This window comes from Capricornis sumatraensis, chromosome 3, assembly GCF_032405125.1.
Source record: "Capricornis sumatraensis isolate serow.1 chromosome 3, serow.2, whole genome shotgun sequence".
In the NCBI taxonomy this organism is placed as follows: Eukaryota; Metazoa; Chordata; class Mammalia; order Artiodactyla; family Bovidae; genus Capricornis; species Capricornis sumatraensis.
This window is the reverse complement of record NC_091071.1, coordinates 69495334-69567422: the sequence shown is the minus strand read 5'-3', so window position 1 is coordinate 69567422 and position 72089 is coordinate 69495334. Positions and strand designations below refer to the sequence as shown.

Below are 72089 nucleotides of genomic sequence, written 5' to 3'. Positions count from 1 at the left end.
GATTACAGTACCATAAGATTATTGCAATAATGATAATAATCACATAAAACACAGTACCATAGGAAGCTTTCAATAAATGTTAGCCAGTGTTACAGTTAGCACTTAGGGGCCTGGAGTCTGAGTCTTTTAATATCAAGCATGCTGCTGTACAGGTTTCCCAGGTGGCACTAGGGGTAAAGAATCTGCCTGCCAATGCAGGAGACATAAGAGACGTGATTTTGATCTCTGGGTAGGGAATATCCCCTGGACGAGGACGTGGCAACCCATTCCGGCATTATTGCTTGCAAAATCTCATGGACAGAGGAGCCTGGTGGGCTACAGTCCATAGAGTTGCAAAAAGTTGGACACAACTGAAGCAACTTAGCAGTCTGCATGCTCCAGTACTCCTGGGCTCCCACTGAATGAAAGAACTGGAGCCAGATTTCCTGGGTTGGAATCCCTGCTCTTCCACATAATAGCTCTGTGACTTTTACCAGATTACTTAAACTCTCTGTGTCTCAGTGTCCTCATTTCTAAAATCGGGATCAGAAAGACCCTCACAAGGTTATTGTGAGGATGAATTAATGTAAGCAAAGCTCTTATAATAGTGCCCTTCCCATACTAAGTAGCCAATCCCTGCAATGATAAGACTTAAATTTTTGTTAAGGAAACAGACAAAAGCAACAAAGAGGCAATTAAACAAAATTACAAATTGTGATAAGTGCTCTGAAGGCAATAAAAAAAGGCTGAACTAGAGAATGGGAAGGGACACCTAATTAAGGTATCAGATAGTCAGGGAAGACTTTGCTGAGGAATAAACGTCTGAACTGACAGTTAAAGGAGGAATATCCCAATCTTAACCTTGCCAAGACCTGAAGGGAAAGCCTCTTAGGCATAGGGAACAGAAGACACAATGGCCAGAAGAGCATTTCAAATTGAATTCCTAATGATATCCACAATCATAACATTCCTTAACATAAATATGTTATGTTTACAGAAACATGATATAAAATTATGTATGATGAGATGTGAGAACATGTGCCAAATATACACGACTGAACCTTGCTGGGCACTTCCTTGAGTTATGTGTGCTACAGTGTGTACTTGAGTTAAGTGTGCTACAGCAGCCTCTTAAAGTGCACCATTTTATATAAGAGAACATGTGTAGATCTGAATTTTTTTAAAAGATTGATGCAGACCTAAGCCTGCCTAATTAATAATCATTTAAGACATTCAAATAAAAGTACAGAAGAGGCAGAAGGATTCTTATTCCTGCTGCTGCTGCTAAGTCGTGTCCGACTCTGTGTGACCCCATAGACGGCAGCCCACCAGGCTCCCCCGTCCCTGGGATTCTCCAGGCAAGAACACTGGAGTGGGTTGCCATTTCCTTCTCCAATGCACGAAAGTGAAAAGTCAAAGTGAAGTCGCTCAGTCGTGTCCGACCCTCAGCGACCACATGGACTGCAGCCTACCAGGCTTCTCCATCCATGGGATTTTCCAGGCAAGAGTACTGGAGTGGGGTGCCATTGTCTTCTCCGATTCTTATTCCTAGGTTTGCACAAAAGCAGATTAACCTGGCAGCAGAAGCTGATGATGATTTGTTTCCAGTGTGTTCACAATTTTGATAGGCAACATGTGTGCCTGTGTGCATGTTGTATTTTAGCAAAGTCTTTTAATAGTTAGGAAATATATACATATTTAAATGAAGAAATGTCTGTGGAACCCCTAAATTCACTAAACCCTTAGTGTCACAGAGCAGTTTCAACAGTACAATTGCAAAAATATTCCAGGTGGGAAAAAATTAATTTATCACTGTTCTCCATTGTCTGCTTTTATTCATTCATTCATTTGCACATTTATTAAGCTCTGTGCTGGTTATTCTTTAACCTCTGCCCCCTTCCTGCTCTAATCTGTTTAGCCTCCACTTTTCTCTGTGTTACTCTGGAAGGTGCATCACTCAGCATCCCTTGCCCTTAGGCTTCAGGTTCCTTGCAGTTGGTGGGAGCAGAGCTGGAGATCAAAGGTGAGTCCTCTGCTTGGCTCCTGGTTCTGGTGGCAACTGGGTCCTTCTGTAACTAGCGGTGGTGTTAAGTCACTGAGTTGTGTCCAACTCAGTGTGACCCCATGAACTGTAGCCCGCCAGGCTCCTCTGTCCGTGGAATTCTCCAGCCAATACCGGAGTGGACAACCATTCCTTTCTCCAGGGGATCTTCCTGACCCGGGGATAGAACCTGGGTCTCCAGCATTGCAGGTGGATTCTTTGCCATCTAAGCCACCAGGGATGCTAAGTGAGCCTAAGAGCATTTCTAGTGATCACCAACTCTAATCACATCATTTCCTCCCCTTCTTTTGTAGGCTGAGTTTTAACTGCTCCCCTCTGTTGCCAGGCTCTTGGTGCTTCGGCCTCTTTTGTGGATTTCTTTAACCTGCCCACACTTTTGTAAATTGTCCCTTCGTTAACATCTCTTCAAAATCCAAACTGAGTATATCTTCTTTTTCTTGCTAAAACTCTGACTTGAACAAACTGCTGCTATGTTCCAGACCAATGTTCCTGTCCAACTGAAATATAATTTTAAACTTTTTAAAAGTAAAAATAAACATAAATTTTTAATAATATATTTAATTCATATCCAAAATATTATCATTTTAATGGGTAACCAATACAAAAACTTATGAGCTATTTTACATTCTTTTAATCGTACGTCAAAGCCTGAAGTGTATTTTACATGTCTCAATTTTAGCTAGCCACATTTCCCATGCTCAACAGCCACATGTGGCTAGTGGCCCCTGTACTGGATAATACAATCTTAGATATTGGGTTAGGACTGGAGATACAGATATGAAAAATTTTTAGCCTTCCAATCATGGAGTAGATGGCCCAGCAAGAAAGGTAGACAAGCAAACTGTTATAAAATAATGTAGTAAATCTATAATCTGTGTTATCCACAAGATGCTATGGAAACAGAGCTCTCTCCACCAGTGGGGTTTAGAGAGAGAAGATAATAGGAGACATGTGAGGGAATCCTGAACACTGATTAGGATTCCACCAAGGAAAGGAGGGTGGAGAGAGCAATGCAAACAGATAGTCCTCACCTTTTCATCTGCCCAGACTGTATCTGGTCTTTTAGGACTGACATAGACAGTCCAAAAAAAATGGACCTGAAATGGACATGCTGACCACTCAGGGCACACTTGAATCTCCATAGTTATTCTGGTACAGATTTGGGTAGATCCCTTAGTCTTAGGCTCTGGGATGAAAAGTTTTCAGAGGAAACTCAACTAGGCAATAATGGGGAGGGTGCTGGTGAGATAACATGTGTGGGGAGAATGTCTATACATAGACATTGAGAGAAACTGGATCCATTTTCAGAGGTAACAAAGCTGGCCACTGATTAGCTTAGTTGGTTCAGATTCCTGGGCACAGAACCCAGATTTATTTTCCTTATCTGTTTCCTTTGCTGTAAGAGTTGTCACCAGACAGATATTAAAACTCATTGTTTCTATCTTTTGGAGATGCTTTTTTTGCTGTTATTGTTGTTCATTATGAACCTCACTTCTTCTTCAGTAGTTCTCAGGACTTAAGGCCCCAAATCAAATGCCTTAAGTCTGTGTCTCATACGAAAATCCTACTGCCTTTTGCTAAACATATCTTTCTTTTTCTATTTCAAAATGCAGACTCCTTCTAAAGTGAAACTGAAAGTCGCTCAGTCCTGTCTGATTCTTTGCAACCCCATGGACTGCAGTTCGCCAGTCTCCTCTGTCCATGGGAGTTCCCAAGCAAGAATACTGGAATGGGTAGCCATTCCCTTCTCCAAGGGATCTTCCCCACCCAGGGATCAAACTTCTGAGTCACCAGGGAAGCCCAGACTCCCTCTAGGAAAGCTCAGGAAGTTCGTATTTCCTATCTGAGAGACACTGCCAGTTCTTTGCCCTTTGAATAAAGGATATAACTTAAGGGACAATAAGGAATGGCCACGTCTTTCCTGCCTCAGCATACTTCATTGGATATTTTTGTAAAAAGCGAAAGATTTACACGACCTGAAGAGAAATCAAAGTATGATCATCAGATATTTTTGGAAGACTCACCTGACTCTCCAGAATTCACCAACTTGTTTTCTAGCATAAAAATACCTCAGGGACTTCCTTGGTCTTCCAATGGCTAAGGCTCCATGCTCCCAATACAGGGGGCCTGGGTTCGAGTCCTGGTCAGGGAACTAGATCCCACATGCCACAAATAAGACGTAGTGCAACCAAATAAATAAAAAAATATTTTACATATGTAACAATAACAAAATAGAGCTGCTCACCTTTCAAGCATAGGGCCCCGTGCAATGTTGCTCTGATCCTGTTTGGTAATAAACACCCCACAGATCTCCGGGTGATTCCACAATGCTTAATAGCTGGTGAGGATTCTTAAGGATACCCAAACAATAATGAGAGAGGAAAGGAGGATAACTATTCTTAGATACTGAAAAAGAAGTATCCACTTAACTCAGACAAACATTCTGGCGCCTTTCTGTGTGAGCAGAGCTCTGTTGTCCAAGAGGTTGGAGAGCTATGGCTGTTTATACACCCTTTGTCTGCAGCAGTCAGAGGTATATATACTGTAGCCTTATTTTCCTTGTCTCCTCCTTAAGTCAACCATAAATCATTTTCAATACCGAGCTTTCCACAAAAATTCCCTGTGGTTTCTTTCGGTCTCACACTCCAACTATCACGTTGCGATTTCCATTGGCAATAATGTCAGCATCTGTTCTCCATACTGGCGCTATTTGCAAATACTTTGAGACCAAGTCCTTGATTACTACTCAAAAGTTCAACTTCTGTCTTCTCAGAGCCAAAACACATACTGTATTATCCAGCTGATATAGTTTCCGATCCTCATTTGTGCAGTGGGCTTCTTCAGTTCCTCCCACTACTCATTTTACTCTTTTTAAATTTCTCATTATCCTTTTCTCTCAATTCATTCACTGTGTAGATGATTAACTTGGGTCTTAAACATGGCTAACTTTGCTCTTCTGAGCTCCCTACATCCCTTCTGAATTCCTTCCCTAAGGATTTCTTCTATCCATGCTGTTGTGGACTGAGTTCTCATACTCCCAAAGGCGATTTATTGATGCTGCCTTTTTGTTCTTCCTCTGAGTGGTCTATTTCAGATCTCAGTGTGCCAGGAATCAGGCAATGATTGTGCACGGAGAATCAATTACTCTTAAAGAGAAATTTCCATGGCTTACATCTGGCTATTTTCTCTGGCTTAAAACCTTCACAGTTTTATTTGTAATGTGCATGTATTTACATGGCTTGTTTTTGATTTTGGTTTTATAAGTGAGTGTGTGTATGCAGTTTGATTTCACTTCTGGTTTTGTTTATCTGTTATTTTTCTAAATGACTTGGTTGAACAGTTCTTCAATTGAGCTGGGTGTGCATTTCTAAGCACTGTCTGCAATCAACATTTTTATGAGCTGTCCCTTTTGCACAGACACTGTGTCTGGATTTGTGAAAAAGATTATACTCATATGCCTGTGTGTGTACACATACACATGCAAAACTAATACAGAAATTAAAACAGGAAACAGGAAACTACCAAACCCAGCAGGCCAAAAAAAGTTACATCTATATTACATAAATATGTTTCTCATTAATTTATCAAAGATAAGTATGCATTTATACAAGGACTAGAAAAATATTTTAATTTTTGATATAAAGAAAGTCACTAATATCTATGAGATAACTAATATCAATGCTACTACTAGCTCTAATTCTAACATTTTTTTTTTGAAGGTCCTCCATGTATCAGATACTATTCTATATGCTTTACATTTAGAAACCCATTTAATCCAACATCAACTCTATCAGTTCAGTTCAGTCGCTCAGTCGTGTCCGACTCTTTGCGACCCCATGAATCGCAGCACACCAGGCCTCCCTGTCCAGCACCAACCAGTCTTGTTTTTGCTGACTGTATAGAACTTCTCCATCTTTGGCTGCAAAGAATATAATCAATCTGATTTTGGTGTTGACCATCTGGTTATGTCCATGTGTAGAGTCTTTTCTTGTGTTGTTGGAAGAGGGTGTTTGCTATGACTAGTGCGTTCCCTTGGCAGAACTCTATTAGCCTTTGTCCTGCTTCATTCTGTACTCCAAGGCCAAATTTGCCTGTTACTCCAGGTGTTTCTTGACTTCCTACTTTTGCATTCCAGCCCCCTATAATGAAAAGGACGTCTTTTTTGGGTGTTAGTTCTGGAAAGTCTTGTAGGTCTTCATAGACCCGTTCAACTTCATCTTCTTCAGGGTTACTGGTCTATAATTGTGAAGTGTCTAATTGTACCTTTTTCCATTTATCTGGCTGTGCAACTGTAGATGAGTCACTTAACTTCTCTGTGGCTCTGTTTTCTTATTGGTAAACAGACTAATAATTAATAGTACGTGGGCCTTAGAAAGCATCACTACGAACAAAGCTAGTGGAGGTGATGGAATTCCAGTAGAGCTATTTCAAATCCTGAATGATGATGCTGTTAAACTGCTGCACTCAATATGCCAGCAAATTTGGAAAACTCAGCAGTGGCCACAGGACTGGAAAAGGTCAGTTTTCATTCCAATCCCAAAGAAAGGCAATGCCAAAGAATGCTCAAACTATTACACAGTTGCACTCATCTCACACGCTAGTAAAGTAATGCTCAAAATTTTCCAAGCCAGGCTTCAGCAGTACATGAACTGTGAACTTCCAGATGTTCAAGCTGGTTTTAAAAAAGGCAGAGGAACCAGAGACCAAATTGCCAGTATACTCTGGATCATTGAAAAAGCAAGAGAGTTCCAGAAAAACATCTACTTCTGCTTTATTGATTAAGCCAAAGCTTTTGACTGTGTGGATCACAATCAACTGTGGAAAATTCTGAAAGAGATGGGAATACCAGACCACCTGACTTGCCTCTTGAGAAATCTGTATGCAGGTCAGGAAGCAATAGTTAGAACTGAACATGGAACAACAGACTGGTTCCAAATAGGAAAAGGAGTACGTCAAGGCTATATATTGTCACCCTGCTTATTTAACTTATATGCAGCATACATCATGAGAAATGCTGGGCTGGAGGAAGCACAAGCTGGAATCAAGATTGCAGGAAGAAATATCAATAACCTCAGATATGCAGATGACACCACCCTTATGGCAGAAAGTGAAGAGGAACTAAAAAGCCTCTTGATGAAAGTGAAAGAGGAGAGTGAAAAAGTTGGCTTAAAGCTCAACATTCAGAAAACGAAGATCATGGCATCCAGTCCCATCACTTCATGGGAAATAGGTGGGGAAACAGTGGAAACAGTGTCAGACTTTATCTTTGGGGGCTCCAAAACCACTGCAGATGGTTACTGCAGCCATGAAATTAAGAGACGCTTACTCCTTGGAAGGAAAGCTATGATCAACCTAGATAGCATATAAGATGCGGTTCATGGGGTCACAGAGAGTCGGTCATGAATGAGAGACTGAACTGAAGTAAACTGAGATGCTTCACAGAAGCTAAAACGCAATCACAAATGGAAAAAGGTTCAAGATTGCCTGTAATCAAAGAAATGTACATTGACATTAAGTGTCATTTCATACCACATTTTGGTGAGACTTTGGTTAAACTGTCACTCTCAGATAAGGAGGAAATAATATAAATCATTAAGGTTTTAGGAAAGCCACTTGTCATTGCTTATAAGCAATTGTAAAGAGACTCTCTTGAACTCAGTAATCACATCTCTAGAATTTATTCTTAGAAAATTATTCAAAAGAAGACTCATATGAATACAAAGTTTGCTGCAGCATTTATCAAACATTAAAAGCAATCTAAATTTACAAATATAGAAATACTTACACTATGGTACATTAATGAAATGGAATATTACACGGCCACTTAAACTATAATTGTGAGTGACAATGATAATATAATAATGTTAGATAATGTTGAGTAAGGTAAGTCAAATATAAAATTTTACCTATCTGCAATTATATAAAAGTATGTATCCATATATTCAAGGACCAGAATGGAACATAAAATGAAAATACGTTCAAAGGTTGGGATAGCAGAATTTTTTTTCTGATTTTTAATTGTTTTTATTTCTGTTATTTTCTACATGATGCCAAAACCAGGAGCTGGGAAAGACAGATGTTGTCTTTGCCTTTTGATAATATATACTTTAACTGAGAATTTATAGAATCATTGACATGTAGAGCTGAAAGGGACCTTATTGGACTCGGTTCAACTTCCTGATTTTACAAATAAATACTTTGAGGCAGAAAAAGATTGACTTGCTCAATTGTTCATATTTAATTAGGAGTTAGAAATTACAACCTCAAAATGACTTATTGTCATTTAGGGTACATTTGTTGCAGAGAAATTAAGTTGTTAGGACCATATCTTGAAATATATCATATCCATAGAAAATTACTATTTTACTAATTCTATTTTCTTATCTGCAATATCAACTGCCCTCTTTCCCCACCTGAAATAAGCTGTATGCCAAAGCAAGAGCTCTAATTCTTGACTGTATGATACACATCATGCATATTTTTGGCATTTCAAAGCATGTCAAAATATTTATCAAGATGATGAGTATTTTAATAACAATAGAGAAGCTGCTAGTCATTCTCCCCTGATGGTAACAGCAGGGATTCAATTAAGATTTGATAAATCAATTAAATTGAATTTTACTTGAAAGCATTTAAAATATGTTTTCTAACACTGATTTTTTAAAAATCTATTTAAATATCTTAAAACTAATTCCTGGGATAGGAATGAAGATTATAGGTGAATATATGTTTACACAGGCCTTGCAAAGAGGCCCCCATCTACTTACCCATGACCACAAAAGAAAAGCATATCTTCAGGAAAAGTAGACCCACCTGGCAGGTGAAGTTCTGTGCTCTTAAACCCATTTAGATGATGATCAATTTGGACTGGGCTCTCTGAAAGGACAAATAAAAATCAAAACACATGGGAAGAGGCTAAAGAAAATTTGGAAGCTGTAGGTTGGTGTGGTGATACTAAAGTTGTTTGTGTGTTTGTGTTGAATAGTTACGTTGAGCCCCCACAGCTGATTTGCAAGAAGTGTATATGAGGACATTTGAGGCCACAAGGTGTTCACTGCTGGGATTCTAGCATGCCTGAGCAGTGTGTATTAGTACAGTGAGTTTCTGGAGTATTCAAATAAATAGTACTAGCAGCCAAACTGATAGTGCTGACTGCTCCCACCAGTACTTTGTACCTGAGCCCCTGACAGCAGCACCAGCTTTGGTCCCTGGGACAGGAGCATGGGCTTGGTGGAAAGCCCTGGATGCCATTTAATGCAAGAAAGCCCTTGAGACACTCTAATGAGAAGACAATGACTTCAAATAAGGAATAAGAGTGTGTGTGTGCTTAATTGTTCAGTCATGTTCAACTCTCTGCAGCCCAGTGGCCTGTGACCCCCCAGTCTCCTCTGTCCATGGAATTCTCCAGGCAAGAATACTGGAGTGAGTTGCCATTTCCTACTCCAGGGGATCTTCCCGACCCAGGAATCGAGCCCATGTCTCTTGTGTCTCCTGCATTGGCAAGTGGATTCTTTACCACTAGTGCCACTTGGGAAGCTCAGGAATAAGAGAGGAAGACTTTAAAAGTCGCTTATACATACAATCTCTAGTTTCAAGTTAATATTCATATATTTAGATTCAAAACCTATTTACACCTTACAGTCTGACTCTACTCTTTTGCATCTCCAAATCAGTTCAAAAGCATGGAATTCTCCGTGGTATTTTAAGTCATACTCTCAATGGTTCTCCACCCTGGCTAGGCATCAAAATCTCTGAGAATCGAAAATAAACACCAACGCTCATGGTCCCCATGGATAGAAAAATCAGAATAAAGTTGTAGGACCGAACGATCAATATGTTTTAAGAGCGCCCCAGGTGTTTCTAAGGCACAGCCAATGTGGAGATCCATTGCTCCAGTAGGAGCAAAGCCTCTAGAGGCTTTCTAGAACAGTTTTGGTTCTAATATCCATATGAATTACCTGGAGATCTTATTAAAATATAGATCCTGATTCAAAGCATCTGGGGTGGGGACAGATTCTGTATTTCCAACAGACTCCTCTGGTGGGCAGATAGTAACAAAATAATATACATTTTTAATAAAAAAGGGCAAAACAGAAAGTGTATATGGCTTCATTTTATATGACCAAAACTTTTAACTTGGTCACCTAAATATTCTTTAAAGTCAAGAAGATACTGAATGTGATAGCATGTACATTCTATATTGCTTCCTACCTCCCAGGTGTGCCAGACACTCATTAGGACCAAGCCTTAGGGAGCACAGTTGAAAGAGAGCTTTGGACTGAAATAGCAGGGAAGCCAAGGTAACAGGTAAGAAGGTGAACATGAACTCTGGAGGGAGATGTAAGATCAGGAAAAGGGAAATGAACATTTTTGTCTGAAGGTAGGCGATGGAGAGCTGGAGTAGAGGCAGTGCCTAAAATTCTCATTAAGACCCTAAATGCCAGGGTGGCTTTTTCCTGTTGTGCTAGCACACAGGGAAAGTCAATGTAACACCAGCACACAGGGAAAGTCAATGCAACACCTTTGCTTTAAACACTCTCTATTTACCCATCACTTCCAGCCACAAGGGTTGGTGGAAGGTCTGAGATTTTTCCAGGTTTGCTTGGTGAAGGGTTTGATGATCCTAGAATATTCTTAGTGGTGGGCATTATGAGAAGGTTCTGTGGTGGTGGGAGCCCAGGATCTCTTGTACTTAACTCTTCTCTCCATGGAGTGGACGATGAGAGTGTGTGCAAGGTGCCAGGCTGAGTCCAAGTGGGCTGGGAATAGTGAACAACAGTGGTAGACAGGGTGACCTGTATGGAAAGTGGGTGGGAAGAACAGAGCTAGAGACAGAAGACCGCAAATTCATGATTTGGGAAGACCAGGCTCAACACAAAGGCTGGTTTGTGTTTTTAACTGTGGTAAAGATACACATAAAATTTACCATCAACCATTTTTAGTGTACAGCTCAGTAGCATTATGTACATTCACACTGTATTACCATCAGCACCATCCATCTACACAACACTTGCATCTTGCAAAACTGAAACCTTGGCAACTCTAGCCTACTTACTGTCTCTGTAAATTTGAATATGGTGTCATAGTCTAAGAAATCTTTGCTGTATCCAGTCATGAAGCTTTTCTGTCTCTATGAATTACATGTATCTTTAAGTGGAATCATACCTTGTCCTTTTGTGACTGGCTTATTTCAGCTAGCATAATGTCCTCAAGGTTTATGTGGTAGCATGTGTCAGAATTTTCTTCCTTTTCAGTACTGAATAACATCCCTTTGTATGTATATACCATGTTTTGTTTACCCAGTCATTGCTGATGAATGCTTGGGTTGCTTCCACCTTTCGGTTATTATGAATAATGCTTCTATGAATATATACCACTTTGGGTCCCCGCTTCTAATTCTTTTGGATATATATCCAGAAGTGGGGCTGCTGGCTTACACGGTAATTCTACCTTTAACTTTTTGAGGAACCACCATACTGTTTTCCATAGGTGGCTGCACTGTTTTTCTTTCCTACTAACAGGGCACAAGTGTTCCAATTTCTCCACATTCTTGCCAACACTTGTCATCTTCTGTTTTTTAATAGTGCCATCCTAATGGGAGTCAGTGAAAGAGGAGAGTGAAAAAGTTGGCTTAAAGCTAAACATTCAGAAAACGAAGATCATGGCATTTGGTCCCTTCAGTTCATGGGAAATAGATGGGGAAACAATGGAAACAGTGTCAGACTTTATTTTTTGGGGCTCCAAAATCACTGCAGATGGTGATTGCAGCCGTGAAATTAAAAGATGCTTACTCCTTGGAAGAAAAGTTATGACCAGCCTAGACAGCATATTGAAAAGCAGAGACATTACTTTGCCAACAAAGGTCCATCTAGTCAAGGCTATGGTTTTTCAAGTGGTCATGTATGGGTGTGAGAGTTGGACTGTGAAGAAAGCTGAGCGCCGAAGAATTGGTGCTTTTGAACTGTGGTGTTGGAGAAGACTCTTGAGAGTCCCTTGGACTGCAAGGAGATCCAACCAGTCCATTCTAAAGGAGATCAGTCCTGGCTGTTCTTTGGAAGGAATGATGCTAAAGCTGAAACTCCAATACTTTGGCCACCTCATGCGAAGAGTTTCTCATTGGAAAAGACTCTGATGCTGGGAGGGATTGGGGGCAGGAGGAGAAGGGGACGATAGAGGATGAGATGGCTGGATGGCATCACCGACTCAATGGACATGAGTCTGAGTGAACTTCAGGAGTTGGTGATGGACAGGGAGGCCTGGCGTGCTGTGATTCATGGGGTCCAAAGCGTCGGACACGACTGAGCGACTGAACCGAACTGAATGGGTGTCAGGTGCTGTGCCATTGTGGTTTTGATTAGTAATGTTGAACACCTTTTCATATGCTAACTGGCCATTTTTCATACCTTCTATGGAGAAACGTCTATTTAATTCCTTTGTTCATTTTTTAAATTGATTTAGTGCTGTTGAGTTGTAGGAGTTCTTTCTATATTCTGGATATTAACCCCTTGTCAAATATAAGGTTTGCAGATACTTTCTCCTGTTCTGTGGGTTGCCTTTTCACTCTGTTGTGTCTTTGATGTACAAAAGTCTTAAATTTTGATGTGTTCCACTTGAGCATTTTTCTATTATTGTTGCCTGTGATTTTTGGTGTCATATTACAAGAAATTATTACTAAATCCAATGTCTTGAAACTTTTCCCATATGTTTTCTTCTAAGAGTTTTATAGTTTTATGTTTTACATTTGGGGGTTTTTAAAAATTCATCTTGAATTAATTTTTCTATGTGATCTAAAGTTAGGGTCTAACAATTCTTTTGAGTGTGGAAATCCAGTCTTTCCAACATAATTTATTGGAAAGACTGTCCTTTCCCCACTGAATGATCACAACACCCTTTGGAAAAATCACTTAAGCATGTATGCAAGGGTTTATTTCTGGCCTCTGCAGAGGCTAGTTTTTTTTTTTTTTTAATTTATGTGATCAGGTGATGACTATAGAGAGATGAGCCAAATGAGGTTCTTTGGTTGGATGATCAGCTCAGATGAATCATTTTTTATAGGGTGGGGTTTTGTAGCACTAACAGAGGCATACAGTTCTCTTGAAGGCAGCCTAGACCTCACCCAATTGTGACAGGTTGGATGGATTGAAGTAATGCAGGAATGGTACTGAGAGGTATTTAAGGGGAAGCCCTAAATGCTGTGGCAGGAGGAGATCTGTGTAGAGGTATAGGTAGCATTATTAAAAATGATTTGGAACTTCTCTAGAGATCTAGTTGCTAAGACTCCACTCTCCCAGTGCAGGGGGCCTGGGTTCAATCCCTGGTCAGGGAACTAGATCCCACATGCTGCAGTTAAAAGATCCTGTATGCTGCAACGAAGATCGAAGGTCCCACGAGCTGCAATGGGAGACCTGACTTAGCCAAATAAATAAATAAATATTAAAAAATGTTTGTTTTAAAGGACTTGAACACCAGAGGGTATGTAACAAAGGGGCTACATCTTGAGGACTTGTTCTACATGCTGTTTGGTTTTTGCTGGGTAGCACATGACTAGATTTATTCATGGAAGGCTTTGAAAAGCGTCTGAAAAATTAGGATGCCAATTGATATTTGACTATGGTGGTCAAATGGTAGTGGCCAGCTAAAGCCAAGAGACTTTAAGTAGGAGACATCACATCTCAAACAGATGGGCATCCATCCTAAGTTGTGGGCATCTAAAGAGCAAGGGCCAAGTCTTATTCATTCCAGTATGCTGTGTCCAGCAGTTTCTGGCACATGGTGGACAGATGCTTAATACATGCTTGAAATAAACCGAATGTAAGCCAAGGAGACAGCAATAATTTGAAGTAAGAAAACTCAACTCTTTACAGTTAGGAAAAGTTTCTTATGCCTAACTTACAATATTTATATTACACGAAGACTACATTTCTCCTCCTTTCAAAAAGACAAAGATTTGATCACCATCCTTTGTTTTAAAAAAAGTCTATTAATTACCACTTACTAAGGACCAACCTGACCTGCCTCTTGAGAAATCTGTATGCAGGTCAGGAAGCAACAGTTAGAACTTGACATGGAACAACAGACTGGTTCCAAATAGGAAAAGGAATATGTCAAGGCTGTATATTGTCACCCTGCTTATTTAACTTATATGCAGAGTACATCAGGAGAAACGCTGGGCTGGAAGAAGCACAAGCTGGAATCAAGATTGCCGGGAGAAATATCAATCACCTCAGATATGCAGAGGACACCACCCTTATGGCAGAAAGTGAAGAGGAACTAAAAAGCCTCTTGATGAAAGTGAAAGAGAAGAGTGAAAAAGTTGGCTTAAAGCTCAACATTCCGAAAATGAAGATCATGGCATCTGATCCCATCACTTCATGGGAAATAGATGGGGAAACAATGGAAACAGTGTCAGACTTTATTTTTGGGGGCTCCAAAATCACTGCAGATGGTGACTGCAGCCATGAAATTAAAAAACATTTACTCCTTGGAAGGAAAGTTATGACCAACCTAGATAGCATATTCAAAAGCAGAGACATTACTTTGCCAACAAAGGTCCATCTAGTCAAGGCTATGGTTTTTCCAGTGGTCATGTATGGATGTGAGCGTTGACCGTGAAGAAAGCTGAGCACCGAAGAACTGATGCTTTTGAACTGTGGTGTTGGAGAAGACTCTTGAAGAGTCCCTTGGACTGCAAGGAAATCCAACCAGTCCATTCTAAAGGAGATCAGTCCTGGGTGTTCATTGGAAGGACTGATGCTAAAGCTGAAACTCCAATACTTTGGCCACCTCATATGAAGAGCTGACTCATTGGAAAAGACCCTGATGCTGGGAGGGGTTGGGGGCAGGAGGAGAAGGGGCCGACAGAGGATGAGATGGTTGGATGGCATCACTGACTTGATGGACATGAGTTTGAGTGAACCCCGAGAGTTGGTGCTGGACAGGGAGGCCTGGCGTGCTGCAATTCATGGGGTCGCAGAGCCGGACACAACTGAGCGACTGAATTGAACTGAAGGGCCGATTATCTCCAGGCATCATGCCTTTGACTTGATGTGCATTATATTTAGTCCTTGCAAGTCTTCAGGTATGCAATATGCTCTCCGATTACTGAGGCTCAGAGTTGTTAAGTATCTTGTTTAAGGTTACACAACCAGCAGGAGCACAGCTAGCACTTGTATCTAAACAGGTCCCATGTTTCTTCTCTGAGAACTCTCTTTCTGTTTCTACCTGGGAGCTATCATTCTCATCTTCTAATGTGATATTCTTCCAGGGTTAATAAACACATTTTCTTTGGCCTCTAATCATGGCTCCTATTTAAAAAACTATTAATAATATTTTATCTGTCACTGGCCTTCCCCCAAGTTCTCCATGTTGTGTTTGGCATCAACCCAGCATTTAAATACTATTGAGTGGGGGGAAAATATCACAGGTTTTGATTTCAACAAAAGAACTGAATCATCTCTCTTTCCATTTTACATCAGCATAGAAAGTACTTTGGACCGATTCACAGTCACAAAAAAGTCAAGAATTTAAAAAGTGAACCAATAAAAACCGTATGTAAAACAGAGAGCCAACAGGAATCTGCTGTATGGCTCAGGAAACTCAAACAGGGGCTCTGTATCAACCTAGAGGGGTGGGATGGGGAGGGAGATGGGAGGGAGGTTCAAAAGGGAGGAGATATATGTATACCTAAGGCTGATTCATGTCGAGGTTCGACAGAAAACAGCAAAATTCTGTAAAGCAATCATCCTTCAATAAAGAATAATACTAAAAAAAGAACCCTGGTGACAGCAGGGTAGTGAGGTGTGGTTTTGTTTACTTCACACAGACAACTTGATGAGGATAGCAGCAAAAACACTGAGCATTGGACCAAACATTTCTAGGTGCAGGAGCCTAGGTCCTGGCACAGTACACTCTGAGGGAAAGAGAGACAACAGGGTTCAGGAGGCAAAGTCAGACAAATACTCTGACGTAGGTTTTTAGTCCCCCTGTGGCTTATTATTTATTTTTTTGGCCATGCCACACGGCATGTGGGATCTTAGTTCCCTGACTAGGGACTGAACCTGCACCCCCTGCAGAGGAAGCGTGGAGTCTTAACCGCTGGACCTCCAGGGAAGTCCCCTCGCTATGGTTTACAGCAGAGCAGGTCAAGGTGGGGGACTGTGACCTGGTGCTGGTGTTCCATTCCCGGTTCCTGATGGGGTCGGCAGAGAGACTGAGTAAATTTGTATCTGTGATAGCTAATGAAAATCTTGGGCTTTCCTAACTTTACCTTTTCCTGTTCATCCCTTCATTCCCCATACCAAGAGGAATGCCTGACATATAACTGGTGCACATTGGCGGTAGTTGTTCTTGGTCGTTCAGTCGCTAAGTCATGTCCAAGTCTTTGAGACCCTATGGAGTGCAGCCGGCCAGGCTCCTCTGTCCATGGGACTTCCCAGGCAAGAATACTGGAGTGGGCTGCCAGTTCCTTCTCCAGGGGATCTTCCTGACCCAGAGATTGAACCCGCATCTCCTACATTGGCAGGTGGATTCTTCACCTAAGCAGGGAAGCCCCACACACTGACTGAATGGGCAGTAACAAGGAGATTGTGAGGAGAGGGCAGGAACCAGGAGACAATGCCAGGAACTGGAGTAATTTTTTTTTTCCTGTTAATTTACTGTTATTGTGTTTTATGAAACTATTGATCTGGGACATGTGGAAACTGGTAAAATAAAACAAAAAGCAACCAGTGGTTCTTCACCTCGAATAGTTTGAGAAGTGCTGGTATACAGTGAGTCAGTGTAGAAGTGCTGCTTGGCAGAGTTGCGAGACCTCCTGGCCGTTTATTTAGTGACGTCTAGTAAAGATTTAAGTGTAGTGGGGTTCCCAGAATAAGTCACTGGTTGTAACTTTGGAAATTCATTTTGTTTGCAGTTCCTAGTATTCTAACCATGTACAAGTGTCAGAGCATACTGTGCAGATTCTACCCATCACTAAGGCAGATGCTTACAGACCAGGTAAGCTGCCACAGGCTTACAGGTAAATGCTGAGCAGATGACTCAGCAAGTGACAAAACAACAAAGTAGAGTCCACTCCACACTGTTCTTCTAGTCTCAGTAGATGTGGGCTATGTTTTAACCCCGTACTTATAAGACATTGGGGTAATTTCCACTCCTGTTGTTTCTTGCTATGTGGAGGGACAGCAAATGGTCTCTTGAGTCCTGTCTTCCTCATTCCTGGGAGAGGTGAAGTGACTTAGATGAAAAGTGAATCTGGGAAGTGAATTAGTCATGTTTAACCTAGTCCTTTTTCACTGTCTCTTGGACGCCAGGTACTCTGTAAAAGGTTGGGGGCATTCACTCATGGGTAGATTCTCCCAGCCCGGCTGTCCAACTGCAGGTTTTGATTCTGGGGTTCAGTACTAGGGGGACAACTGTTTCCATGCACCCTGAACCTTTCTCTCCAATATCAGCTTCACGTTTTATTTTCATCTTTTGGCACCTTGGTCTTTCTCAGTTGGTTTAAAATATGGGCAAGCAACACAGGGATACTCTGGGGGCCTCTTGAACTTCACCAGATGGGGGTGACTACATATTGTGGTATTGTATCACAGGCTATTCTGGCCTGTATTTACTTGCCCTCATTTCCTTGCAGAAGGCCAGCACATCTTAATCATTTGGTGACTCTATTATACTGATACCTAATATGTTCTCTTCTGCAAAGTAGGAGCTAGACTTTCCTATGTCACACTGGGAAATGAGGACAATCTGCTGGCTTGGCCAACATGCCCTTCTGCCTGCACCTTTCTGGGTGTGTTTATCCTAAAACTGCACCCCATCTTTCCAGATTTATGGATATCAATAAACTCATACTTTGTGAAAACAAACACAAGGCTCTGAAATCAAAAGGAAGAATCAGATAAAAGCAAGTCTTTGCTCTTCTAAAACGTATTAAGAACAAAATGTCTTAATGGCCATTTCTGTGATATGATTCAGGTAAACAAAAACACAGCTCATGGCCTCTGAAGCCTTTGGTTCTTCCTGGGCCAGGCTAGGAGGCATTTAAGCTTGCAGTCTAGTTCTCCGAATTTCAATTACAAGTCACTCTTGCCACAATCTTCCCTGACCTTGCATTTTTCTTTGGGTCACTGGAACAGTATTTGGCCACTCTGCCTGTGAACACTGCCTACTTTCTCTAGGCCAGAGTGCCAGCTGCTTCTACTGGTAGCCTTCCACAGTGGTGACTGTCTGTATGTGCCTGACCCTAGATTCCTTGTCACCATACTGACATGGTATGCTTCCTTAACTGGACTTTGTCTGTGCCAATAACTTTGTCTGTAACTCCCTCCCCATATAGTATTTTATTTGCCATATTATTTTCTATTATAGATTAAGTCCTTAAAGACAACACCCACCCAATGTAGTGAAGACCTTTATCAGTCAAGGTTTTCTATTTTTATCATTCAACTATCCTAGTTTAAACATCTTTTAATCTAAAAATGCATCAGTATATTTAAAGTATAGGCTACAGGTTTAGAAAGTTATTGACACCTCATAACAAACTATGGATAAATTCCCCATGGTAGAATGAATGAAGAGTAACTTATATTCATATATAACCATAACTCTAGTACAGATAAAGATGCACAACTAGAATCAAACTTAATGTAAATGTGCCAGGAGAAGAAAGCACGAGATTTGCAAAGCTTACATGAAACAAGGAAACGCAACTGGGTGATAACCAAGGCTTCGTTGACTCGGCAGTCTTGCGGACTGAGAAAGGGAGGTGGCTCAAGCCAGATTCTTTGGGTGTCCCAGCTTCTTCTTTCCCAGGCCAGGCAGCTGGGTTATGGAACTGCATGCAGAAGGGGTAAACACTGCATGTGTTGTACATCATTTTCATTGTAGGTAAAAAACAGCAAACGGGGAATTCTTCCTTCTTGAGAGTTTCCTTGTACCCATCATCAGCTTCTGAATGCACTTGGAGGAGAAACAATCCTATTAAAATGTCTCTCAAAAGCCAAAGCTAAATGACTAAACATCAAAACTTTGAGGAATGGAAAAAAAAGTCTATGAGGAAAGCATCAGCTTGCTTATCCAGGGAATGAGTAGAATTTTAATTCTCATTCCAGCATGGGGCCGTTGGGCACCAAGCTCCTTTCACTCTGGGTAGAAAACAAATCCCCAGGTTGCTACTGAGCCAAACTTTAAAGGCCAGTCAGGAAATGAGCAGCACTGCCCCAAATGGGAAATCCTAGATCAGTGTTTTTTCTAAAGTAAACAAAAGATCTGCAGAAGTATTTCCTTGCACTATTTGGCAAGAGAAAGAAGCACCTGGAGAGTGAGTTAGGAAGAGAAAGCCTGTAAGACATGGGAGTAGAACAAGGATGGTTATAATGAAGCTTTGTCTCATTAATCTCCAGAGCCCGAGTGTTCTACTACGAAACAAAGCAGCAAATGAAGAGACGCTCAGAAAGACTGGTTGATTAAGAATACATTCATGACAAGATAAATAGAATAGATGCCTTTCTGGATCCTGAATTTCATCTTTCATTTGGATTTTTTAAAAACCTTTAAAAAATATCTTCCAGAGAGTCAAAGTGGAATATATACATTAAAATAAATGTGGGCTGTGAAGGAAGATGTATGAGCAAGGAGAAAAGCTATTATCCTTGGAGGCAGAAATTTCCTTGCTTCAATGCAGCATGTGACGCTGGCAATTTCAGCCATTCTCTTTCAGGCAATTTTCAGTGCAAGTTCCAATGCTGCTTAGGGGACACTGTCTCAGCTCACCTGAAGGAGGGAAGCATAACTAAAGATGTATGGAGAGCTATTACGTTCTGTTCAGCAGGACAGACTCAGGAGAAAGACAAGTTTCTCTCAAGAGGCTGGAGGTGAGAGAAATGAGGCAGCAACCATAGTTGCTTTTGTTAAGTACACAGCATTAAAACAAAACAAAACACGACTGAGTGACTGAACAACAAACTAATGCAAGAGACGCAACAATATCTCATTAATGTCAGCAAGCTACACAGTTTTAGAGCTTTTTACCAATGATAAAGTCTTAAAAGACTTGAAAGGGTAATTGTCCTTCCCTAAAGTGTTCTGAAACAACCAACAATTGATATCTAAAGATTATGAAAGAAAAAAAAAAATTAACTTCTGCCTTTCCTGCAAAGAACTAGAAGTCTCATGTAAAGGAGCAATGGGTTGAAAACATTGCCAAAGAATCTGTGTTAAGGATACTAAAACTCATAGTTCTCTTGAGTAGGCCCAAGTAGGAGAGATGTTTGGGCCTTTTGTAGGAGGCAATCAAGAGCTCACCTAATTTGGCAGGTAACACCTGATAGAAAAGCATATATTTTCTGGAGTCCAGGCTCTACTTAGTGCCTATCTGCTGAAAGAAAATCAAAGATAAGCACACAAATCACAGGGATGCCAAGGACACTGCTAACCAAACACTATGTATGACTATTTGACATCTATGTGCTCTTAAATATCCTTTTTTGCTCCTTATGTATCATTAACCTTATTTATCTCTTCACCCACCTCTAGCTCTTCCTGACTGAAGGTTAAGTGATTGTGAAACCACATGCACCCTAGAATCCAAAGCACCTGTTTTAAACTGTTGGCTAGTGGTGGTGCCTTGTAGTGTGCTTTTGACAAGCTCTGGGAGCAGCTTGAGGGTGGGCTGCTTTGAGCCATCTGGAGGTTTTAATGTGCCCCATGCAGCTCATGCCAACCTGGCTTGCCAGAGTCAGGGTCACTGTGCCCTGAGACACTTCAGAATGGTGCTCAAGGGAGCTGTGCTCTGCCGCCACCTGGGCCCTCTTGCAGATGAACTTGCACTTTCAATTTGATGCTGTTTTTCTTACCCTCTGCAGACACTCACACGCAGAACTATTATTACTTGCTTGTTACTGCATGTTGCTGATTCATACGCAGAGGAAAATGTAATTTTGTCTTAACACCTCTTCCCTGTCATTTAAGGCATATGTTAATGAAAGACAGATTTTGGCATCCACTCTCTGCAGCTTTGAGGCCACAGTATATATTCATTATAAATGAAGATGCAACTGTGATTTTATTTCTATTTATATTTATAACTACACCAAAGCCATCTTGCAGGTACCTTTGTGCCTCTCAAATCCCAAACCATATTCCAAGAAATGCTCAACATTTCATGCTTGAATTGGCATTAATGTGGCATTCATGTACATACAATGTTTTAAATAAAGATGTTTTCACTCATATTTTATTATTGACACTCTCTGATCACATATTTTAGATTATGCTGGAGCTGAGCCCTTGAGGACACTTTGAGTTTTTCTTTCCACTTGCAGTACAGACTGATTTTTTTTTTTTTAAGTGAGGAGTATGCAAGTGATGGGTGCTCTGCTTGTTTGGAGGGGAGCCAAATAGAAGTCTGAAGCCCCAAGGGGGCGGGGCCAGAGCAGAAGTAAACATATGCAGAATGCTGAAAAGAGCTGACTGCAAGCTTCTGCTTTGTCATTCCTCTCCCTTCCCGTCCTTCCCAGTGTGTAATGTGGATAAGTGCTGCCTACTTATTTCATAGAATCACTGGATCTAGAAGGAGCTGTCTCCTTGAAGATCGTCTGATCCACACTCCCACCCACTGCAGGAATTCTCCACTTGATTCAGGAGCTCTTTTTCTTCTCCAGCAGCTTTCCCGAGCAGTATTGTAGCCTATCAGTTAAAAGTGGACTGGTGGGAGGCAGAGTTTTTGGAATCAAGACAGTTCTGGGTCCACACTGTGTTTCTGCCACTGACTCGTGGTGATGATATCCTAGGCAAATTACCCAATACCTCAGCGTTCTAGTCTTATCTGTTAAAAGGTTACAATAAAAACTAATTTGTAGGAGTCTGAGGATTAAATGAAGGAATAATGTGGTATATAAAAGTGTAGTATATAAAAGACTTAGTACTCAAAACTAAATTAAGAGCAGCTAAATAGTTCAATAGGAACCGGGACCCATGCTTCCTGTCTGACAGGCAATACTTTTCCACACATTTTACTGTCTTTCTCACAAGGTCTCATAAAACCATTGAAAACGTTTCTGTAGCTGGAGTACTCTGTATGCTGCCTTGTAGACTGTAGATGCTGTTATTAGTAACAACATCTCACACATATTCAGCACTTTAGATTTTACAGTGCACTTTCACAAGCGGGGAGGTGAATAACCACGCCAACATGTCTACTGATGACTAATAGAGGCAGAAAGCAGAAGGAGCAGAGGCTCTGAAAGAAGTCTATTAATGATGCAAATGTGAAGTTATCTGCACTTGTGAGAAGCATAATAAACATTAACACCAACTGGAAGTAACAGTGCATGATATATTCTGGCTTCAGAACTTGGCTTTGATGAGTTAGAAAACCAGAGGAACACAGCACAGGAGTTTGGGGGCAAGAATTTAAGTTACCTGAAATTTAATGGTCTAAATGCTTCAGATATCCAGGAGGGCAGCTCTTCACACATGGGTGAATAATTTTCACGTACAAATGAGTATAGCAATGATTTAGACTGCATAATGGTAGAAACCTCGATGTGTTCATAATTTAGAGACAAAGCATATGGAACTGAGACAAGCAAAACAAATAAGTTCTCAGAAGTCAGCATTAACTGGGTGTTTCAATACTACAAATGTGTCATACTGAAATGCAAAACTTTTAATAATAGAAACTGTTACCTTGGCTTTCTCACAACCTTCTGAAACAGCACTTCATATGCGTGAGAATTTTTACATTTGGAAAATGCTCAAAAGTGAATTTTTAGAAATGGAGGGTGCATTTTTAATATAGCATATTTCATTGTTTCTGTATTATAAAATGAATGAATACATCTTTTTGTTAGAAAGAAAATGGTCCTTTCGAAATTCAACTCTCTCAGCAGATGAATTTTTAAATATCAAACTCTGCCTAACTAGTCCTACTTCTATGGATGAGGAAAAATGAGAATTTCATGCAGCTATCAATTATTTTTAAACTAATACCCAAGCAGATACATTTGTAACATTTCATGATTTCTTAATATCTATAGGCAATATTCCAAATCAGGTCTTTCTCTTTTTTTTTTCCTCTGCCAAAAATCTATATTTTGTCTGGTAGCAAATTCTAGATAGGGGGTTGATTCAGGTAGGCAAAGGGAGAGAAAGCAGAAGACACTGATAGAAATGGCCCGATGAACAGCCATGTGGAATAGGAGGTCTATGCTAGACAGAGCCCAAAAGAGCCCAGTTTGTGTCTCACAGTCCAAATTTGGTTTGATGTATTTTTGAAGTTTCTAAAGGTTAACTACATGCTGTAATACATTATAGAAAGACACGAAGCAGAATTTTACTGTGCCAGTCAAGAAGCTGGCTTGAATCTGCTATTTAGGACTGAGAGAGACAGTACAATTTACATGTGTGAGAATGTGGGAATAATTTTACCTTCTGTTGTTTTTAAAACCACCTTGGGCCATGATTTTTAAATTGAGACACAAGATCTGCAGGCGGGGAGGGGGGTTCCCATAGCAACATTAACTTATCTAAGTGCCCTTGTTGTATGTAATACTTTCAATACTAGTTTGGCTTTAAAATACACACTTTAATTAGGAAAAAAAACTGAGTTAAGAGTCTCAGGCGAATTTTTACTTTTACATTTACTGCACGTTTAAACGGAAACCTTGATATTGTACTTCTGAGGATTTGCTACCAAGGCAAATGTATGCAGATACCTTTCATGATTTTCCTTGCCCCCATCTCTGACCTCACTGCATTCCATTCTATTGACGACTCCTTGATCAATCTCTCTAAATATATTTAAAGCACCCTGTGGCTAGGATAAAACAGAAACAAACCAATCTTGAGTGGCTCCAGTCCAGAGGTGAGAACCCAACGCACCCTCTTATTTAAGGCTGTCTACAAGCTGATGCCCTCCCCATCTTTCCTCCACTATTCTGAACCATGAACAGCCCTATCAAACATACTTGTCTTCTCATCATCTTCTGAGAGCGTACGTTCTAGGACTAGTCTGAGACCTACCTCCTCCCACAGCCCTAATTCTTTCCTTCCACCCCATAGCTAATCTTTCTCTCTCTTCAGAACATTATTACTATACCACGCAATGTCTGACTGGGCAGCATCCCTCTCCTCTATTTTGATCACAGTGTCCTCATTTTCCTTTGAGGAACTTCCTCCATTCACTATGGTCTGGTGGAAGCATCGCATAACCTGCATCGAATAACTCAGTCTGTCAATAGCAGAATCCATGACCCAGCTTGGATTAATCACATTCTGCCAGGAAGCTGAATTTTAAGTGATTTCAAAAAGGAAAAATAGTTGGAATGATCATTCTAGGTCCTTTCAAGAGACTGTCCATGTCTTTCAGATTTCTGTGGCTCATAATCAAAGTCTGTTAGCTGAAAATCTCCCTATTTGAGTACTTGCTCATATATTATCTTGGTCATGATTTAGAGGCTTGGGATGCACACATTTTGCTTTGCCAGCTAGAGCCTACTTACACTTTCAAAAGACAGGGCTGGGACTTTACTTATTTATTGTATTATTCCATATAATTCAGCACAAAGTAAGTACTCAGTATACATTGTGTAACAAATGAAAGACCAGTCTTAGAAACTCCATTTTTACTAAATGCAAGTTGCAAGCCAATTTATATCTTTTTTGAGGCAAAATGGTAAATACATTTTAATTTTTTTGAATGCACTGGGTCTTTGACGCAGCGCATGGGCACTTCATTGCTGTGCGAAGGCTTTCTCTTGCACTGAGCTGGGGCTGCTCTCTAGTTGTGGTGCCTGAGCTTCTCACTGCAGTGGCTTCTTCTTGTGGAGCACCGAGGGTGTGGTCTAGTTGCCCCATGTCATATGGGATCTTAGTTCCTGGATCAGGGATTGAACTCGTGTCCCCTGCATTAGTAGGCAGATTCTTAACTACTGGACCACCAGAAAATAGTAAAAAATTTTTAATTGCTACAATTTAAGAATTTTCCTGGGTAAACAGTCTTCTTAAAGAAGGCTTCCAACTTGTACACCAAAGAATAGCCTGAAAATAATGTTAGCATTAGTCATACTTCCCCTATTTTAGGAAAGGAAAGATAAATTAAAATTCTGTTTCAGACATTAGTCTCTAAATTAAAAAAAAAAAAAAGGTCTGGGGATGGACAACAGACAATAACAAAACAAAAAAATAGGCCTTTGCCTTGGTCTTGTGACTTTCTTTGGAAACAAGGCAAGCTGATTCTGCTATCAGTTAACAATGGAGGAGACTTCAGCGGTGTTCAACTAATGTATAAAGGAGATGGTTTTTTTCACTTCTAAAAAATGGCAGGCTTTGGTTTCTCAGAATCATCTGACTTATATCAGTAATTTACCTAAATGCTTTTAAAACTCAGAGAACAAACAAAATGGTTAAGACATAAATCCAAACAAGCTTGAGCATATTAAGTTTTGAAAACACAGAATGTTGTGCTCTCTTCCAAGTCACTTCTGTGTGCTTAAAATGCACAAAACAGTCCATCCACGATAAACAGCAGGATACATAAATTCTCTTCTTCTGACTGTCTTTTCAAAAATGAAAGATTTACTGAAGACTCTGAATAGTGTAATCCTCTGGTTTGTACCTTAACATGATACATAGTTCAGCCATGAGAAAGGACTGAAAATACCAAGTTGGAGCTTTTTTGAGTCAAGTGTAATGGCTTCTGGAATTTGCCTTGAACCCACACTCGGTGCATTTTCACTTTTTTTTTCCTGTTAACTTGTAAGCGACGATCAACCAGGTTTTGCTTCTCATCTAACCCAGCCTTACAGAACATATTGTGCACTTCCCCTGTGAGACAAAAATGCCAATCAAATATATGACATGTGACTTGGGGGAGAGGGGCAGTCAGGAACAATGGAACATTAATGGAATGATTGACCATACGAATTTCATTTATACCAAGAAACATTTTCTAGTACAAATTGATGAAGGAAACCTATGACACCAAATAGGCTTCCCCTACTTCACACAAACACACCAAGTATAAACAGCTGAACACAGCAGGTATAAATAGATACACAACACTACTGGTTGCAGTTTTCAATATTTTGAGACATGCCCTAGGTCTGAATTCTTGCTGGTTTGCAGAGATCCAAAATGGCACATTATAAAAGTACTCATGTAAGTCTGGGGAAAGTATTTGAATGCAGAATTCATTTTAAATGCTTTTTTTTAAACGAGAAATTGATAAGGGATAAGTAATTTTCTATGGACTCAAAATCAAACTCCCTCTTTTGACTATGGCATGTCATCAATTTTTTTATATCTGGGCTAATGGTACCTCCAAAACAGAAACTTCATTTGGGCATGAGAATGAAACAAGCGATTCTTTAAAGCAGTTTCAATTGGAAAGAGATTAAAAGGGAAAAGGCCATTTTCAAGCTTTTACACACAACAGTTACAATCACTAAAGTGTAAAGACAGCTAATGTTTAATCAGCTCCTGAAGCCTCATTTTAGAGCTTTTGAGTTTCTCCCTGCAAATAATACCCAAGAAAAGTTTCTACAGCTAATTATTTCCTCTTATAGATATGCATACCTTTTGTAAAGAAATATGCTCTGGTGCCATCTCCTCGAACATAAAAATTTTCAGATAAACAATGTCCTAAAAAAAAATTGTGACAAGAGAAACTTAGTATTCCTTAAAAAAAAACCACCACCCACAACAAAACTGACATGAAATGTAAACACAGCATTATTTAAAACACATGAAAACAATTCCAAACTGAATATATCATTACCCCTTTTAAAACGAAGCTGAGTCTTATCATATCTTCCATAGTCCCGAAATAACAGCATTCCCCCAGGTTTCAGTAACTTGGACAGTCGGTTTATAACACTTTGCATCCTTTGAAGACAAAGCAGGAGACTGTGGAAGTCTTGTTTTCTACGCCACATTTAACATTCTTAATGACAAAATAAGCATAGCTTGATAAGGCCAAAGAAATCTAAGCCACAAACATAAGGACACCAAAAACAAGTATTTTGTATAGAAAGAAAAAAGGATAGCAATTTGCTCAATAATCAGATTCAAAAAGTCTAGAATATCAAGAAATCACCCAAATGACTACAGTGGTAACTTCACATAGCTTGATGTATGATGTCAAAACTGAACTGCAAAACCATACAGACATTCCTGATATTTACAGCAAATTCAGGTAGTTACAGGCAGAAAAAACCGAAGTCGTCTCATTTTCCTTGCATGACAAAAAATATGCCAGAGCTGTCCCAAATTGGATATACCTAAACAGGGACATTTTTTCCTCCAAAACTAGTTGCTTTTCCTCCTGACTTCTTTAGTTCAAAGGTACCATCATTCACTGAAGTGTAACACCTCAGAAAAATCTTTGACCTCTTTTACCTTTCTCTTTCTCCATTATACTCTTCACAACTATTCAATCATCAAATTGTATGTCTTTTTATTATTGTTATTACATATTTGGTATTTCTCTCTTTTGTTTCCATTCAGTTCAATTTAGTCGCTCAGTCGTGTCCGACTCTTTGCGACCCCATGAATTGCAGCACGCCAGGCCTCCCTGTCCTGGAGAAGGCAATGGCACCCACTCCAGTACTCTTGCCTGGAAAATCCCATGGACGGAGGAGCCTGGTAGGCTGCAGTCCATGGGGTCGTGAAGAGCCAGACATGACTGAGCAACTTCACTTTCACTTTTCACTTTCATGGTTGGAGAAGGAAATAGGAACCCACTCCAGTGTTCTTGCCTAGAGAATCCCAGGGATGGGGAGCCTGGTGGGCTGCCGTCTATGGGGTCGCACAGAGTCGGACACAACTGAAGCGACTTAGCAGCAGCAGCAGTAGCAGGCCTCCCTGTCCATCACCAACTCCCAGAGTTCACTCAAACTCATGTCCATCGAGTCGGTGATGCCATTCAGTCATCTCATGCTCTGTCATCCCCTTCTCCTCCTGCCCCCAATCCCTCCCAGCATCAGAGTCTTAGTACTCCCTTAGTACAAACTCCAACATTCTCTGGCTGGAGAGAGAATTGGTTCTAACTAGCTTTATTATTTTCCCTGCCAATCCTTCCTGTATATCATTGATGAGTTATTCTGCTTAAAAAGATGGTTTTCTCAAATCATCCCTTTGCGCAAAATTTCATGACATTTTATCCGTAGGATAAAAATCTTAGTTCTCTTAGCTTCTTAGTTGAATCCTTAAGATCACCTACAACTGGCCTCAATTAATCTTTCCAACATCTTTCCCACTGCTTCTTAATCTGAAGCATCGCTAGCCAAACTGTTACATGCTTCATTCTGAGCTGCCCATGCCTGTGCTTGAGTGGCTTCCCCTGAAAAAATTCTCTCCTCCTTACTCTCTGCCTATTTAAATTCTATTCACACTCTAAGCCCCAGCTCAATACTGGGAAGCCTTTCTTTCTTTTACTGTTTATTCTACCCATCTAGCTCCCAATCAGACATGACCTCTTGTGACTGCTCCTGATTTAATGTTTTTTGGTTAAGTGTTCAAAGCCTTACGTGTGATTATGGTACAGAGATGGCAAAGATTTCAGGTCTCATAACAAGCCAAGTGACTGACAGCGGCTGCCAACAGAGCTCTATTAAGGACTCAAGACTTGCTGGGAATGACAGTCTACAAAATCAGTTATCAATGTCGGCCCTGGGCAGAGAATGGTAAATGGCAGCCTATGTAGTAAGTCCTTTCTGTCTCTGCTTTATCCAAACTACTTAAAGCTTCTGAGCATTTCTTATTTTAAAAATGAAGGTTTGGATCACATAATCTGTAAATTCCTTCCAATTTAAATATTGTTCAGTGGAATAATGAGGTGAAAGAGTATGTCACGTAATGAAGTAGGTAGTGAGAAACTGAAAGTAACCATGAAAATAAGAGACCAAAAAAAGTGGCATGACTAGGAGAATATCTCATTTAAACAAACTGGAACATAAGTGCATGGAAAAGAAAACTATTTTTCCTTGTTTATTTTATTACAGGTTATTTTCACACTGTGCATATATCCTTAGGATCTGGCAATTAAAACCATATCTAAAGCTTAAAATATTCACTTTTAGGATAAATGGTTTATGTACAGAGAAAAATCTCTTTCTGCAATTATTAGCAAGACAAGCATGAAATGAAAACACAGAAAAGCAAAGAGTCAGATACTTCAAAATGTAGCCTCCTTTTGCAAACCCTTTGCTTCCAACTGTCCTTTAAAGTCTGCAATGTGGGTCAAGGCAAGGGGTGGGGAACTGCTTCTCTTATCAGTCCATCTTGGCTCACAGTGCAATTCCAGAGCCAGAAATGCAGGCGGGAGTGGGTTGGGGATGACAGGGACAAGACAAGAATGGGGAAAGCCCCTTTTCTCTTAAGATGAGAAAGAAAAGAAGAGATTTTTAAAAAAGTGTTTATCTACACAATCTCTGTGTAGATCTTTAGAAAAGATATTATATTTTTATTTCAATGATAAGAAGGACAGTTACTTCTTGTTTTGTAGCCTTCTATGGTTTACTCCCATTTAAGCTGGGACCCCCTAGACTCAAGAGCTTGCTGAATTGCTTTTCCAAGCTGGCAAGAAGCCACTTTTCTAGAATTTTCCTGGGGCAAAATCTACTATCACAGTGCTAGATGACCTGAAAGATACTGCCTCACTTTTCACTTACTATTATCCAACATCTACTCACTTACCTCATTTTTAGATCATTTCCATGTAGGTAAGAAAGTAGCTATGTAATGTACTGACATGATACATCTGAATCTATTTTATTATAAACAAAATGAATATATGTACTATAAAAACAATCTTTTCAAGACATCTACTTCCCCTTCTCCTTTCCATTCAATTCAAATCATGAAGAAAACATATAAACTAATATAAATAGCCTTTAGAGGGTTTATTTTGAATTGAAACATTTCCTGTTATACATGTTAGATAGAAAATCTTGTTCATTATCCACCTCCTCTATCCTTTTAGCTGTGAAACAAAATATAGATGACATCTTTATCCTAGTACCTAAATAATGCCAATAGCCTAAACAGGTTAGCAGAAATAGGTTACAGAAACTGGGAGGAAGTAACTTCATGAAACTTGATAGATCTCATCAGGTGCAATTACATATTTCATTCATTATTTGGAAATCTAATTTTTTTTCCTGCAAGTCATCAAAGTGAACATCTCTGAATGAGAAATAAAAGGCCTGTAAAGGATCCTAGTGATCTTATAGCAAAGAACAATGCTTGATTTCTCTGGGAAAGAGTAACACTCACCAAAGTGGTCGATGCCAAGTCTGCACCTACTAACCAGAAGATCACAAAAAACCCAATTTTAAGACACATTCTGAAGGGACAACCCCAGACATTTAGCGCACATATGTCTTAATACATACAAAGTGGAAAAATTTTAAGAAAAGTGATCATTTTAATTGCTGTAATATCTCTTTGTGCTTCCTCTTTGGAGAAAAGCTATATTTATTATTTCAGAACACTATGTGAACAAAAATATTTAAGTCATAAATACTTAAATGATGGCACTAGACCAACCTTAGATTATAAAGGTCCAAGGTTAATCTGGAAAATCTTGATAAACCCTAATTCCCTAGTGGGCTTCCTTAAAACAAATATTTTAAAGACCTATGTGAAGCCAGATTCACAGCCCACCTCATTACAAACATTCAGCAAGAAGCTAAATCAAAGATGTTTGTTTCTGATCACCAAGTACAGTTTCCCTCTTGGGAGTCTATTAGGCTGTTCTGAATTTGTAATTTTCTTGAAGCACTGTCACTTTTAATAGGTATGTGTCTTGCCAGAAGATGCTCACTTCTTTCTGACAGTGACAGAAAGCTCACTAATGAAACAGTTTGGCCAGTTTCTTTCTAAAAGTCTGAAGAAAGGAAAAACTGCATTTAAAAGGCTGCATATTATATGTAATGTAGTTCACTAAATAATAAATTCAAGAATTGTCATTTTTGCTTTGATAGATCTGAAAGCCACTCCTGATAAAGGGGCTGTGCATATTTGCTCTGCCCTTTCGTCATTTACCTGTCAGGATGAATAGAAGACAGCACAAAGATGAGGAGAATGACATCCAGGGTCCCATCCGGAAAAGGGTAGGGTAAACTGTGGTCACAAACGTCATGAACAAAGGCACAGCACTGGGCTGCTCTGTATGATGCATGAGACTGTCACGATAAATGAAAAGACAAAGTTTTTAGCAGACTTCTAGTATTTTTTTTTTTTCAAATCAAAAAGGTTAATTTAACTTCTCCCAAAGGCCTTTCTTCTATGAATTTGATTTTCTGATTAGGTACTCTGTTAGCTTATTTCAAGCTGCCATAAAAAATTAAGTCTAGCACTTGGACTTGGTAACAAATATTCTTTTGCAACCCTTCTTTAACTTTAAAAGTGGAGTAGGGCAGTCTTTCTGGGTCAGCAGGCAGCAATGCTGGAAGCTCACCCTATGTTACTTGGCAGGCACTGAGATGGTCCTCTGCGCTCTCTCTCACTGCTTGTTCCATGCCTCCTTTGGCTTAATCAGTAAATATCCTATAGTATGTAATCAACATTAGGCAATGGTGATGACTGTACAACTCTGTAAATATACTGAAAAAAATCACTGGATTGTATACTTTTAAATGGTGAATTTTATGGTATATCAACTATATCTCACTAAAGATGCTATTTTAAAACTGCATTAGAGTACATACATACTATTTGCCTATAAAAACAATACTAAAAGAATATATACCAAAATTCTGAGTCACTCTAGGACTCCAGAAAGCATGACTATAGGTAAATTTTATCTTTCCCTTTAGGCTTTTCAGTATTAGAAAATGTCTACATTGAAAAACTAGTAACCCTTATTACCAGAAATTATGTTCCATGTGTTTACCAAACATTTTCGTTAGCAGAATTTCCATTCCTTTTCAAGTTTCTAAAATTTTTGCTCTTTTTGCTATGATAATACTTACTAGAATTTGGGGATTGGTCAAATAAGACCAAGTGCGAACTGTTTTCCTTATAGTCAAGGACATTTTAGATTTGTGATAATGCCTTTTCAGACCTTTTCCTTTTTTGCAGAATTTTTAATTTAATGAGTGCCTACCATGTGCCAGGCTATGTATAAAGCTCTAGGGACATAAATATAAATATCACCCTGTAGGAGCCACTCCCCTGAATTCTAAGTTAAGTCCCAAACAACTTCAATTGTTTTGATGATATGATTTGCAAAATAGTAAAAGGTCAGTTAAAAATGGTCACAGATGTGCTTCCCTGATGGTCCAGTAGTTGAGTCTGCCTTACAATCCGGGTTCAATCCCTGGTCGTGGAAGATCCCACATGCCATGGGGCAGCGAAGCCCGTGTACCACAACTGCTGAACCTATGCTCTAGGGCCTGGGAGCCGCAACTACTGAGGCCTGTGTGGCCTAGAGCCTGTGCTCTGTAACAAGAGAAACCACCACAATAAGAAGCCCACGTGCTGCAGCTAGAGCGTATCCCCCGCTCTCCACAACTAGAGAAAGCCCATGTGCACAGCAACAAAGGCCCCTGCAGCCAAAAAATAAACAAAAAAAATAAAATGACAAATCTCAAAAAAAAAAAATGGTCACAGATAACATTTGATGCAGTTACATTAAAAAAAAATCACTTCAACAGTAAATAAATTAAGATTCTTTTAAAATACAGCTCTCTTGAAAGAAGATACAAGGCATACCTTTACTAGCTCCACAGCTCCAGAAGCAAAATCACAACAATAAAGAAAGAACTCTGGCACATTCCTATGAAAAAGGAAGAAATATTTAAATCTAGAGTTCAGATAAGCTGAAGCAACACAAGAAAGAAACTGTAAGTTGGAACTTGTTAGTAAGTACCTCTTTACCAGAATTTTGCATGACACTTGGCTTGCTGTTTCTTTTTTCAAGGTACTATTCTCTATAGTGGCGTGTGAGTGCCTTCATGTTGTTTCTAAACCAACACTGTCTCAAAACACTTACCAATTACAGGGTAACTTTCAGGTTCCTGATCTGGTTTTAAGGCCCTCCCTTTCTTGGGCCTACTTGCCCTATATTCCAGCATACTCTCACATGAGAAACCTCCAAAGCCATCCATCAGCAGTGCTCAATTTTGCTCCTACCCCTTCCAGGCAGCCTTTCTTGTCTGCCTCCAGCTGGCATGGCCTATAATTCCTCTCAGCTTAGCCAAGTTCTATTCTCTCCAAGGACCCTCAAGCCCCTGTCCATTGGCACCTCATTCCTTTTCCTGTGTGTACACTCATTTGTTCCTGGGTCTCTCACAGAGGCTCTGATGCTCCAATGATGATGTATATACATATGAAAAAATATATATATATATATTTTAGCAGTTGTAGTTACATGCTATTAGATATGTTTATATTAATACCACATACATACAACTTCTAAAAATAATACATTTGTATATTAATTTTTGTTATCTTTTCAAATGATTTTCAAACTTTTACTGAGCCCCATATATGGACCAAGCATTAAAATACAAAGTAGCAAATGAAACTGTCTAATAAAATAGTAAGAGTATGGGATTTGGGAGCCAATTGCACATCTTTTTAAATCCTGGATTTGTCACTAATTAACACGGAATTAACACAGAACCAGAGATCAAATTGCCAACATCTGCTGGATCATGGAAAAAGCAAGAGAGTTCCAGAAAAACATCTATTTCTGCCTTATTGACTATGCCAAAGCCTTTGACTATGTGGATCACAAGAAACTGCGCAAAATTCTGAAAGAGATGGGAATACCAGACCACCTAACCTGCTTCTTGAGAAATCTGTATGCAGGTCAGGAAACAACAGTTAGAACTGGACATGGAACAACAGACTGGTTCCAAATAGGAAAAGGAGTACGTCAAGGCTGTATATTGTCACTCTGCTTATTTAACTTCTATGCAGAGTACATCAGGAGAAACGCTGGACTCGAAGAAGCACAAGCTGGAATCAAGATTGCCGGGAGAAATATCAATAACCTCAGAGATACAGATGACACCACCCTTATGGCAGAAAGTGAAGAGGAACTAAAAAGCCTCTTGATGAAAGTGAAAGTGGAGAGTGAAAAAGTTGGCTTAAAGCTCAACATTCAGAAAATGAAGATCATGGTATCCGGTCCCATCACTTCATGGGAAATAGATGGGGAAACAGTGGAAACAGTGGCTGACTTTATTTTTGGGGGGCTCCAAAATCACTGCAGATGGTGACTGCAGCCATGAAATGAAAAGACGCTTACTCCTTGGAAGGAAAGTTATGACCAACCTAGATAGTATATTCAAAAGCAGAGACATTACTTTGCCAACTAAGGTCCATCTAGTTAAGGCTATGGTTTTTCCTGTGGTCGTGTATGGATGTGAGAGTTGGACTGTGAAGAAGGCTGAGCGCCGAAGAATTGATGTGTTTGAACTGTGGTGTTGGAGAAGACTCTTGAGAGTCCCTTTGACTACAAGGAGATCCAACCAGTCCATTCTGAAGGAGATCAACCCTGGGATTTCTTTGGAAGGAATGATGCTAAAGCTGAAGCTCCAGTACTTTGGCCACCTCATGCCAAGAGTTGACTCATTGGAAAAGACTCTGATGCCGGGAGGGGCTGGGGGCAGGAGGAGAAGGGGACAACCAAGGATGAGATGGCTGGATGGCATCACGGACTCGATGGACGTGAGTCTGAGTGAACTCCGGGAGATGGTGATGGACAGGGAGGCCTGGCATGCTGCGATTCATGGGGTCGCAAAGAGTCGGCCACAACTGAGCGACTGAACTGAACTGAACTGATATTTGAGTATAGTTGATTAACAATGTTGTGTTAGTTTCAGGTGTACAGCAAGGTGATTCAGCTATACACATACATGTATATATTCTTTTTCAAATTCTTTCCCCATTTAGGTTGTTACAGAATATTGAGCAGAGTTCCTTGTGCTATACAGTAAGTCCTTGTTAGCTATTTTAAATTCCTAATAGAGATAAAATATGGCATCTAAGTTGGTTGTGAGGATAGAATGGACTCAGATAGGTAAAATTTATAGAAAAATGCCTGACTCAGAGTAAGCACCAAATAAATGTTAAAAAAATGTTTAAAAAAATGTCATTTTTATTATTCTTGCTATCATCATCACAATTATCATTATCAAAGGAATATTTGCCTCTGCCTTCCAGGAACTTAAAAACGTAAGAACTTAATATACTTTTGCAAAAACTTCCATAAAGCTCAAAATGCTTCTCTGGACACTGGCACATCTAGCTCATTATGAAAGGCATGCAGTCTACCCTTGTGCAGAAATTATTAAACAACCACAAGATACAGAATAGTCTAGTAGCTAAAGGAAAGCTTGTGCCATTTGCCATGTGTCCTACCAGACAGCAACATGACCTCTGAGACTGAATTCCCACTGTATCAGCAGCCCAAGTAGGTCTTGTGACCACTCAATGATTTTCCAGGGCTTTTCTTTAAAATCAGCTGACTGTCTTGGCCCTTCTCCCAGGAAACAGGTGTAAATATCACTACTACTACCACACCATCAAGTACTCTCTTGGCAGGAGGTTTAAGAATTAAATGATCCTTGGAGAATGATATGACCTCTTAATTCTGGAGGTCTAATTATGGTAAAATATTCTGAAAATGTAAAATATTAATTCTATGATCTCCAAAAGTAATAAAACATAATTTCTTTGGTGGGGAGAAAAGGTTTAATCCTCCCTTTGGAAGGCTAATCACTAGCTGCCTTTTAAAGATGAATTAATTGTCTCCGGTTATTGAGTTACAGTGATTTCTAAGATATGAATATGAGGCCAAAAAAAGACCCAGTCAAAAAGAAAGAGTCAGGGGGTGAGGAGGCAAGAGCCTGCAATTATTAGTCAGATGGAGAAGCACAGAAGGGGGAAAAAGTACAACTAACAAGTGGGGAATCAGAGATATTAACCAGTCAGTATGTACCAAGCTCTGTCTAACTATCTATATTACATTGTTAGGCTACCTGGAAAACCAAATTAGAATACATTATGCTCTCTACCCAGAGAAGGCAATGGCACCCCACTCCAGTACTCTTGCCTCGAAAATCCCATGGATGGAGGAGCCTGGTAGGCTGCAGTCCATGGGGTCGCTAAGAGTCGGACACGATCGAGCGACTTCACTTTCACTTTTCACTTTCATGCATTGGAGAAGGAAATGGCAACCCACTCCAGTGATTTTGCCTGGAGAATCCCAGGGACGGAGGAGCCTGGTGGGCTGCCGTCTATGCTGTCACACAGAGTCAGACACGACTGAAGCGACTTAGCAGCAGTATACTCTCTACCTCAAGAAATATATAAACAGTAGCTGAAGAAAGAAGATATAAGGAAATGATATGCTAAATAATAATTTGAGATGAGTCATAGAGTAATATCTTCCCTGGTGGCTCAAATGGTAAAGCGTCTGCCTATCATGCAGGAGACCCAGGTTCGATCCTTGGGTTGGGAAGATCCTCTGGAGAAGGAAGTGGCAACCCACTTCACTACTCTTGCCTGGAAAATCCCATGGACAGAGGAGCATGGAAGGCTACAGTCCATGGGGTCACAAAGAGCTGGACACGACTGAGCAACTTTGCTTTGCTTTTCACAAAGTAACATATAATCAACTACCAATGTAGTAGATTTACGTGTATTACAAGCTCAGAGAACACCAGGATGAAGGAATCTGGCTATGTGGTATAAGAACAGGAAATTTTGGCCTAGAAATGGGAAAAGGAAAACAAAGGAAATAAATCCTGAAAGAAAAACGCCATTCAGAACTGCAAATTGGCCAGTGTCACTTCTGGCCAGACACTTTAACTGGTAATTTGATGATATTATGGAATTACTGTTTATTATCTTAGGTTTATAATAACAATTAGGAATGTCTTGCTTTTTGCAGATCCATCATAAGTTCATGAAAATAATGTGTCATGATGTTGGCCTTACATAAGTAACTGCTGAAACAAGGTGGTAGCTATATGAGAATTTACTGTATTACTCAATTTTTTTGAATGCGTTTACATTTTCACAATGGAAAGTTAAAAAAAGACTAATAAATTTTAAAATATGCATAGTAAATTCTGTCAGCAGCTATGTTTTGATGTTTTAATGGTGGGAATAATGGGTGATTCTTTCCCACCCACTTTTCCTCTAATGGGAAAGTTCTACAATGTGCTTATATTAATTTTATAATGGAAAAATGATAATCAGAAAGCTATTGTGTAAACTTAAAAAAAAACAGGCATTTGACAGACCAGCCATAGGTAAAAAGAGTAAAAGTTTTGTAAGATGTGTCTTCTTTATCACTTACTAAAATACATTGGTGAGGTGGTGAACAGGAAGGGCAGGTCAGGAGAACATCTCTGCTCCTATCATGGACTTCTCCCTTTATGAATCTTAGGGTTAGGTGTTATAACTCCAAAAATTTCAACTCTAGAGAGTCATTTCAACTCTATAGGAAGGTTTTATCCTGAGTGTGACTCCAGAAGTGATGACAAAATAAAATGAGTTTAAAGCTTACACAAAATAAAGTGTAAGCTTTAAACTGAATTCTCTATGTGTAAAATGACACCTTAGTAACCTAGAGGGGTAAATAAATCTCTAAAGTTCAGCAATTCCCAGCTTAGCAGAAGGATCAAATCTCTTGCTCATTTCTTACTCTCTCATCTACATAAGCACAAGCTTAAAAAATTACTTCAACTCATGGTGGACTATCTATGTCTGTGAAATATTATTTCCAGAGTAATTCTCAGTTCACATGAAATTAGATACTAAGACCAAGCCACTTCTTTTGAAATTTGGTTTAGTCATTGTTTATATGGGAACAAGAACACTATTGGTATATATATGACAACATTTTCCAAGAATTTCTCAATATCCCATACATATGTAGAATTTTGTAGGAGAAAATTCTAAAACTCACTGCAAAGTGTTCAGAATTGGAAAAACACTATTCCCAGCACCACAGCCAACCTAAAATCAAAGAATAAACAAGTATCATGAAAATAAAGTTAAATTTTCCTCACCAATGTCAGATTTTTACTTGAAAAAACTAAAAGAAATGTTCTGAATCTTTGTCTATAGGAGAGTTGTCTAAGCTCAAAATGGAATAAATCACAAAAATAATATGTACTGAGAAATGTAACTATTTAAAATTTTTACATACCAAACCCCCAAATGAACCAAATTAAAAGGTGACAAACACACTGTGAAAAAAAATTTGAATTAAATATGATAAAAGGGCAGAGCTCATTAAAAATACACAACTTAATAAATAAAGGAAATAAGTAGATGACAGAAGAACAAATGGTTTCTAAACATCTGAAGAACCATATGACCTATTTAACAATCAAAGGAATGTAAATTAAAATATAGCTTTTGTCTAACAATAATCTTAAAAATAAGATTATTCTAATCAATGAAGGTGTGACGAGATAGACCTACACTGCTGTAAACTGGTATTAGTACAACTTCTTAGAAAGCAATTTGGCAATATATTTTAACAATATTAAAAATTTTAATAAGTTATGAACAAGTCAATTGAACCCAAATAATAAAATACAGAAAAGTCTACACCTGAAGATACTTGCTGTACAAAACCTGAAAACAATTTAAAAGCCCAGTCAAGTAAAAACAGATAAGTAGAATCATAGTATTTCACTTAGTATTTCTCAGCCATGAAAATGCTTATAGAGAATTTTTAAAGATAGGGAAAACTGCTTATGTTATGTTAAATACAAAGAAAAACCCTAAAATGCAGATATAGTATAGCTCAACTACATAAAACAGTATAAACAAAAGGAGAAAAAAGTTAACAGTGGTTCAATCCTTTGCTTATGGGATTGTTTATTCTTTCTCTTTACCAAATCTCTGTAATCAGCATCTACTATGTTTATAATCAGAAGGAAAAGTTTTCTTTTTCTAAAATGGAAAATCAAGGTCTAACCAGATTATAGCAAATTACATACTTCACTTATTTCTATTTCACCAACAAGTGGGTAATAACAGAAAGAGATGGAAATTGAGGCCAAAACTTAACTGGTATTTAAAACTGCCTTCAAGCTAGAAATTAAAGCAGACAAACGTAAGAAAAGTTTTAAATTACAAACTTAAAACCTGACTGATTAAAGATATGAGTCTCTTACGTAATTTTTATGCACAAAAGTACACAAACAGTTATTTGATCATTTTTCCTCTAAAGAATCTGGATCATTAATAAAGTAATATGTGATGTACATTAAAAAATTTTTCCCCTGTAGTACCATACCTCAAGGATTCTGAAAGTAGCATTGCTACCAGGAAACAATTCAGTCTTCAGAGGTCTTTCTCTGTATTCTTCAGAGTCCAGTTTAGAAAAGTCAGATCCTGCTTTGCTTTGACCATCTGATGAGCCAGAACTTTCTTTATAATGATTTTTTTCTTCAGGCATACTAGGGCAGTGCATTTTTGAGAAAAAACTTTCAGCATTAATTTTTACATGATTCCATGATAATTCTTTCACCTTCTCTTCAGTTTTCTGACCAACTGGAAGAATTTCAGGAAATTCCCTCAATAGCCAATTACGATCTTTGAAAAACTTATTCTTATGAATCTTGTAAAACGTGTCCCAATATTTACTGGCTTCACGCTCATACTTAACTAAAATAAAGAGAAAAAAGATTTATTTTATTATGAATTATATGTATTATTAGTTATCATTTTAATAATTAAATATATTAAAGTCACTCAGTCGTGACTGACTCTTGGTGGCCCCATGAACTGTGACCCACCAGGCTCCTTTGTCAATGGAATTTTCCAAGCAAGAATAGTGGAGTGGGTTTCCCCAGGGGATCTTCCCGACCCAGGGATCGAACCCACGTCTCTTGCATCTCCTGCACTGGCAGGTGGATTCTTTACCACTAGCGCCACGTGGGAAGCATTTAATAATTAAATACTATTGAATATATTACATATACTATTCATATATAACAATTATATTTGCTATTGAATAATATTACAGTAATTTTTACTTATCTGATTTTTCTCAACATCTTAAAGGTTAAAACTACAGAGTATTAATCCTCTCAAAATGTGTCAGTGTGTGGGTTATTTGGGCTTTTCCTGGTAAATCTGCTTCTGTCTCAATTGTTTAGCTGATAAATTTTTGGGAGGAATATAATAATTGCAAACTACTTTCTAAAGTCTAATCTTGAAATCTTAATAATCACATTTTTACCAATAACCCTGTAAATCTCTTTATTTTCTTGGAGAAATGATAACCTTATTTTTTATGTCGCTATAAATGTAGTTTTAACATAACAAATGTCTGTGCAAACTGGTAATCAAACAGGAAACTGTGGAATAATAAATGATGTAATCTTGAGCTAGAATGGTGTACTGAAATAATCTACTCCAACCTCCTTGTTTTGCATTTGAAGTAAGGACACATAGAGAGATGAACCCACTTGTCCGGGTCCTGGAGCCCTGTCATAGTAGAACCAGGACCACACATCCTGACTCCTGGGGTTTAGGGGCCATCCCACAACTCTATTCTTCACCCACCTCCAGAGGCATCTCTTCACATTGACATCTCCTAATATGAAGCCTTAAAGAGAATTTCTGATGCAATTTAAAAGGAGATATGTATTTTGTGATGTCATTCCTTAGATTAAACCTGGGTCCCAGCATTAGGGTCAGGTCAACATTCTCAGACCTTCCAGCAATTCTTAGCTTTCTGCCTCTTTCTATCTGCATGTTAAATTAACATAATCACTAATTCACTTACTTTCTCACACACTCATTCAAGAAACATTTCTTGGATACTATTATATACCAGACCTAAACCCTGGCTTAAGAATTACTTTCAATCAGTGCAGCAGCCATGAAATTAAAAAACGCTTGCTCCTTGGAAGAAAAGCTATGACCAACCTAGACAGCATATTAAAAAGCAGAGACATTACTTTGCCAACAAAGGTCTGTCTAGTCAAGCTATGGTTTTTCTAGTAGTCGTGTATGGATGTGAGAGTTGGACCATAAAGAAAGCTGAGCACTGAAGAATTGATGCTTTTGAACTGTGGTATTGGAGAAGACTCTTGAGAGTCCCTTGGACTGCAAGGATATCAAACCAGTCAATACTAAAGGAAATAAGTCCTGAATATTCATTGGAAGGACTGATGCTGAAGCAGAAACTACAATCCTTTGGCCACCTGACACAAAGAACTGACTCACTGGAAAAGACCCTGATGCTGGTAAAGATTGAAGGCAGGAGGAGAAGGGGACAACAGAGGATGAGATGGTTGGATGGCATCACCAACTCAATGGACATGAGTTTGAGCAAGCTCCGGGAGTTGGTGATGGTCAGGGAAGCCTGGCGTGCTACAGTCCACGGTGTTGCAGAGTTGGACACGACTGAGCAACTGAACTAACTGGGACACATGACATTTTTAAGTGCTTTCAAAAATTTTAAAAAATGTTCCGCTGTTGTAGAATAATTTCCAAGACTTAATGTTATGCGAGAAAGCAAAATATAGAACAGTATGTATATGATGGTATTTTTTAGGGAAAAAAACTATTTTTTAGGAATAAAAAGGAGGAAAAACACATGTGTTACATGAACACAGAAGTCTTTGGGCAGGATAATCACATAATTAGTCATACTGGTTGCCTCTCAAGAGTAGAACTGAGTGGTTGGGGACCAGGGTTTCAGAAAGAATTTTCATTTGAATTTTGATCCATGTAAATTTTGATTATCTATTCCCAACACCCCCAAAAAATTAAACTAAAACTAAAAACAACAGACGCTTTTCTTTCATAATTTTAAAGAAGCTCCTATCCTGAGAACAAGCAGTTGCCTATAGTCAGTTTTGTCTTTGTTACCAAACCCTGTCCTGAAACCCTTATAGTTTTCCTTTTCTTTCCACTTTTATCTTTATGGCCTTGTACCATGGATCTCCACCCATTTAGCCACAAGACTTCCTTCCCATCAAGGCTGAATTGTATCTGGCAGCAGGACTGCTTGAAAGACAGAAACTCCCATCTTTATTTAAGGTCTGAGAAATGAAAGTAGATCTCTGTAACAAAAGAATTATGTGATGTTGAAGTCCAAAACATGCTCGCTCACATCTGTACTAATGGGTGGTGGTGGTGGTTTAGTCGTTAAGTTGTGTCCAAATAATGGGAGGAAGGCTATTTATGGTTAATCTAAAAATGCTGTATATTTTTAAAATAGTTCTATCTCAACTCAAAAAAATTGGGAGTGTGCCTGATATTCTGTGTAAGAAAACAAAACAACATTCTGAAAATCAGACTCAGGAGGAATTAGGAAACTTGTCAAATTTCCCCAGTCTTCTCATACCTTCTCTTCTTCCTTTTATCTTAAAAACTCTCTTTGTAACTCACTCTGTTCTGGTAAAAGATTCTTCTGTTTAATAAAAAGCGACCCACCTAAGAAGAGCTATATTTAGTCAAATCTCTAGTATCTGAGATTCCAATACCAAGCTACTTTTGAAGTGAGTTTGAACCTAACTATATGGTTTTTCCTGTGGTCATGTATGGATGTGAGAGTTGGACTGTGAAGAAAGCTGAGCGCCGAAGAATTGATGCTTTTGAACTGTAGTGTTGGAGAAGACTCCTGAGAGTCCCTTGGACTGCAAGGAGATCCAACCAGTCCATTCTGAAGGAGATCAGCCCTGGGATTTCTTTGGAAGGAATGATGTTAAAGCTGAAACTCCAGTACTTTGGCCACCTCATGTAAAGAGTTGACTCATTGGAAAAGACTCTGATGCTGGGAGGGATTGGGGGCAGGAGGAGAAGGGGACGACCGAGGATGAGATGGCTGGATGGCATCACTGACTCGATGGACGTGAGTCTGAGTGAACTCCGGGAGTTGGTGATGGACAGGGAGGCCTGGTGTGCTGCAATTTGTGGGGTTGCAAAGAGTCGGACATGACTGAGCGACTGAACCGAACTGATTAGTAACTAGAATGTTAACACTACAAGTGATTAATTTGTGGCACTATCCCCCTTAGAATTAACTGGCAGAGGAAGAGATAGACAGCAGGGGAGTAACTTGAAAGAAAAGATGTTCCTAGCAGTATTGCTTATTACAAGAAAAAAATGGGAAATAACTCAAACAGCCTCAACTTTGGAATGATCAAGCAAACCATGCATGTCAAAACAGAATAATCTTATGCAGCAACTAAAATTTAAAGGATAATAATATTAAGAGAAAAACTTCACACAGAATGGTCCTCACCTTTAAAATTGCACCGACTACAACTTTAAATTTATATTCATTTATAACCATTAGATGGAAATCTGGAGTGTTAAATTGTTGAAATAATTTAACAATTATTAGGTAGTTCTTTGGCAAAGGTGGGGTTTTTTTTGGCTTTTTAAATTGGAGTATAGTTGCTTTACACTGCTGTGTCAGTTTCTGTTGTACAGCAAAGTGAATCAGCCATATGTATACATATATCCCCTCTCTTCTGGATTTCCTTTCCATTTAGGTCACTACAGAACACTGAGTAGAGTTCCCTGTGCTATACAGTGGGTTTTCATTCATTATCTATTTTATGCATAATGGTATATATACGTCAATCCCAACCTCTCAGTTCATCCCATGCCCCCAGCCCTTTCCTGCATGGTATCCATATGTCTGTTCCCTATGTCTGTGTCTCCATTTCTGCTTTGCAAGTAAAATTATGTACACCATTTTCTAGATTCCACATATATGCATTAATATATTTTTCTCTTTTTGACTTACTTCACTGTGTATGTCGGTCTCTAGGTATATCCATGTCTCTACAAATGACACAATTTCATTCCTTTTTATAGCTGAGTATTATCTGCAAAGTTTTATCTGCATCTTATACAAAGATAAGGAATCCTGGTTGAATTCTTCATTCTACTTTCCTAAAGGATATCTCTATGTTCAAGTTCTAAAAAGTCTATGTACTTTCCTATTAAATCCCATGAATTTATGGAGAACATTAACAAATGGCACCCCACTCCAGTATTCTTGCCTGGAGAATCCCATGGACAGAGGAGCCTGAGGGGGCTACAGGCTGTGGGGTCACAAAGAGTTGGACATGACTTAGCGACTAAACAACAAACATTATGGTTCTACAAACTGCAAAATCTTGGATCAGACTGCTGTCATAAATATGAGCTTGTACTACTGTTTAATTTCTACAGTATATCATGAAAATAAACCTGCAGTGAGGTGACTAGAATCTGGTTCAGATACCCAATATATCAAGTACCTAAATTCAACCCGAGCTTATCCAATCTTTAAAAAGGATCTGATTACTATTAAAAGATGATGGTCACGGTCTGCTAATATATACTTTCAAGCTTTTTCAAGTATTTCCCACTCAGGAATTAGGAGAAAACAAACAAAAAATCACATAAATCATTTTACCAATAACAGCAGCATTAAAAATAACAACAATAGTATATACTGAGTGTTTATATTGTGCCAGGCACTATGTCAAATGCCTTACCTGGATTTTTTTTCCCATTTAATCCTAACAATACCTCTCAGACATACATATTATTATAGACAAAGAAGTTCAAGGTTAGAGGGGATAAAAAATTTGCTCAAGGTCATCCACCAGAGCTAGGACCTGAACTAAGTCTATCTGACTTTATGCTGTTAACCATTATATTGCCTTCTAACACAAAATCAAGATTAACCTCCTCCAAAATGCCTCTGAAAATAATCTGTTTTCCTGATTTTGTACTTTCCTCTTATTATGAAACATCAAGTTGAAATTAAAACCTCAGTATGACTTATAATCAGTATAACAGAACAGTAAAAATAATGCTGATTGGAGTGAACCTATATAAAGGCAGATCAGAAATACAGAATTAATTAAACTCCATTTGAATTATCTAAACAATAAACTATGCAAGGTTACATGATGAAATTATGATGAGCAATGGGAACATAAAATGTTCTATGAGAATAGATGGGTTTGTGGGACAGCAACAAAACAGACACAAAACAGAATGGGCTGGGATAAAGGCTAATGGACTAGAACTGGGTTTTGGGGTGTTTTTTTTGTTTTTGTTTTTTTTTGCTTTTTCAAGTTTGTGCTTTCAGCAGTACCTTCAATCAATGCTGACAATCTCACAGTTCCCAGCAAAGTATAACAGCTTCTGAGACCCCAAGGAAGTTCAATCAAACTCATAATTATGGCTGTGAGACAGGTAAACACATCCAACGTTTAATTTAATTTTGTGAACTGCAAGAGTATCTGTGGTATCAGAGGAACTGGATGAGCGACTTTTCTGACCATGAGAGAAAAGTTTAATTTAAACCTCTGTTTCACTCACGGTCAATCCAATAATGATAAAAGAATACAATGTGGAGAAATCAGCCCTGTCTTTAACTTGTCCAGCTAACTTTCTAAACAGGTATATCAATTTTTCCTGGAGGAGAAAAATTTCCTTTTACTTTCCTAGGTTACCAACTCAGAGTTAATTCCTCTATGCCAACGGCGATAAAAGGGGTGTAGTGATCTGTTTAACCACAGTCAGATGAAACAACTTCTCAATTATTCATTTATTAAATTCAATACTGCTGAGGGGAAGAAAGACTATGACACACTAACCATACTTAAATATGCAGAATTCACTCTGAATCACACTGAATATCACAACTAAAAAAACTGAATTAAACCACCTATGTATCTGACATATTAGTACAAATTATGAAAATTTATTCTAAGTTGCAATGTAACAAAAGTCATTTTAAAGCTATTTTTGTACATCAATTACACAAACACCTAAGCTCTCAAAGTTGGAAACTTCCACGTTATTGATAAAGTTAATTGTCTAATAAAATAAAACTCTTAAAAGTTATGAAATTTAAAGTCTGAGCACAGTATGAAATTAACAACCAAAGCTGACCTATAAACAAGTACTCTAAATTTATCAGGACACAAAACTTTAAGCTACTTTATTTTTTCCCACACAGAACACTCTCAAGTGGCAAGGTATTCACAAAGGAAGGTATAGTGGGATTCTTTCACTATTTTTCTTGACATAGGTAACTCACCCTAGGTAGATAGTTATTTACAAGGGTATTTTAAAGTAAAAATAGCAGCTGCATTTGTTATTAAGTTTAAAAAACCCATTACATTTGCTTAATTACCAGCTGAGATATAACACACTGGAAATGTTTTTAGGAAATTAAAAATATAATCATATTAACTCAAAAACTGCCAAATGTATCTTTCTCATTTCTCTGAATTAATCCGCTTTAAAAAGAAGTCTGAGCCATTATAAAATTTAAAATAAATTACCAAAAGGAAATGTGGAATCACAAATCATTAATCTGAGCATCTAATTGAAAGAAATATTGCTAATGATAGCCTAGATGCTTTACATTTTAATCACAGGAATGAAGACGTCAGCCACTGTACAGCAAAAGACTGTCTCACTTGTGACAGATAAGTTCTTATTTTCAGAATTGTGAGGGTGTTTCCAGACTTCAGTTCTCACCAACAGCTGAGACAATAGATGAGAAATGGGAATTGGGAGTGACAGGAGAGACTGACACACAAAGAGACCACAAGGAAGGTGCCAGAGAGCTGGTCAGCATGGGAGAACAACCAGTACCTCCTCCTGGTGGCATTACAATAAGGAAGATAAAATCAGTAAACAAGGCTCATGCTGTATACTATTCTGTCAGTGGAATACTTTGCGATGAGAGAAAATTGGCTTTTTTAAAGATTTAGGACCCTCCTGGATAAGAAGAGATGGTAGGGACTTCCCTGGTGGTCCAGTAGCTAAGACTCTTGTGCTCCCAATGCAGAGGGCCTGGGTTTGATCTCTGGTTGGGGAATAAGATCCCACATGCCACAACTATGAACCTGTGCAGCCAAACAAATAAATATATATAAAAAAGAGAGAGCCAGTGGTTAACAGGGGCAGTGGGAGAAGAACCGGGTCACAGCTTCCTTTGGGTTTTCACAACGTTTGAGAATAGAGCTTTTAAACGGATCTCTTCACCTTGACCTATATTCATCAGAGACATTAAATATCCAATTAGGAGCCTCACCAAGGGCTTCTGCAGATCTGAAGGTTGATGATTCCTGGTGGAGACTGGAGTGGGTGGCTGGGTATATATCTGGCCTCACTGTAATGTCCTGTCACTCAACGTGGTTCCTCAGGACAGAAGTTTTCTTTCTTCGCCACGCTCAGCAGTTGCCGTGGTTGCTGCTCTGTGCAACCTCGCTTAAGTGTGACGTAATGGTCACCCTCACTGTGGGTTCCTCTCCTTGAAGCGGTTCTCTGACATGTATAAAGTCCACTGCACTGAGTAGTGTTAGGGGGGTAGGGACCCAACAGAAGCCTTGATCACTGGGAGGCATTTTTAAATGAATTCTTTTATTCTGTGTCTCCACAGCAGCCAGAAAACTTGCTCAGAAAGAGACTGGACATATTAATAAGCAAACCAAATGCTTCAAAGGAGTATCATCAGTCCTCTCCAGCTTACTTTTCCTGCTTCTATAGAGAAAGGCCAGTCACCACCTTTCTATTTCAGTCACATTATGGTTCTGTGGGAACTGTCATTTTCCTTTACTGCGGTTTCCAAGGCCTGAAAATAACCTCCTCATTAGCTTCACTCAAGTTCATTGTTAACATAAATAGGCCAAAACAGGCAGCCACATATAGAGCACTTTAAGGGAACATTATCAGCACTGCTCATCTATTTATGTTCTAAACAGAAATACTCATAAGAGCATGAAAAAAAAATCCTTGGTTTTTCATATTCTCAGTAAATAAACTATGGATAATTTTTAACTTCCTGGAAAAGAATTAAGATGACTGATATCTTTTAATTCTGTTTAGGCTTGATTCTCTCTGTCATATCCAGGTGGCCACTAGCAGAAGCTTGAGTAATGTGGAAAATATGTCTGTGCAGCTGCTGGCAAAGAAGCAAAATTATACTTCCTCAGAAACAGTGTGACAGAGTTCCTGCAAAGGAATGCAATGTTGGCTGATTTGTAAGCAGAATTGCCACTGGTATGCACTCTCAAATCCAACCCCAACACTCCCTGGCCACATCCCATTCTGGGACTGCATGGCTGGAGCTCATAAAAATAGAATGGTTCCACTGTGGATCAGGTGCTCTTCTTTCCTGTTCATCCTTCAGGACACATTCATGCTTATGGTCAGGAAGGAAAACTAGCTCTGAGGGACAGCAAATGATACCAGGGGATAAGATAGGGCCACACTGCCCCCTTGACTGGTAAAGGGCAGTTAATGAGGGCTGTTTCACTAGCTCAGTTTCAACAGCACCTTTTGCTTCAAACTTTAGCCTCAAGTGTAGACTAAAGTCACCAGAACAATAGTTAACTACCAGTGAGGTTAGTGATTTTTACTGTACTTGGCTTGAACAGAGGAGGAATGCAAACATTTCTCCCTGGGGAGTTTTAGGACAGCTGATCAATGTGGAAACAAAATTCTGTCTCAGGGGCTGGCAAACTTTTTCTGTAAAGGGCCAGATAATAAGTAGTCTGTGTGAGCTATATCGAGTCTTTTGCAACTATTCAACTCTTTAGATACACCTCTAAAGCAGCCATGGGCAATGTTAACAAATGAGTATGTGCTCCAATAAAACTTTATTTATAAAAACAGGCAGTGGGCTGGATTTGGCCCATGGCCACAGTTTGCTGCCTCTTGTTCTAGCTAAGAAGTACACTGATATTGCTACATGCATGATTGAGAAATGATGATGACCAGAACCAAGTTGTTCTGGAAAAACTAATTTATGGTATTAGTAGCCAGAATAGTGGGTGCTCTATGTGGAGTCTTAGGGGTTTAGGAAAGTAATTGGGACACAACATGAGGAAGTTTCTGGATTACTGATCATTTTCTGTTTCTGAATAAGGGTATTGGGAAAATTCACTGAGTTTTGTGAAAACTCATTTATAAATTGTGTTAATTTCTGTGGGTATTTGGTATACCAATAAACTGTATTTTTTTTTTTTAAGAAAACAAAACAAAACAACTTGTTTTAAAGGAGAAATCATTTTAAAAAAACAAGGCAAGAAATCCTCTCTAGAAGAGTGTAAGGGTTGGGCCAACTGTCTGTGGATTCCCAGCTACTCAGTGAGTAGGACGGAGGTGAAATTTTCTTAGTGTCTTAAAAAAAAAAAACAAGTGGTTAAAAAAAACACGTAACATTCACCATCCTAACCATTTTTAAGTGAACAGTCCAGCAGTGTTAAGTGTATTTACATTGCTGTGAAACAGATGCCCATAACTTTTTCACTGCAGATCCAAAACTCTATACTCACTAAACAACAACTCTGTTTCCCATTCTTCTAAGCCCTGGCTAACCACCATGCAACTTTCTGTTTCTATGAATCTGACTACTTTAGATATCTCATATTAGTGGACTCATATAGTATTTGCCTTTTTTGTGACTAGCTTATTTCACCTAACATAGTGTCCTCAAAGTTCATCCAGATTATATGGCATGTGACAGGGATTCCATTTATTTTTATGGCTGAATAATATTCCATATGAATAGACCACATTTTGTTTATCACTTTACCTGCTGGACATTTGGGCTATTTCTACCTTTTGCCTACTGTGAATAGTATTGCTATGAACAAAGGTATGCAAATATTCCTTCAAGACCTTTTGGGTATCTCTTTCAATTCTTTTGGCTATATATCCAGAGGTGGGGCTGCCAGATCATATGGTAGTTCCATTTTTAATTTTTGGAGGAACTTAAATATTGTTTTCAGTAGAGGTTGTACCATTTTATAATTACACCAGTAGTGCACAAGGGTTTCATTTCTCCACATCTTCACCCATACTTATTATTTTCTGGCTTGGTGATTACACAATAGGGCAATATTTTAGAAACCATTTTTGAAGGTTGGCAAGGCCTTACCTAAATTAAACACTAAATATCAAAGGCCTCTAAGAAAAATAGCTTAAATCGTTATTGAAACTTTGTGTTCATCTTAAAAGACCAGCAACATTTAGATATGACTTAACCTTCTTTGCTCAAAGTTTTTGAATTCATTGACTATTCCCAGTAGTTGAAATGCACAATAGCATACTAAAAGATGCATAACAACAAGGAAATTTTTTAAATTGTGTTTTCCTATCTTGCTTGAAATGCCACCTTTACCTATCTCCCAGAGAAAGCAATAATATGACTATTAAAAGAGCAAGTACATATAGGGTGAGTACATAATTTATTTCATTAACTTTGGTTTCACTACACTGGAATGACTGGGAATTCTCCTAAGGGAACAAGTAAATTAGCATAGGCAGAAGCTAAGAACTCTCTAAAATGGTGACACAATTAGGAGGAAAAGAGACTAAGGTGTGAACTGAATCAGTGGGAGGTCAAACAGAAAAGCCAGGCTCCAAGAGCTACATATAGCTGCTTACCTTGCTCTTCCAAATGGACTCGCACAGCTGAGTTTTCCTCTACTTTTTTTCTGGCTTCTTCTTCTTCTTCTTTTGACCATTGCATGTGATCCCTTTCAAAAAAAAAAGATTATAAAACATGTTTTATAACTGAAGAAGGCAGAAAAAGAGTGCCAAGGGATACATCTTTCATTCTAGATTAGTCAAAGACAAAGGATACAAACAAATCCCATATCAAATGAATATATTTTGTGTCAGATGTTCCTTCTGATAGTGCTGGTATAATCCTGTAACTCCTACAGTTCTTCTGTTTAAATTTGGTTGTGTTGCAAGCCCCAGCCACCTTTTGGAAATGATTGCTGAAGTAATGTCCAAGGAGCACTATGGTGCCTATTTATCTGGGAGCTGGTATGGTTTCCGGTGTTTTATTCTAAAGCTTAATTTTTTTGTTAGTTTATGAACAGGGCATTCTTTAAAAGTTTTTTAATATTCCTTTTACACTTTTCTTATTAGCTGCCTTAATTTCTGTGTATGGATTTACTTATGCTTAAATGATAGACTACTTGACACAGCATATTAGAAGGTCATCCTTCTAAGACCTGGGACTTAAGTATTTTCAGGTTCATAATTTACTCTATGTGAGAGAATATTATTTTCTGCTACCAAAATACCTTTCTTGAAATAGAAGTAACTTTATACAAAAAAGGTGATTTTTTGTTTTGTTTTTACAAAATCTGCATTTCTTTTTTTTTTTTAATAGGTAAGACTGTAAGTAGTAAGTGATGCAGTTTCCTGGAATAAACCACTTTTCTAAACAATAAAATTACATATGCAAAATTCAAGTCTGTTGCAGTGGTATAGGAGTAATGAGTAATAAGGTGGCGGCAATGGAAAACAGAAAGAAAGAGTAGAGGGAATTGATCTGGAGATTAACTAGTATTGAGGGAAGAGAAGACTGAGAGTCAGGAATGATTCTACAGTATTAAAACTAAGTACTGAGGACAGTGGGGGCAACAATGACAGAATAAGGGGTTGCTTTGGGTGGAATGATGACAAGCTTGGTACTATTTTAAGTCATGCTTATGCAATCAGATATGACAGGGTATATTCTAGTGACCTGGTTATAAATACACCAGTGAAAGGTGAGAAATTACTTATTAGATGAATCAGAACCAATATACTGAAGTTCCTAGGAAAAGTATATGATAATGTAAAAATCAGAGTTTCACAGATGTTATTTAAAAAACTCAATTATTTACAAATCAAATAATGACTAAACAGCTTTATCACTTGCTTTAATGAATGAGATTGAAACACATTTTTCCTTTGACTTATTTTAACATATGTGAGCAATCACATATATAACTTGGAGTTGATAAATACGTTTTATATTCTGTACATAAAAATTACAGAGAATATTATTAGATTATAGTTATGACATTAAAGGCAAGAAATCATTTGTTGAAAAAATAGTATTATTAAAGCTGGGGATAAGTTTCTCATCTATAAATTTCTAAAAAAATATAAGAAGGAAAATAGAACAGTCCATTTTCCTGTTAAAAAAATCAAGCTCTGAGACAAAAAGAGTATATGTGGTTTTTAGCTTTACACATTTGTTTTAAATTGTAAAACTTGCTTCTTCCCGAGTATTTAATAGATTCAGTTAAACTTAAATTTCTCTAACTTCCTTACACTGTTTTTTATGTTGCTTCATTTTCTTAACTGCTAAGTGAGGAGAATATTATACCCTAAGCCCCAACAGAACAGATTTTCCACTATATAGTTACAGAATCCCCTCAGAAACCTATAAAATGTTTCTACTGTATTTATGGGGACTTCCTCCAGACCTGCTGCTTTATGGCTGTTCTTATATTAGAAGAGTCTGATTCATGTATGCCCAAGCCCAACAGACAGCAATAAAAATCATTCAGGTTTATAATAAATACAATTATAATAGAATTTAAGCATAGAGACAGCTAACTAACAAACAAACTGAAAACAATCAGGTATTTAACAACCACCACCACCACAACTAAAGGAAGAAAATGGTTTATACTGTTTGACTTGCAAATTATACTTCTGGGAATTTACTGTAATGAAGCCAATAAAACAGAAAAGTACCTGTACAACAGTATTCACTGGAATACCAAATATAATAGCAAAAAATTGTAAACAACCTCAGTGATAGGATAATGGAAAAATTATTGCAACTCAAAGGAATATTATGTAGACATTTAAAATGATACATATGAAGGTTATTTAAAAATATGGAAAAGTGTATATGAAATAGCATGAGGTTAAAATGCAGGTCCCCAAACTGTATATGTATTATAATCACAACTATACACACACACACACACTGGATAAAATAAAAACAATTATAGCAGAATTATGGAATTAAGAGTAACTGCCTTATAGCCTAGATGGGAGGAGAGTTTGGGGGAGAATGGATATATGTATACGTATGGCTGAGTTTCTTCACTGTTCACCTGAAACTATCACAACATTGTTAATTGGTTACATCCCAATACAAAATAAAACATTAAAAAAAAAGAGTAACTGCCTTAAAATTTCCTTAATATTTTAAAGCTGCTTCAATTAGAGATAATTTAAAAAATATTTATAAAAAAACTATACTGTATGTTTAAGATACATAACAATGGTCATTAAAACTTTACATTATCCTTTGGGAGAAAACCCAGCAATCTTTATAATAAAAAAGAATATATATTTTCCTAAATAAGAGAATTGAGAAGAAAATATAAAATGTATTGAGTATTTCTCCTAAAAACTTGAATTTGAGAAAAAAAATCTTAAAAAGACAGGATTTTTAAAAAGAAAATTTTCACAACATGGCTAGTAGAATAAAATCATAATTTTGGAGTAGTCGTAAGTCCTGTGAGTTCAGTTCATATGCGTCCGTGTGTGTGCAATTTTATATTCCTTCTGTATACACAGTACAAAGCCTTTGACTATGTGGATCACAACAAACTGCAGAAAATTCTTAAAGAGATGGGAATACCAGACCACCTGATCTGCCTCTTGGGAAATCTGTATGCAGGTCAAGAAGAAACAGTTAGAACTGGACATGGAACAATGGATTGGTTCCAAATTGGGAAAGGAGTATGTCAAGCCTGTATACTGTCACCCTGCTTATTTAACTTATATGCAGAATGAATCATGTGAAATGCCAGACTAGATGAAGCACAAGCTGGAATCAAGATTGCTGGGAGAAATATCAATAACCACAGATACACAGATGATACCACTCTTATGGCAGAAAGTGAAGAAGAACTAAAGAGCCTCTTGATGAAAGTGAAAAAGGAGAGTGAAAAAGTTGGCTTAAAACTCAACATTCAGAAAACTAAGATCATGGCATCTGGTCCCATCACTTCATGGCAAATAGATGGAGAAACTATGGAAACAGTGACAGACTACTTTCTTGGGCTCTAAAATCACTGCAGATGGTGACTGCAGCCATGAAATTAAAAGATGCTTGCTCCTTGGAAGAAAAGCAATGACCAACCTAGACAGCATATTGAAAAGCAGAGACATTACTTTGCTGACAAAGGTCCATCTTTTCAAAGCTATGGTTTTTCCAGTAGTCATGTATGGATGTGAGAGTTGGACTATAAAGAAAGCTGAGCACCGAAGAACTGATGCTTTTGAACTGTGGTGTTGGAGAAGACGCTTGAGAGTCCCTTTGACTGCAAGGAGATTAAACCAGTCAATCCTAAAGGAAATCAACCTTGAATATTCATTGGAAGGACTGATGCTGAAGCAGAAACTCCAATACTTTGGCCACCTGATGTGAAGAACCACTCACTGGAAAAGACCCTGATGCTGGAAAAGATTGAAGGTGGGAAGAGAAGGGGACGACAGAAGATGAGATGGTTGGATGGTTGGACTAACTCAATGGCCATGAGTCTGAGTAGGCTCCCTAAGTTGGTGATGGACAGGGAAGACTGGCATGCTGCAGTCCATCTGGTTGCAAAGAGCTGGACACGACTAACCGGGTGAACTGAACTGATACATAGTATCAGTGAATGATGGATCCTTGCTTAGCTTTAAGTTGATGGCAATAACAATCTAATTGTGCATTTGGTTTGGTTTCAAAAAGTTAACACACACACACGCTCTCCACAGTCACTTAGCTTAGGTACTAATGTTTCTGAGGATCCTACTTATAGAAAACTCTGCTGAATGTGGTGCCACTTCCTATTATAATTTTTAACAATCAGTTAGATATAAAACAAAGTACCCAGTGTAAGCTATGCATATAAAATGTTTTTGTCTTTGTCATTTACTGTGCATGTAAAAGTGTTATTACAGAATAGAATTTAAAGATAAATTTAAGGAATGTATTAGGTGCCTAGTGAAATTAAAAATAAAATATTCTAAAGTAAAAGGAAGAAATAAAGTTAAATAGTTTTAGCCTAAAACTATTTCAATAATCTTTAATTCCATAACAAAGTCATTTTTATTACTTAGTCACAATTATAGTAACAGAAAAATCTGAAGTCCGACCTTTTGTTTAAATATCCTAATCAATTAACAATTCTTAATTTTTCAAGTTCCCTTCCTGTATGTTTGGGTACACACACACAAACACTTTTCTATAGAGCTACAAAATCTTCATAATTATTGACAGGACTTAAAACTGTTGTATAGGATCTGTGATTTGGACCATGACAGAGTACCTAGAAACAGGCTTATCTTTCTGCCATAAACTATAATAAATCTGGATAAAATAGTATATGAAGCAACTCTTTTTAGGCACTGGACTACACTTCAGACAGCAGAGGACTGTGATCCTTAAAAGAAGAGAAACACAAAAGGTGTTTATCCTGGCTTTCTGTCTAGTTCATGTTCTAGACTGTGGTACAGAGGGGAGTCCAAGAAGAGCCTGGCTGTCTCACTGAGTGACAGCTTTGTGAGTTAAGAAGGCAGAAATCAGGGTTCAGAGCCACTGAGATGGTGAGGCTTTGTGTGGCGGAATACTGAAGGAGAGAGGGCTGGACAAAGAGGAGGGCCACTGAAGTCTGCACAGATTGTGCAGTGCAGTGCTTGGAGATGCTAGAGTTCTGGCTAAGCCAGAGACCATTCTGAACACCTTAGGTATTCAGTTAAGACCCCCAAAAATGCCATGCTATAGAAATAAGAACCACACGAGATTCAGAACAGATTTAGAAAACAAACTTTTATGGTTACTGGGGCGCGGGGTGGGGGGCGGGGCAGGGGCAAAGGGAGAAGGGATAAACTGGGAGACTGACACATCCATACCACTGTATATAAAATAGATACCTAATAAGGACCTGTTGTCACCTGCTTATTTAACTTATATGTACAGTACATCATGAGAAACGTTGGGCTGGAAGAAGCACAAGCTGGAATCAAGATTGCCGGGAGAAATATCAATAATCTCAGATATGCAGATGACACCACCCTTATGGCAGAAAGTGAAGAAGAACTAAAAAGCCTCTTGATGAAAGTGAAAGTGTAGAGTGAAAATGTTGGCTTAAAGTTCAACATTCAGAAAACGAAGATCATGGCATCTGGTCCCATCACTTCATGGGAAATAGACAGGGAAACAGTGGAAACAGTGTCAGACTTTATTTTTGGGGCTCAAAAATCAGTGCAGATGGTGACTGCAGGCATGAAATTAAAAGACACTCCTTGGAAGAAAAGTTATGACCAACCTAGATAGCATATTCAAAAGCAGAGACAACAAAGGTCCGTCTAGTCAAGGCTATGGTTTTTCCAGTAGTCATATATGGATGTGAGAGTTGGACTGTGAAGAAGGCTGAGCGCTGAAGAATTGATGCTTTTAAACTGTGGTGTTGGAGAAGACTCTTGAGTCCCTTGGACTGCAAGGAGATCCAACCTGTCCATTCTGAAGGAGATCAGCCCTGGGATTTCTTTGGAAGGAATGATGCTGAAGCTGAAACTCCAGTACTTTGGCCACCTCATGTGAAGAGTTGACTCATTGGAAAAGACTCCGATGCTGAGAGGGATTGTGGGCAGGAGGAGAAGAGGACGACAGAGGATGAGATGGCTGGATGGCATCATGGACTCAATGGACGTGAGTCTGAGTGAACTCCGGGAGTTGGTGATGGACAGGGAGGCCTGGAGTGCTGCAATTCATGGGGTCGCAAAGAGTCGGACACGACTGAGCGACTGAACTGAACTGATACAATACAGGGAACTCTATTCAATACTCTGTAATGACCTATACGGGAAAAGAACCTAAAAAAGAGTGGATATATGTATATGTATAACTGATTCACTTTGCTGTATACCTGAAGCGAGCACAAAACTGTAAACCAATTATACTCCAATAAAAGTTAAAAAAAGAAAAAAATCTGTCAACCTTGGTTTCTATATGCAGTGAGGATATCTTTCAAAATTTAAAAACAGAGTTATCTTCAGGTATATAAAACTTGAGAGAATTTGTTAGTAGCAGAATCTACGTGACAAGAAATTTTTTCAGACTAAAGGAGAATGGTACCACATAGACACTGAGGTAGACTAGAGACCACAAGCGATAAATATGTGACTAACTATAAAAGACAATATTTTAAAAAATTCTTTCTTAATTACTCTTAAAAATTACTAACTATATACAGCAAAAATAATGAATTACAAAGTTTATAACATGTATAGAAGTAAAAGTGTTAGTTGCTCAGCTGTGTCTGATTCTTTGCAACCCCATGGACTGTAGCCCCCCAGGCTCCTCTGTCCATGAGATTCCTTCCCCAGGCAAGAACACTGGAGTGGGTTTCCATTCCCTTCTCTAGGGGATCTTCCTGACCCAGGGATTGAACCCACATTTCTTGCATGGCAGGCAGATTCTTTACTGTCTGAGCCACTAGAGGGCTATAGAAGTAAACTATATAACCACAATAAAGCAAACACTGCATGACTAAGTAGAATCACACTGTTGTAAGGTTTTTACATTTTACTGACATACAATGTTGTAAAAACATTAATTCTAAGTGGGCTTGTATGAAGTTGAGGAAGCACACAGCAATGTCTGGAATTGTGGTTCTCCAAGTGTGACCCATTTTCAGGTAGTTCATTAAGTCAAAACTATTTTCATAATAATACTGTCATTTGCATTTTTCACTGTGTAACATTTGCACTGATGGTGTAAGAGCAATAATGGGTAAAACTGCAACTGCCCAAGTATGAAACGAGGCAGTAGCACCAAAGTGTATAGATGATCTCTGATTTATGATGGTTCAATTTGTGATTTTTCGACTTTATGATGGTGCAAAAGTGATATGCATTTAGTAGACATCGTACTTGGAATCGTGATCTTTTTCTGGGCTAATCATGGTGGTATAATACTGTCTCATGATGCTAGGCACTGGCAGTGACCTACAGCTCCCAGTCAGCCATGTGATCACAAAGATAAACAATCAATTCACTTACTACCGTTCGGTACGAATACAACCTTCTGTTTTTCACTTTCAGTACAGCCTTCAATATATTACACAAGATACTCAACAATTTATTAAAAATATGTGTGGTATTAGATGATATTGCCCAATTGTAGGATAATGTAAATGTGCTGAGCATGTTTAAGGTAGGACAGGCTAAATTCTGTTTGGTAGGCTAGACATATTAATTGCATTTTTGACTTACAATATTTTCAACTTATTTGTACATAACCCCATTGTAAGTCAAGGAAGATCTGTACTAGCAGTCATCAGTTCTATACCACCAGCCAAGGGATGATAAAGAATGTGCCAGTTTTTGTTTTAAAAAATTCGATTCACTGGAGAATGTGTTGGGAAGCATGCAAAAAGCTGCACACTGAAGACAGATGACTGACTTGTAGAAAAGCACTTGTACGACTGTTTGCATTGTGAACTGAATTAGGTGCTTTTTTCATGGAATGCTATTTTTACTTGAAAGAGCAACTGTAGACAAACTACAGCTATTCAGACTTGAGTATTTGGCATCTTAAAAGTAAATGAAATGAGCCTATCTATCACTTTAAGGAAAAAAAACACAGTATTTGCTGTCAAAGATAAATGTTGTGCTTTCAAACAAAAATTTGAATCTTGGAAAAACTGTGTCTACCACTATGAGTTTGATAGCTTTCAATACTTAAAGAGATTTTTCCTGATGGGAATAATGGTGTATTAATAAAAGTGATTTCTGATTATTAATGAAATGTGTCATTTGGATCTACAAAAAACAGGGAACTAAAATTTCCAAATTATCCATGTGTGATATTAGAAAATGATACCTAGGTTTAAAAAAAGATTCCTTCAAAGTATAAGGTGCAACAATGGTATATAATATAGCAGAATATCAAAAGTTCACTGATATGGTTTCATATTCTATATTTGCAACTAAAAAACTGCTACTAAACTTATAAACTTATCATGCTTATAAATTTATCATAAAAGGCTATTATAAAACTCTTCTCCTTTACAATACGTATTTGTGTGAGACCAAATTTTCTTTATATAATTCAACTTAAACAGCATGACATAACAGATTCAATGAAGAAGCAGATATAAGAATCCAGGTTTTTCCACTGTCAGATATTAAAGAGACTCTCAAATATTTAAAACAATGCCATTCCTTGAACTATATTTTTTGGGAGCACACAGATATTTTCATTAAAATATGTAATTTATATGAACATAGAATGGATTTATTATTGTTTTAAAATTAATACTTTTAATGTTCAGTTTCAATCTCTAATATGGAACATATCAATATATACAGTCCACGTAAATAAAAAGTTTTGGGGTCCTCAATAATTTACTGTATACAGGGGTCCTAAGACCACAATGTTTGAAACTGTTGCTCTAAAATAACATCTAAAAAATAATTTTAAGATGTATAGTCAAAAAGTTAGTAGAGAAAAATAAAAGAACAGATGAGTCAAAAAATAAACAGAAATATAACCAGATTGTATTAATTTACAAAGCTACCAGGATTGGGTGTTACCTTAAATTTCTCACTCTTTTTCTTTCATTTTTGGCATTATTTTAGTAGATCTAAAAAGGTACCAAATTGTTTTGATTTGTATTTCTTTTACTGTTGTATATTTTCCCATATGTTCATATGTACTTCTTTCTGGGTCAACTTTCTATTTCTGTTGCCAATTTATCCACATAACAAAAGGTTTTCATGCTTTTCTAACAATATAACAAATACTCAAATGTTAATCTTGATATATGGCAGTGGAAAGTAATTTAGATTTTCTGTGTCTCTCAGTTTTAGTATTAGTAAAATAAGTGTAATAGTTCTCAAAACAGTATACAACTAAGATTATGTACTTTGAAATTATAATTATCCTATTTCATCAAATCTAAGATAGCATTATTTTCTGTACCAGTAGGAAAGAAAAAACACTTCCAATTACAGTGGCAAGATGCTATCAATTTTAAGAAATATCCTGGTTTTAGAGATGTTACTTGGTGAAAAAATGTCTTGGGTGGATAAAATATAGCTGTTATAGGTGTATCAGACAATAACTGAATTAACTTCAATTAAATCTTTTCTACTATTGACACTAATTTATAATTCTGACTCCTGGATTTCCACTTATCTTTTTGGCTGTAATAAACATTTAAATTGATTGTTTTTATTAATAGGTCAGTTTCTCACTTAGGAAGGTATGACTTACAAAAGAATCAATGCATTCCCATTTCTGCATAAAATGTAATAGAGCTCACAGGTGCTGGAAAAAAAAATTCACTTCTCTCATTAAACATTTACTAACAACCTATATCTATTATTTGAAGATGAAGATTTGGTATAACAGAATTGTCATGATGAGGAGCTGTAATAGATTATTTAAGAACAAAGACTATAAGATAGTAAGATGGGAATAGGTATATGGGGGGCATTCTTTTTTTAAATTTTATTAATTTTTATATTTACTTTATTTTACTTTACAATACTGTATTGGTTTTACCATACATTGACATGAATCCACCATGGGTGTACATGAGTTCCCAATCCTGAACCCCCGTCCCACCTCCCACCCCATATCATCTCTCTGGATCATCCCCATGCACCAGCCCCAAGCATCCTGTATCCTGCATCAAACATATACTGGCGATTCATTTCTTACATGACACTATACATGTTTCAATGCTATTCTCCCAAATCATCCCACCCTCTCCCTCTCCCTCTCCCTCAGAGTCCAAAAGTCCGCTCTACACATCTGTGTCTCTTTTGCTGTCTCACATACAGGGTCATCATTACCATCTTTAAAAATCAAAATGCAAATAATACTAATGTTTATAAAGTTTCACCTCTACCCTATCTCTTATCCCCATGCCCATCCCTGAGATAAACACCATTATCAGTAAGATGGGGACCTTTTCAGACATTTCTCTGAGTATATAAAAACAAAGATCTGAATATATATGTAGTACACATATTGAAATTCCTTAATAAAAATGAGGCCATACTAGAGATACCTTTCTGCAATTTGTTCCTGTTTAATGACATATCATAGCCAACTCTTGATATCAATACACATGGATCTTTCTTATTTTTATTAACTGTGACATTATTTTCCAATGTATGGATATAAACCATATTTTTAAAGGCCTTATTGAGATACAATTGACATACAGCATATATTTAAAGTGTACGATTTGATAAGTTTGACAAATGTAATCTTCATGAAACCATCACCACAACCTAGATAATGACCTTTATCCATCACCCTCAAAAGTTTCCTTGTGCCCTTTTGTAACTCCTCCCTTCCACGCTTCTCCCTCTCATCACACCCGCCTCCTGCTTCACCAACAACCACTGATCTGTCATCTGCCTCTACAGATTAGTTTGCATTTTCTAGTCTAGTAAAAGTTAAGTACACATTCTTTATTTCTAGCTTCTTCCACTCAGTGCCCTCCTCCAGGGGATCTTCCCAACCCAGAGATCGAACCCAGGTCTCTCACGTTGCAGGCGATTCTTTACCGTCTATTACAATTTGTTTATCCATTTACTTATTGATGGATATTTGCATTGTTTCCAAATTTGGTTATTACAAATAAAGCTGCTATGAACAATCATGTAAAAGTATCTGTATAGATATATGCTTTCCTTTCTCTTGGATAAATATTTAGGAATGGAATGGCTAAATCATACACAGGGTACCTGTTTAATTTTTAAAGAAGCCGCCAAGCTGTTTTCCATAGTGATTATATTGTTTTATGTTCCCACAGCAGTGTATGAAAATTCCAGTTCCTCTACATCTTCACCAACAGTATTGGTACAGTATTTTGAATTTTAGCTATTCTAATAAAAATGTAGTAGTATTTCACTGTGATTTTAATTTGCACTTCCCTAATGACTAACGGTGTTTGAATATCTTTTCATATGCTTGTTACCTGTGTGTGTTCTTAGGTACAGTGTCTGTTCAATATTTTGCCCATTTTTATAAGGTTGTTTGTTTACTGAATTTTGAGGGCTTTTTTATATATTCTGATTTTATTAGCCATAAAATGAACAAACTATTGATATATGCAACGACGTGTATAAATCTACAAACATTATCCCTAGTAAAAGAGGCCAGACAAAAAAAAAAAGAGCATATATTGTGATTCCCTCTACATAAAATACAGGAAAATGCAAACTAATCCATAATGCATGCTATGTTCTTTCTCCTTCATTCCTTCTTTCCTTTCTGTTTTGTTGGCAGATAAATTCTCTTTTATCTTTCTCAGTAAGCTTCAGTTTGAAGGCTGGGTATTATGTATTTTCTGTACTTTCCTGGTAATCTGAGGGTGTCAGAGGTGGGGGAGAAGGGGAAACTCTACTGAGTAGTGGGCAGACTTTATGAGGGTCTGGGTCTGCTTTTTTCTTTTTTGAGATTAAGTCCTATGCTAGGTTTCACTTACCTAGTTAGGATGTGCCCTATTCCTAAGGGGGTTTCCCCTGGGCTTTGGACAGTTCCCTCAATTCAGCATGGAACTCTGGAAAATGGTGAGCCCCTCGATTTTCCCTGCTCTGCTATGACCTCAAATTCTTCTCTAATAGGTAAGAATATTTATTTTCAAGGATTTTTTCTCAACTTTTGCCAGGGTTGCCTAGTGAGTATTAGTAATGATTTCTCAGCTGATCTTTCCGTAGTATCGCTTCTGAGGGATACAGGTAGGGTTAGGAGCCACTCTGAGCCAAATATGAATCTACAGTTTCCTTCCTTGGTCACTAATAGTCCATGTTCCTGAACTCTTATAGTTGCTGTTGGTATAGTTTTTGCTTGTTTTCACTATTTGTTATTCATTTTGTTGGAGGATAAATACTTTGGTTTTCAAATTCAACCGATTTCCTCTCCTGGAGGACTCAGGCTTATTCATGAAACAGACTAGAGCTCCTTTAGAGCAGTGATCATCTCCTTCTCCTCTCCTGAGTACTCCTTAGAATCTAGCCCAGTGATGGGAACATGTGAATATTAAAGAAGTGGGGAAGAAAGATACCACTTTATGTTTTATAATAGTAACTCTAAGTGTCGTGAACAACAGAGCTTGATTTAGTCTCATAAAATACTTCTTTTGTCACACCGTTTACCCAGTTTCAAAATGTGAAACCTCTCTTCCAAGTGGGCTGGTCTATTTTTTGCTTTGAAAAACACCTTGTGTACAAGACAGACCTTTGCTCGTGCTAATGTCTAGAACAAAAGGATTTTCATTGTTTAACTCTTCCTCCTTTAGTGCCCAGGGTAAATCCTACCTACTCTATCAAGTCCTATTGACTTCTGTACATCCCCATCTCAAAAATCTCTCCCAGCTCTTAAGACTATCCGTAGGATCTTTAGTGTCTCCACTATGTGACCTTGCATAGTCCTCTATACTGTTTATGTATTCATTGATATATATCTCAATTCTTATAATCATATCAAGAATGATGCCTTTTGGTGAGCACTTACTCCTACTAAGTGTTTTATATATTTATTTCCTTTAACACTCACAACACTTCATGAAAAAACACTTGCTCAAATTCCGATAGCTGGAAAGGGGTAGATTCAGGACTTAAACTGAGATTTTTTTTTTATTCTAAAGCCCATGTTTAGCTACAAAATTAACTCTCAGACTAGCTGTAAACTTCAAGTAGACATGAACTGAATCTCCTATTTCTCTACATTGATTCACTTATTCAAATATACTTATTAAGCACCTATAATGTAGAGAACATCCCAATGGGACAGATAGAAGCTAAGATCTTCTCTGAAGAGCCATATAATCTAATAATGAAGACGAAACAAACGTATAAGTAACTAAAGTGAATGTTAGGAAACAGTAATAACAATAATATAGCTAATTTTTATGTGCTGCTTACTTGTTATACAACTACATACTAGATTCAATCCTCACAATGACTCTATGAGGTATATATTACTATTATTATCCCATTTTAGAGATGAGGAAACTGAGGCACAGATTGAGTAACTTCCTAAAGTTAGACATGCAGACTGTCTCTTTTAACATCTAGATTGCCTCTCATGATAAATTACTGTATAAGGAAAATTCAGACTATATAATAAGAATTTTTGATATCTAAACTCTACAGGGATTCCAGAAACAGTCAATTATTTAAATGAGTTTTAAAATAGAAATTCATGTTGCAAGATATAGATCGTACCTTGGACCTATAGAGAATTATTTAGTTCAGCGTTTTAAACTAAAGGTCATGACACTTGTAGTCAGTCATGAAACCAATTTAATCTACCTACACTTAAAAAGAGACATAAACAGAAATGGAGTAGAAAAGAATAAATGGAAACTATAAGTACATGGTAAAACTGTAAAGGAAACTTCTGTTCCTGTTTCACATGTGTGCATGTGTTATATGTACATGTACTGGCCCATGATGTAAACTGTTCTCCTTACACTGGATCATGCCAGAAACCTTGAAAGCTGCTGGCCTAGCTGATTTAGTTAGGTGACAATACAAGTGCTTACTGCTTCCTTATAAATTTTAGGGACCCCCTGAAAAGTTCTTACACCCTTAAACCAGGAATAGCATGGAATAAGAAATGATTTTTCCAAGTAACTCTAAGTTGCTCAGTATAGACAGATGTCTGAGCCAAGCCTCACGAGCAATCTGAATATAGTTTTATGTCAGTGGCTCCCAAATGGATAAATGTAATAAATATAATTAAAAGTCTATAAGCAGAATATAAAATGGTTTAGTCGCTGTGGAAAAGTTTGGCCGTTCCTCAAAATTTAAACACAGACTTACCACATGACCCCACAATTCCATTCCTAGGTATTTATCTCTACGACTTGAAAACAAAGACTCAAACAAGTACATGTACACACATGTTCACAGCAGCTCTATTCACAAAAGCCAAAAGGTAGAAACAATTTAAATGCCCATCAGTAAATGAATGGATAAACCAATTGTGGTGTATGTAGAATATTATTCTGTCATAAAAAGGAATGAGGTACTAATACATGCTACAATATGGATGAACCTCCAAGACTTATGCTAAGGGAAAGAAGCTGGACCCAAAAGACCACTTGTTATATGATCTCACTTATACAAAATATCCAGAAGAGGTAATTCCGTAGAGACAAAACACAGATTGGTGGTAGCATAAGTATAAGCTGCTTAATGAATAAGGAAATTTACTTTAGGGTGATGGAAATGTTTTGGAACTAGATAGAGATGCTGGTTGCACAAAATCATGAATATAATTTATGCCACTGAACTGTTCCCTTTAAAATGGTTAACTTTGTGTTTTGTGAATTTCACTTAACTAAACTATTAATAATTAAGAACCTATAGGCAGATGTAAATACTAGTTATACAAATTCTAGAATCTGGAGGCAAATATTATTCAGGATATAGAAACTGAAGAAAAAGGGTTATTTTCATTTTGTCTCAAAAAATTTTTTAAAAGAGGTTCATATATAAATAGTTCTTATTAACTAAATCAGAAGCTAGAGGAAAAAATAAACTGTACACGATTCTAAGCAATATCTCTGAGAGAAAATTGACATGTATTTTTAAAGAAAAATCGTAAAAGGACTTCCCTGGTAGTCCAGTGGCTAAAACTCCAAGCTCCCAGTACAGAGGGGCCTGGGTTCGATCCCTGGTTGGGGAACTATATCCCACATGCTGCAACTAAGACCTGGCACAGCCAAACAAATACATTCTTAAAAAATCTTAAAAAAATAAAAATTCAGCATGAGGAAACATTATTCTTAAATATAAAGCAGGAAATAAGTAAAGAAGCGAGAACTTTTAGACAGAACTTTGTACTTGAAATAAGGAGAAAGTAAACCAGTCTTCTGGTTTCAGTTTAATTTACATATCTTCTCTTCAAGCAAAAAAAGGTGGGGGGCTCGGGGACATGTGGGGAGATGTTGTGAAGCAAGTATTTCCCTCTTCCCTTGGAGGAAATTATTATTATTATTATTACAGTACATATCTGTCTTTGGAGAGAGTTCACTAGAGGTATCCTGGCACAGGCAGGATAACCTCTTTTGGGGGTATGCTACGGAGGAGGATGGCTGTAGAGACCAGGTCAAGGTTTTTCAAACTTTCTCTAGGCTGCTAGAGTGAGGGAGAGGTGGGAGAGCAAAGGGGAGATGGAACTGTTGATGTCCCAAGCCTCTATGCCCACTTCACTCAGAAGAGGTTTGTTTTTTACCTTTTAAATACTGGGATTTTACATTAAGATTTCACTTGGAAAAAAAATATTCTGCTGCTAAAGAAATATTTGAAAACCACTGGACTGGATCAAGGATTCCTAAACCTGGTAGTTCAAAAGAATGACTAAAAGAGCTTTTTCAAATTGCAAATTTTGGGGCCATACCCACAGACCTAGTGAAATAACTCCCAAGGGGTACTTGTGCAGTTGCCCTAAGCTAGCCCATAGTGTTTGAGAGGCACGGAACCAGATGACCTTTGCTCCCTGAGAGCCTATGACAAAACAGAACTTAAGTGGGCAGGCAGGAATCTTGGGCAAAAGAGCTGATGGTAGCAAACAGAAAATGAGATGTAGACAACTAAATAACTAGAGTCTATTGACAAACACAAACAAATACAAACAACCAAAAACATTTGGCAAACAAAGAGCTTGCCTAGGACCAGAAGTTCCTCTGGAGGTTTAACTGCTTGGCAATTATCTCATAGCCTATTATAACTGTCCAAATTGGTGATGACAGTCAAAATGGTTTAACTCAGCAACAAGAACGTATACTGTCAGCCAAATATATAATTTAAAATTTTCTAGCAGCCATATTAAAAAAAGTGAAAAGAAATAAAATTAACATAAATAATATACTTTAGCTCAATATATCCAAAATAATATCATTTTAACATTTAATTAAGTACAAAAATTACTAATGACATATTTCACAATTTATTTGTATTCAGTCTCCAAAATGTTACAGCACATCTCAATTCAGACTAACTAGGTTTCAAATGCTCAACCACGTGTGGGTAGCAGCCACCATATTGTATAACACAGGACTAATTAGTAAAAAGTCAATCTATTTCTTTTTAAAATTGATATTCTGTTTCAATATAGAAGTCCGTTAATTACTTTCCCAGCCCTAGAGGTCCTGCACCCAAGGCTGAGGTAACAATTTTGTCTGTGGATGTTATACCCAGCCTCTTATCTTCAGACCTGACCCCTCTCTCTCCTCCTAGCAGAGGAATCTGTGTTCTGGACATTTTTCTCAGAATGTCTGGCTCCCCAAACCTATTCAAAATATCTAAAACTAAATGCAACATCTTTATTCCAAAATAAAAATCAATTTACTATTATTTTGTCAAATTCCTATATCTGTTATGAGTATTCATATGTGGACTTGTTTTCCATTATTCTGGTAAATACCTGGGAGTGGATGGAACTGCTGTGTCATGTTTGATATGGAGAACAAACTAGTGTTCTAGTGGGGAAGTGGTTACCAGGGGGGAGACAGATGGAGGGGGAGGATTAAGAGGTACAAACTATTATGTATAAAGTAAGCTACAAGGATATATTGTACAACACAGAATACAGCCAATATTTTATAACTATAAATGGAGGATAACCTTTAAAAATTCTGAATCGCTATATTTTATACCTGTAACATATAATATTGTACATCAACTATACTTCAATTTAAAAAAAGAAAATAGACCACTTGTTTTCTTCTATTATATATATTTTTTTAAAAATCAATTTACCTCTTGATTTTCCCATTTCTGTTAGTCATTTGGGATCAAACCTTCAGAGTCAAGTGTTTCCTTTTCCTTTATTACAAAAGCACCAAGTTCTACTTTTTCTTTCCTTACAATCTCTCATTGGCCCTTTCCTGCTTCTAGTTATACCTGCTGATCTCTGTTATATGTAACAGTATATACTGTTAACCAAATACTTAATATACCATGTATAATGGATGCCATTTCTCTTCAGTGACTCTGTCATACCTTTCACTTCAGGTGTGAATTTAAGACCACACAATCTTCCTCTCACCCCTACATCTGGTCTATTATCATTCCAACTTTATATCGTTTTCCAATCTCCTAAAAAAGCCTTTACTTTAGGCAAACTATCCTGTTCTCCTAATTAGGCCTTATACTTCCTCATCTAGGTAGGTATGACTTTCCACCCACCTGGAATGCCCTTACTCCAGCTTTACGTTAAGTCATTATTCCACAAGTATTTATGTGTCTGGCACTGTGCCGGGTACTGGAGAAACAACAAATATCTCAGTTTCTCCAATTAAACCTTCCTTAATATGTCAATTATACCTCGATAAAGCTTAAACTGAAAAAAAAAAATTTCCTGACTATTCCAAAACAGAAGTGATTCTGCACTGCTGAGTTGTTCTTATAGGGAACTAGGCTTTGTAAGAATACACTGAGCCCTTATAATTTGCTGCTTTGTATTCCCAATTATCAATTTTTTCTATAAATATCAGTCTATCATCACAAATAGAGTGGATTTCCTAAAAGCACAAATTAACGTCAAATCAGCATGTTCTCCCTGGTGCTTAGCTGTAAAAGAGACAAGTGGAGGGCTCTACATAGAAAAGAAGCCCCTTCAGTGATATGCTGTAAAATCAGGATCATAAGTGAGCAGGGAGGGCCCAAAGAAATTCAGAACTGGCAACACTTAAGTAAGGATCCAGATCCTTACTTGCACTAGTGGTACAAGAACCCAACTGACAATGCAGGAGATGCAGGTTCAATCCCTGTGTTGGGAAGAACACCGGGAGGAGGGCCTGGCAACCCACTCCAGTATTCTTGCCTGGAAAATCCCACAGACAGAGGAGCCTGGCAGGCTGCTGTCCATAGAGTCGCAAAGAGTCTTATACAAATGAAATGACTTGGCACACATACAAGTAAGGATGAATTACCCTGGCTTTTAGACTTCAACAACATAGGGTTGAGTTTTAAAAATCTTTTTCTGGCACTAAATGAAAATAATATGTACGTACATTAATGTACGTACATTATATCACACCTAAAAAGATAACTTACCACATGTTATGTTCAAAAACTTTTGTTCGATCAGTTAAAATCCTTGATCCCAGAGGGGCCACTGGGTGACAACCACTTTGGTATCTGTGAGGTACTTTTCTTATCCTTGGACAGGAAATATAATTTCTCCAAATCACATTCATCCTAATCAGTACCTGGAAAGTTTCAAACAATTAATTAGTCAATATGGATTAAACAATGTATTATTTACCTAAGAGCCAAAAACTGGCATAAAAGAATGACAAACTGAGAAAGGATGTGAAAACTAACCCCTTTTAAATGAAAGATGGTCATGGTAGCTTCCCTCCTGAAGTATTTAGACTCAAGAGAAAGGAAAAGAGTATCTGGAGTGTGCAACACTGTCTGGCATTCTTTATAAGTCACAATCTTGACAAACTTCGCTTTGCTTGGTATTTGCTTGTATAATTCTTAGCACATGGCCAAAGCATGAAAGCCCAAAATCTGGATTTTGTATATTAAAAAGTTTTTTAACGTTATTATTTGGCTTTGGGAATTCTATGCAAATGTATTTCTGGGGAATATTTGATAACCACTAGACCAAAAACTCAAGTAGACGAACAAAATAAGAAAACAAACTTATTAATCTCATTCTCTGTCTGGGTTGAGCTGAATAATATAAATACTGGTAAAATAAACAAGTGAATACTGTGTTAAGATCCCATCAGTTAATTCTAACAATCATAACACATACATACATTTTTAAAGAATAATCAATCCATCTGCAAAACAGATTTCCCTGTACAAAAAGCATGCTTAAATCCCAGGTCAAAAGGAGAATAATCATTTGATTAGCCAAATTTATCTCCATTTCTGGAGAATAACTTAAACATTTAAAAGTATGTTATTTTAATTATGTACCAGCATATATGTCAGCTTAAATCTTTATGGAAAAGTATTAAAATAAGCTCTAGAGAGCTTATTTTGTCTAGTAAGAATCCACTGTAATACTGCTTGGCATTTCACCCTCATTCAGTTGTTCATTACAATATTCAGCCTAATGCTGTAAGCTGTCAGGTAGAAACAGATGCTAAAAGGTGTGTATATATAATATGCATTAGACACTATCCAAAGTGCTATTAGGCATAAAAATGACATGTATTGTACACCCTTTACCACCTTATGAAAGTCAATAGGTTTTAAGACTGTGAATTCCAAAACAAACTGCAGAATGTCAAAAACCTCTCATAGTGCTTTTAAACATAAAATTCAAGATATTCTTTCCAGAAAAAAAAGGCTTAGTTATACACACCAAAAAGACTGCAATGATTCCATTTAAATGTGACTAATAGTGATGAGAAATGAAACATTCAATAGCTAGTGCAGATTTTCTGTTATTTGTTTTTCCTTCTCTAAATACAAGCTCTTTGGTGGAGGCAAATGAAATCAAATGCCCCGCCTACCACTACCTTTCCTCTGCTGTGCCTTTGTTCTTTTCTCCTGCCACTGCTCTACAGAAGACTAACAAAACCCTACCAGCACAATTATTTTTAGAGCTCTCTTTCTGCACTGAATATTATTCATAAAATCTTCCATATGCTGAAGGGTAGAAATGGATTACACCTAGAAAAAGAGGCAATTCATGTTCAAAAGTGTAAAATGATGTAAATGTTTTCTGCCCAGGAAAGCAAAATCAAAATGAAATTTCAATCCTTCAAATAATCATGTGATACTTATCTGTATCTACTATATATAGAAAAGGAAGAGAGAGGGGGAAAAAAGATATGAGTTTCTCTCACTATAAATGACCAGGAACCTCTATAGACAGCTGGAGACAAAAAGCCATAACCAGATTGGGTATTAGGCAATTCAGGAAAATGTCAGAGAAGCGTGTGCCTTGCAGACTGCTAGTCCAAAGAAAAAATATGATGTGGCCAGCGCCTAAACATGTGGCAATTTGTGCTGCTTAGGCAGCTGCTTCTCTAATTAACCCCACAAACATCTACTTCATTTATACATTATCTGCAACAAGCTTGCATTGCTCTTTATCATATAAATATACAGTGCAAGCACGTGCATGCTGTCATTTCAGTCGTGTCTGACTCCTTGTGACTTGATGGGCCACAGCCCGCCAGGTTCCTCTGTCCAGGGGATTCTCCTATCTCCCGGGGATACTGGAGAGTATTGTCATACCCTCCTCCAGGGGATCTTTTCAACCCAGTGATCAAACCTGTGTCTCTTCCTTCTCCTGCACTGAGAGGCGGGTTCTTTACCACTAGAGCCACCTAAGAAACCTAAGAAGCCCTGAGCGACTGAACTGAACTGATAAGAAGCCCTAAATATACAGTAAATTTATATAATAAATATAAATACATAATAAAATTATATAAATGCTTTCTCAACTAAATTGCAAACTTCTAAGGCCGGTATCAAGCTGCTCACAAATTACTTGTTTGATTACACAAAATTGATGCTTGTCTGACACAAATTTATTTGGAAGAAAGTTACTTCATATTTCTCAAGGTGGCTCCTTATATCCTAAGAGAGAGGAAGAAGGAAGTGACTGAAGAGTGTGATGGAATACAGGCTATACTCCAGTTAGAGTCACTGCAGTGATAAATAAATCTGTACTTTATGTCTTGACTATTATGTTAGCTTAACATTTACTGGATCATGGTTCCATTTTGTGATGGAAAAGAAGGGCAGGGTCAGTTTCCAAAAGAATTATGGTAGAGAACCTTGGTTTCTGCCACCAGAGAGTCCCACTCTCATTATGTACCCTCTATTAAATCTCTTTTGGCATAGCCTAATCTGAATACAAGTTTAACTAAGATATTACATGCATAATGAAATTATACGGATAAGTGGTGTTTTATTTGAAATAGCACAAAGAAGCATAGCTAAAAATATTCTAATCACCCAAAAGAAGTCAGGAAAGGAAGGAGAAACTAAAGATCTAAAGATGGAATGATTAAAAAAAACAAATAGCAAGATGGCATATTTAAATCCAACCATATCTGTAATTATATTAAGTGTAAATGGACTCCAGTTAAAAGACAAAGGTTGTTCACTTGTATAAAAAAGCAAGACTCAACCATATACAGGTTTCCTCCACTATCCAAAAGTGGAGCTTTCCTGTGAAATCTTTTGTAAGCCAAAATGGCGTAAAGCAAAAAAACAGTTAGCACACATCTTGCTAACAGATGCACAAAATAAATCAAGGTAAAGCAAGGTG

The 72089-nt window shown here is 37.9% G+C and overlaps 1 protein-coding gene and 1 non-coding gene across 2 annotated transcripts; one reads left to right on the top strand and one right to left on the bottom strand.

Annotated features, from left to right (window-relative positions):
- Positions 1-25673: 25673 nt before the first annotated feature.
- On the bottom strand, positions 25674-69045 carry METTL8 (methyltransferase 8, tRNA N3-cytidine). The gene is made up of 9 exons (XM_068968450.1): positions 68897-69045; positions 50453-50544; positions 39315-39685; positions 37971-38020; positions 32756-32819; positions 31085-31224; positions 26817-26923; positions 26615-26680; positions 25674-25864 (listed from the first exon to the last, which is right to left on the bottom strand). Exons 1-9 carry the CDS (start codon positions 69037-69039, stop codon positions 25674-25676), a joined length of 1224 nt encoding a protein of 407 aa, XP_068824551.1. The 5' UTR covers positions 69040-69045.
- Positions 36444-36515, top strand: TRNAD-AUC (transfer RNA aspartic acid (anticodon AUC)). The gene has a single exon. It is a non-coding gene; the product is annotated as a tRNA-Asp (tRNA).
- Positions 69046-72089: the final 3044 nt, after the last annotated feature.

Bases quoted from the DNA above. Each gene is read 5' to 3' on its own strand.
- METTL8 (XM_068968450.1), bottom strand. From the start codon at position 69,039: ATGAATGTGATTTGGAGAAATTATATTTCCTGTCCAAGGATAAGAAAA. The intron at 31,225-32,755 runs GTATGCCTTGTA...TTATCGTGACAG, and splicing joins GAGCTGTGGAGCTAGTAAAG to TCTCATGCATCATACAGAGC. The intron at 25,865-26,614 runs GTATGCATATCT...TTTGTCTCACAG, and splicing joins AGCATATTTCTTTACAAAAG to GGGAAGTGCACAATATGTTC.